General features: G+C 34.8%; 2 protein-coding genes across 2 annotated transcripts; one reads left to right on the plus strand and one right to left on the minus strand.

Moving 5' to 3' along the window:
• Window positions 1-14,788: 14,788 nt before the first annotated feature.
• LOC144438505 (alpha-crystallin B chain-like) lies at window positions 14,789-16,477 on the minus strand. Its single transcript, XM_078127557.1, has one exon. It carries the CDS (start codon window positions 16,332-16,334, stop codon window positions 15,666-15,668), a length of 669 nt encoding a protein of 222 aa, XP_077983683.1. The 5' UTR covers window positions 16,335-16,477; the 3' UTR covers window positions 14,789-15,665.
• A 9,009-nt stretch (window positions 16,478-25,486) lies between these two features.
• LOC144438687 (glutaredoxin domain-containing cysteine-rich protein CG12206-like) lies at window positions 25,487-56,069 on the plus strand. The gene is made up of 4 exons (XM_078127831.1): window positions 25,487-25,998; window positions 29,232-29,465; window positions 50,373-50,438; window positions 51,241-56,069. The coding sequence occupies exons 1-4, from the start codon at window positions 25,573-25,575 to the stop codon at window positions 51,421-51,423; spliced, it is 909 nt and encodes a 302-aa protein (XP_077983957.1). The 5' UTR covers window positions 25,487-25,572; the 3' UTR covers window positions 51,424-56,069.
• The last annotated feature ends 254 nt before the right edge of the window (window positions 56,070-56,323 follow it).

Genomic DNA, 56,323 nt, shown 5'->3' on the forward strand with positions numbered 1-56,323 from the left:
CTGGTACATTTTAGTCATCACGTGCACTTATTTTTGCATTTTTGTTGTCCAGCGAAATAAGCAAAAAGTAGTATATCTTTAGTGAAAATTTCCAGCTTATTCAGTTCTTGGAAATGAGATATGAAATCCAATATGATCGTGAGAAGGATGAGGATGGAACAAATATGATTTTATTGATATTTTTCAGGTACTATACACATAAACCTTTACCAATACATGTTCAGCGAGATGCTATGATGCCACATTTCAATGGAATTGAGATGGACAAACTAAAAAAGGAATCAAAGTTTGTTTTCTTTAAGGTAACTAGAATATTAAAGTATATACCCATGATGCAAAGCAACTTAAACTATGGAAAATTATGGAAAGATCCGTATATTAGTCATTGTAAACTTGTATTGATTTAATACTGTTGTGATTTTGGACGATAAATTGGCACTTTTGTAAATTGCACAATTTTGAAATCTTGTGAAGAAGCTCCACAGTACTTACATGTGTACTGCCAATTTGGTGATGTCCTGCAAGGGTTTGTGGGAAAACTGTGCAGGAAATGATTACATTATTACCCCATTCCCACAATCTCTTTCTCTTGACAGCTAGAGATTATGGTAAATATCCAAAATGGCCGACACATTTACAATGCAATCGGGCTTCCTAACAATATCTCAAGGTTGACAATGTTTCATTTTCATGATATGTGAATTTCTCCATGATCTTACTTATTCTTTGCAGGGTTTAGATTTTAATGGTGGAGATATATTGATAGCTGAACAATTAAAGAATAAAAGAAAAGAGTTGGAAAGACTGTGTAGAAATATAACACATTGTATCGGTAGGTGCACAAACTGACAATTTGAAGATCAAAATGTCTATAATTATATACACACTAAGGATAATTTGGGATAATAATTTATAATCATGTGATTTCTAAAATATGCTAATGATGCTGATAATTGACAATTTATTCATTGATTCAGAATTACTTTTAGCACTTAGACTGCAAAACACAGTCATTCATTGGCAGTGCTCCACACATTCCACTAACCCAGTACATTTAACAGCCTATATGAATCACTTATTGAACTTACTAAATTATAAAATCTGTTATTTTTCTCTTGTTGCCATCTTTGCACATTTTTCCCAAGTTTATTTCTATACATTTTTTAAAAATAGATTTGACAATTTTTTCTTAAATATAGAATTGTATATCAATAGTCTGGTTTGAATCTGTTACCAGCAGTTGAAACTGTGAGCAGGTCAGAATTGTATATCAATAGTCTGGTTTGAATCTGTTACCAATAGTTGAAACTGTAGGCACGTCAGAAATTTGATTATAGTTTATGCGTATTATAGATGAATCCAATGTTTGTTGAAATGAAACATGTTACAGGGGGATTTATATAAACAATCATTCCAGTGTTGTGTTAACACCATATATTCCCTTCATGACATGTTTCCATGGTTACCATAAGTGGATCATGTAATCGGTAGTAAACAGATGTTATATGAAAGAAATTTCAAAAAAGTAAGGTAGCCTTTTTCATTCCCCTCACCCTCCTTTTAATTCCATGCTGTAACTACTGTGGCACCTTCTTCCCTTAAAAACAAAAAGAAAATGTTCGTGTCCTCAAAAGCGTCAACTATATAAACAATTATGGTCATTATCAAAACACAATATACTACATGTGAATATGTTTCCATGGTTTCCAATCAATCAATTGGTTTTTGTTGATTAGTTCTGAAAAGATGTCATAGAAAGCATTATTATAATACATGCCAGCTGTTGCGTTGAGTTAGCATGATGTTTGAGGAGATGCAGATTCAACCTATAATCTGTAAGTTACACTCTGGGGCTATGCTGTGACAGGGCACCCTCACACATGATCTAGTTCTTATACAGTATTGTTACGATTTATACCTTCTCTCAGAATATAGTCAAAGCTGTTGCTCTACAAGTCCTGAGATGCAATTTGAAATTCATCCACAGCCACCCACACAGTCATTAACATCATTTCTTTGTTAATCAATCACAAAATTCTAACCAAAAACACAGTCCCTCATAAAATTAGTGTTTATTTTGGGCAGTTATGTAATTTCCAAATATGGTCAAAAATATCTTACTATGAAAATTCTGGGGAAATAGGGTTGATAGTTCGTAGTGGTGTTCCTAGGAATGTTCAAGTGATAAATTAACAAATATAAGATGTGATCAATTTTATCATATGTATTTTTTAGATGTGGACGTACGCTATCTTTTTGTCAAAAGCTCCAAATTTATGTCATTGTTTTAGATATAATGAATTGTAAAGTGTTTTACTGACCTGATGGGCAAAGAGCTATAGCCAAAAGTTTTGGAAACCACTCAAATTGAGTTTTGTTGACACTCTCCATTCTCCATTTGAGTTATCATGAATTTAAGTATATACAACTGTACTACAATGCCATCAGTGACATTTGTTCTTTTAATAATTTTTTTTCTCATAGCCTTCAACACCAATGGTTTGCTTAAGATGAAGGTTGATCATCCAGGCAACTTTGTAAAATGGACTGGAGGGGACACTGGTGGTATTTATATAGCTGGTAAAGAACAGCTGTTTGCTATTTTTTTGACAAATTGTTCAAAATGATAAAAGTGTGTTGCAATTCCCTGTCTGGTTTCTAGTTTTCAATTATATAAAAACATATACAATTTGCCATCTTGTAGGAGAGGTTCTGATAAATGGTGTTACTGAGAAAATATTGTCCTTTGTGTAAAAAAATACATTCAATTTTGCAAGATTAAATGAAGGGTCTAAGTAAGAGATTTTGTAAAGTGTCAACTTCTACATCAGTTGCAGTTATTGTCATTTCACTCTAAATATAACTTTGAAGTAATTCAAAATTGTTTAACCAGAGAGATTTATATCAGACACACATTTAGATGTACATTTGGCAATGATGGGATCTCTTCTGTATTCATGTGTTGTCTATGCACAGCAAATTCATGTGTTGAACTCTGGTAAAACCTCATTTTTTACTTCTCAAGTAGATAGTATTATGTTAGTGGCAAATTTCTTCATCATTCTCAAGTTAATTATATTCAAATATGAATATCTAATAAAAGCTTAGTTGATTTTACTTATTTACCTTTTTTGAATATTTAAATTACTATATCATCTATGTACAGCAAATATCTTGGCATGTGTAGGCTAATTTCACTTAAATCTTTTTTTACTGTCATAGATGTAAATTACTGTTATCAGTCTTGTTTAAATTTCTGTTCAGCAAATTTCTCTGTCGCGTATGTGCTAATTTCATTCAAATCTGAAGTGCTAACCACTCAGCTACAGGGAGCCAATCATTGTCATGTACATGCTAATTTTATTCAAACCTGAAGCGCTAACCACTATGCTTAGCAGGGAGCCAATCATTGTCGTGTTCATGCTGATTTTATTAGCTCCGATGTCAGCGAAAGCTGAAAGCGTAGCTTTAGGTATAGGTGGGCATAGAGGTATAGAGTATAAGTGAATCATAGGTGTCCGTCAACTTTTTTTATTTTCATCATCTTCTCCGAAAGTGATAGTCAGAATACTTCGATATTTGGTGTGCATGTTCCCTTGGGGGAGACTATTCGGATTTGTTCATGCCAAGTTGATCTGTGCCATTTTCAATTTGTTATGATTTTTTTTTCAAAAAATGATATTATCATCATCTCCTCAAAAACTTCTTATCAGATTGCTTTGATATCTGGTGTGTTGATGCACAGAGGGTAGCTTACTTAGACTTGTTAATTTCAAGTCAGCACGTCTTCATTTTTATTTTTTATGATTTTTTTTTTGGTAATTTGAAAAAAAAATGAATATGTTAATGAGCATTATGACCGCCGCCATATTGGAAATCAGTCGACGAGACTTTAAGTAAACTGCCACTTTTCAAAAGACACTATTGACGTCAAACAAGCAATGTAACATGTGCTATAGTCATAATTCTACGCATTGGGTGCCCAAATGACAAGCATTTGTTCGAAACAGGGTTGTAAACTTCAAATCCAAATTCTGCACCCCTTCTACATAATCAGCCAGTCCGCAACATCCTCATTTGCATACTCTATCCTGATTTGACCAGAAGCTGAAGCTGACCTCATTTGACCGGGCGATTTTCCACAGCAAGTAACAACACAGGACGGTCTTGGTACTCACTAAAATCACACTTCAGACCCACTATAAAAGTGTGATGTTTTCAGATAACATGTAACTTACGATAAATTATACATTGTCGTGCAATTTGGAGTGACAGTGAACAGAATGAAGACAACTCACGTAAGGAAGGCATGCGGTTGAAGTTATGCAACAGCAGTCTCACTGCCGACTGTGAATGACCAAACTTTGTTTATTGGCCGACAGTTCACATATAAAGTTAAACGACATGAAAGTGTCTTGCCATTTCCAAAATGCAAATATTTGGCAAGTAAAAATTACAACTTTAATTTGGCTTCAGACTTTGCATTATGTTTTGCGTATCTTACCCCATTTTACATGTAAATCCGAAGTGAGGTGAGGCATGTTGAGGTATTTTGTTGAGAATTATAAATATTGCGAAATGTCAAGTACAAGGTTAAATACAATGGAATGCTGAAAAAAAATGGTCAAGTCTGCTGACAGGCGCCGTTCATGAGACACTCCGTAAATTAAAATATTAGACGATGTTATGTCTACTACAAGTTGAATGTTGTTGACAATTATGGACAGTGTTTTTGGTAAATTTGTTAGAAAATTGAAATTCGAATTGCCTCAAAATTATTTTAGATCCCTAGTTTATTTCATTCATCATTAAAATTTTCCAGAGTTAAAGCTGTAAGACACTGGAATTATTTATAGCCAACCTCAAAAATCCTTTGTGTGTGTGTGTGTGTGTGCGTGCATTTCCCAGTCATTATTTTTCTAAGATTTTATGTAATTTTCATAACAGTAGATTTTTTAAATAAAATGGTGACTATGTTATAAAAGTACAATATTTTACCAACTTTCTGTGTAAAATGTGTTTTATAGTGAGACATCATATGAAACCACTAACTACTTTATTACATCGCTACCAAAATAAAAACTAAAAAGAACAGCGGAGCTATTCTGACCGATAGGTTGCTTGTTCAAATCTGAAAATCTGATAAAAAACACTTGTTTTTTTAGCACAACTGAACTGAGGTTCAGTAGTGCTATAGGGATCGCCCGGCGTCTGTCTGTCTGTCTGTCTGTCTGTCTGTCTGTCTGTCTGTCTGTGTGTGTGTGTGTGTGTGTGTGTGTGTGTGTGTGTGTATGTGTGTAAACAACTTAAACTCAAAAACTGCTGAACCGATTGCCATGATATTTGGTGGGTCCATTACCTTGGGTGTCTAGTTGGGAAATTGTTCAAATCAAAATGATCGCATCACAGATGTGTGATTTGGGTCAAAAAATGTGATTTTTGGTCAAAAAACTTAAACTCAGAAACTACTGGGCAGATTGGTGCGAAATTTGGTGGGAACATTCTTAAGGGGATGTAAAGTAAGATTTGTCCATGACGGGATGATTCCATCAGTGATATGCAAATTAGGGCTAAAAATGTGTCTTTTTGGTTAAAAATCTATAATTCCAAAACTACTGAGCAGATTGGGCTGAAATTTAATGGGAATGTATCTAGGGATGTATGGACAAAGAAATATTAAGCATACCATGATTCCATGAGTGATATGAAAATTAGGTGTAAAAATGTTCATTTTTGGTCAAAAACTTATATCTCAAAAAGTACTTGGTCACCGAGTCTGAAACTTGGTGAGATGTTTCTGCATGTTATTCTTCAAAACATTTTGACAAAATTGGCCCTAGCAACCATGACCACGCCCTTAGCAACAACCAAATGGCAGTATATTTTGGTCAAATAACAACATCATATGGTAGGCAAATGAATAAACATTCAAAAAATGTATGCAAATACCGTAGCAACCATGACCACGCCCAAAGCAACAGCCAAACGGTCGTGTATTTCACAAAGATAACAACAGGGATTAATAGACAATTGAATAAACGTTCAAAAAATGTATGTAAATTTGCCTAGCAACAAGACCACGCCCATAGCAACAGCCAAATAATCATGTATATTGCAAAGATAACAACAGGAATAGAAAGACAAATGAATAAACATTCAAAAAATGTATGCAAATGTGCCTAGCAACAAGACCACGCCCATAGCAACAGCCAAATGATCACATATATTGCAAAGATAACAAAGGGGATTAAGAGACAATTGAATAAACATTCAAAAAAATGTATGGAAATATGCCTAGCAACAAGACCACGCCCATAGCAACAGCCAAATAATCACATATATTGCAAAGATAACAACAGGAATAGAAGACAAATGAATAAACATTCAAAAAATGTATGCAAGTGTGCCTAGCAACAAGACCACGCCCATAGCAACAGCCAAATGATCACATATATTGTGAAGATAACAATGGAGATTAATAGACAATTGAATAAACATTCAAAAAATGTATGTAAATATGCCTAGCAACAAGACCACATCCATAGCAACAGCCAAATGATAGCATATATCGTAAAGATAGCGACATGGTTGGATAGGCAACTGGATAGTCATTCACCAAATGAACACTTATTGTTCGCATGTTAGCATTTTTAAAAACTGTACAGTTGTGCTACAACACCATTGACGGTATTTTTTCTTTCTTACTTCAGCTTTTGTATATTTATATTACAATATTGTCTTTGGACAACAGATTTCTGTAACACTCAAATCAATTTGATATGCGTTGTTTCACTTCCATTAAAGATTTGAATTACTGTGAAAAGAGTGAAACTGAGTGCCCAGAAAATACTAGGTGTGAGCGATTAGCTGCAGCTGATTATAGATGTGTTACTAAGGACTCCATTACAAATGACGCTAGACATAAACAAAACACACTAAGTAATGGAAAAGAATCTGGACAACAATATGAACATCATCAAGAAAAAATATCTGATTTCAAGAAAAAGCAGAGGGAACCGTTGAAACAGAAAAGTAACAACAGAGAATTGACCCCAAATGAAGAATTGTTGTCAGCTACTGACATGGATCATACACAGGACAAAATCCATATCATTATTTCAATAGACAAAAAGGATTTTCAAGGTGAGTAGTAATTGCTTTGAAAAGGCAATTTCCAATTATGGTTGACATGTTTATGTATATTGATTAATAACCTGTGGATAGCATTTGCTCAACCAAGGAAAACATGAGTGACCTAAGGGGCCTTGTCACTTCGAATTTTAGGCAAGAAGTAACAAAGCCATTAGGTCAATTATGATTTTTTTCAGAATTTCATGAGTAAAGATATTGAGGAATAATAATATAGTCATACCTGCACAAGCCTGATTCATGAACAATCAAGAAGTGTAATGGTCACTTAAACATTTTATGCAGTAATTGAAGTACTGCAGAACAAATTATGAAGTCAGGTGTTGCCATTTACGTATTCATTTATTAATTTTTGTTTATGTATTTACTTTTTCATGCACATCTTCTATTAAGAGTTCACCAAGCTTGTTTTATTTATTTATTTATTTATTTATTTCCTTACTCTTTTATGTACAATAACATCTATAATGATTTATTCTATCAATAAATCACCTTACTAGCTGGCATATATATTTATTTATTATTTCATTATTTTACTATTTACAGGAGCAACTACACTGCTTAACTCAATCATATCGACTGCTAGATCACCTAGCAACATTCATTTTCATATTGTTGTTGCTGGGGAACCAGGAAGAAGTTTCGAAGAGTATCTATTATGTCATGGTGTTCCAGTAACATCACTGGTGAGTACATTATACTAAATATGTATAAAGTGATGTATAATAGTATGTAATAATAATAATAACAATAGTAATGTATTGCATCTGTAGATTTCTATTAGTTTGGTATCAGTAAACATTGCAGTAAAAGTAAAGATATCTTGTTCAGTGAGTCATAACAAGTACGTAAACATAAATATAAATGTATAGTATAGTAAAGTTTATGTTACATTTAATAATTCAAAAGCTGTTTTGATAAGCGACCAACATCCTTAATTACATTAGTTTTGTATGACTTACTTTTGGAAACTGCTTTGTATTTCTGTTATAATTGATAATATTTTTGATGGTTAGTTTCATATTTGAGGAGTTTCATTAAGAAATTGCATTATGAGGACATTGTTTACAAAGCCTTTATAGTTTTTGGTTGAGTATGCCATGTATATGTACTTCAGAATTCAAATATATACAAATTATCCTGACTTGAAGAATAGATGTATTGCATACATTAATTCTCATAAAAATCACACCATAACCTTGCCCAATAGACTGCAATTTGGTCAAAATACAGCCATTTTTAGGTTGTGTGGAAGTCTAAAACAGAACTATCAATAATCATAGTATGTATTAACAATATTAACTCCAGTGCTGGTAACTAAATTTCAGACTAATAGATGAATTAAGCTATATCAAATTAATATGAATACTTGGTATACCACGTAGAAACTGTTGGAATGACAGAAACATTTTTCACAAAAGCAAGGGGTCAGTGTTACCATTTTAATACTTAAGAAAATTTCAATTCATAAGACTGTATCTTTTTATTCAAATGTGATTAAATTGACAATGTGACAATATGAAAAGTCAGATCAAAATGTAAAAATCACCAAGAGTGTGTCCTTTTCATCTTCAACAGATTGAAATTAAGAAATTGAATGAGGAATGGATTAGTAGCAAAAGCTACACTGGATCAAACCGTCTGTCAAATTCTGCAAACTTTGCCAGATTTTATTTTGACAGGTATGTTTAGTCATACTTATTCTTATTTACTTATTCTTATTTGATATTGCAATATGTTTCTTTTTCACTGTTTATGAATTTCAATATATCACCTCTGTCAATGAATCATTATAATTCTGTTGATTTCTTCCTTCAGAGAATTATCTTAAAAATCAAAGTTATCTATATCGCTCAAAACTCTGCCTATGGAAGCGTACTCCAGGTCCTTGTCAAATGTTAAAGTAATTTATGGGTTTGTAATAAAGGAATGGGTGTGAGTTTTCTTGGAGAAAGAAACAACCAACTTTTAAGATTCATTTCTGAGGGGCACAGTATGTTAATCAGTCACAAGGAAATGATCCAATGAGATACACATTTTAGAATGAAAGTAAAGTACAAGTATCCGTCTATTTATTGTATTAATCAGTATTTTGCTTTTTTCAGTGTCATTATCATATCTTTTGATTTTATTAATATTTCATTAATTGTGATGAACAAAGAGATGTTTATAAATAAAACTCCAAAAAGTAGAATGGGGAACACAGAACTGAAGGAAATATATAGCAGCAAAGACCCATCCACGGAATGTTGTCCATCAAAATAATAAATTCTCTTCTCTTTTTTAAAGAGATGTATGACAGTTCTAGCTACTCTTGAATTCCCGATTGTAAAACATCACCAAAAGGATGGCACATAAAATTTTACAATGATTAAAAAAATGTTACAATGTAGGATATTTCTATCCATCATACGCCCAAGATAACTTTGGTCTTATATCATTGTACATTTCGTTACAGGATATTTCCATCTGTTGACAAAGCCATTTATCTTGATGCTGACTGTGTTGTCACACACCCCATTGAAGATTTATGGATGTTGTCTGGACAATTGACTCAGTTAAAACCTTTGCTGGCAGTACAAAGAGCAGTTCGATATGGATTTTTCTTTGATAACAGAGTCCTGGATATCTTTTATAAAAGGTGCAATCATGCAATTTGGAATATGTTATCAAATAATTATTGTTTTGATATCTTTGTTTTAAGATTTTCTCACGTAATTTTTATGAAATCAGATCCCTCCGTAAGACAGTTGCAAACACTAATAATTTTATTTATCAAACCCTGGTACATTCATTATGGTAGATATAAATGCAGTCTCAGGAAACAGTCAGTATTTTATATTTCCTGTTGTCTCATCTTGGTACCGAGTGATCTATGTCAGGTACTTGAAGTCTGCAAAACACAAGGAAAATAAGAGTTCAAGGTGACTCTGTTGCTAAAAATGTTAAACTTCTATTTTATTCTCGTGTGTCACTTCCATCTACATTAAGACATTTTATACTTCCTGCAGGTAAGTGAAAGTGAATGAAACCAACACAGTGTGTTTAGTATTATTTAGGTACAACCACTCAATGTCACACAAGCTCCAAAAATGAAATTTATTTATTTAGAAACCCCCCCCCCCACCCCCACCCCTTCTCAAGTGCAATATCGACATATTTATATATGATGTAAACCATGAAGAAAATTGTAGTGGTCACACCACTATAATTGATGCAATGTAAAAACATGATGGTAAACACATTAAAACACTAATGGAAATCCAGCTCTGTAATTCACATTAGAAGTAACTTTTAATAAACTTATCAACATCTCAGTAGTAAATACAGAACTTATTATCATTGAAGGCATGAACGTTTTTAATATTTGGTTAAAAGTGCGAAAATTATGTTCAGCAATCACATTGATGCAACCCCCCTCCCCCATAATTAAGGAAGTTCATTTATTTAGCTTGTATAACATTGTTCGATCATTCATGTTTTCATTAAACACCTTAAATTCACAAGGTACCCTTTCCCTCTAAGGTACATTACACAAAATGGCTTATTTTATTTAGATATGGAAAGAAGTTTTCCATGGAAGAATATATTTTCAATGCTGGTTTCTTTCTGATTGATCTGAAGCACTACAGAGAACAAAGAATGATTGATGAGATACAGTTCTGGCAAAGTCAGGTATGTATAAGTATATATATATATACATATATATATATATATATATATATATATATATATATATATATATATATATATATATATATATGTGTGTGTGTGTGTGTGTGTGTGTGTGTGTGTATGTGTGTGTGTGTGTATGTGTGTGTGTGTGTGTGTGTGTGTGTGTGTGTGTGTGACAATAGTCAGTCCACTCAAGTGACAAACACCTGTAAACATGGACCCCAAAGGACATATATATGTGTATATGTTTACATATATGTATAGTATTATTATGTTGTATCACATCTAATTAATTGGTTCAAAGTTACACCTTGTGTCAATAAAATAAAGCTTTGGGTTAATACAAAGAATTTTTCTGGTCCCCTTAAAAACATGGGACATATTTTCAAGGAAATTTTCCTTATGACTACCGGTAGTTGGGTTACTAAAAATGATGTAATGTTTTCCTAACTTGCAAAACTTAGAATAAACAGCATAATCTGTGGAAGTTTGCAACCCAACCTCTAATGTTGATAGTCTACCATGGCAAGTGGTCCAGTCTTGACTCTCAGTGGAAAGTGGACGGACTGGGAAGGATTAAAAATATTGACAAAGAGTTACTAAATGCTGGTACAATACTACACTGGAGTGGCAAAAGTAAGTTATAGTCATTCATACCACAGACTGGTTATGTAGAAATTAAAGTTTTAAGGTAGGTGAACCAAGAGGGAAACTAAGCCAACCTATGAAAGATGATCAAGACATGACTATATAGATTAACAAGGATGTAAATAGTGGTAATGAGATTGAATGAACAATTATCCAACCATAACTGAGTGTAACTATTGTGCAGGTTGCGGGTCCGGCAAATCGATTAGCAGCTCAGCCATTAGTATAAAAATAACTGCCAAATGTAATGTAAGATATTTGCTTGAAGTGCAAGAGTCAAACTGGGCTGTATTTATGCTTCTTGTAGTAAACAACAGTACACTTACATTCTCATTTACATTCATCTTGTTCATGTAGAGAAACCTTGGTATCCTGAGGCACTGTACAGAGACTACTGGCTGAAATACCAACCACAGCAGTGTTCAGACAATGGTACATGTGTTTACAACTCCAATCTTGTTACAAAAGATGAAATGTTGTGGATGTGTGAATGCCTCAATGGTTATTCCGGATCATACTGTCAAGAGTACAAACTGTAAATGAAACGTTTCTGGGTGTGTGACAGCTACAGATTGTCCTGGGTGTAACAACCATAAATTGTTCTGGTCACATTGTTCTGCCTGTGTGACAGCTACAAATTGTTCTGGGTGTGCGACAGTAAGGGGAGAACCATTTGATTTCTGGGGGGGGGGGGCAGGAGGATTTTGAGAAAAAAAATTGTTGGCAGGTGAAGGAGGAAAACAAAATAATTTGATCCTATAATAGCTTGAGAAAAGAAAATTGTTCAAACAGACAGAAAGTAAAAAAAAAAATTGTTGTGATGGGCTTAAATCAGCTAAATTTGGATGGTAATAAAGCGAAGGGGACTCAGCACCGAACACCATCAATATTGAATAAGTGTATGACATTGCGTTTACCATATAACCACAGGGTTGCTAATTCAAGTTTGTTAATAAGTGGAAGCATTTTTCAAAGCTGGTTCAAACTTGATTATTTTGTTAAATTGGTATAATAAATTGGTTTAAAGGTCAGCTAGCCAAGTGACCAGTTTGTCAAGGTTATTGATCCTGGTATTAGGGTAGGTTAGCTGGGAAGACATTGGCGATACGTCCCCTGGTCAATACCAAGTTGACCCTTCTTTTAAGACATTTCGGACCGGCTGTTGGGGGTCCTTCATCAGTCCCAGTTATGTCTAAGGGGAGAACATTTGGTTTCCGATTACCAATTTTGTAATGTGCGGTTCATAAAAACTTTGAAAATTTTCTTCTATCCATATCAGGAGATTATTCTCAAGACTTTATTTGTTGAAACTATAGTTTAGTGGTTTGGTAGTTCTCTCTTTGGAGGATGTGGTGACCCTGAAAAGGGCCATTAGTAATAAAGGGACGGGGATTCCTAACACTATCAACATTAGGTACGTTTATGTCATTGTGTTTACCATATAACCAACTGTGGGTTGTTACATCAAGTTTGTTAATAAGTGGAAGCATTTTCCAAGGTTGGTTCAAACTTGATTATTTTGTTTGGTAATAATAAATTGGTTTAAAAGTCAGTTTAGCCAAGTGACCAGTCAGCTCCTCATGGATGTTTTGCCAACTATCTATCTTTAATAGAAGCATGGATTGTTAACTGCTACTTATTGCTACTTACACAGAACAAGTTAGTTGTGAACCAGTGACATGTAGGTATAGTTATGAACCGCACATTACAAAATTGGTAACCGAGAAAAAAAATTTTCATTGCTTCTACATATGGAAAAAATAATTTGATGCAGGACTGACAGTAGAAAAATATTTGCTGTCACAGTGATGGGAAAAAAGAATTTGCTGCCATACCCACTTCCTCCTGCCCCCCCCCACCAGAAATCAAATGGTTCACCCCTAACAAATTGCTCTGGGTGTGTTACAGCACAAATTATTCTGGGTGTATGACAGTAACAAATTTTTACTCTGGGTGTCTGAATGCTGCAGATATCATTCAGGGTCATACTGCCAGGGTTAGACAAAACATACTGGGTGTGTGAATGCCACAGAGGTCATTTAGGGTCATACTGTCAAGATTAAACATGACATCAAGGTATATGAATGTCAAAGGTCATTTGGGGTCATTTCAATAAAATCTTCAGGGTGTGTGAATGCCACAAACGTATGTAATACATGTAACACAATACTAGTAAATAGTTATACCAAGGAACGCATTCATGATTACCAGTACATGTCCATAGTTGATGTGTCTCTAGAAAACAAAACGATCGGACTGACGTTAATGTTGTACTTAAAATCTCACATTAACGTTCATCACATGATAGAAACCACTGTGAATTGTTTTCAGGTGAAACATAAAGATAGGGTAATAGAAAATCAAAGGCAGTATTTGTCGAATCATCAACTGCTAATATCGCATGAAACTATTACATACTGGTGTTGCATGCTAATCCTCCGTAAAACCAGAGAGAGAGGGAGGGGGTACAGCTTTATTTTTATTTTGGGGAATTTCGAATAAAGTCATCTTACAAAACAAATAAATTATTCCATGTTATGTTTCGTGTGTCGATATTTGTTCTTTATAATCCAAGTCAGGGTGCCAGTGTGGTATTGATTCACCAGAAGGAGATATCTTAAAGATTCGATGAAGGGTAACACTAGACATAGTCTTGTGTACAGACGGTACACTTGTTTCGCGCAACACTGACTTACTCTATATGCAAGCAGGACTACACTGGGTCCTTATCACCAACAGATCAATTTAGTTGACACAGATGGGGCTATGTGACTTTATAGGTAAATCATAGACTCTTCGCCACCGTTGGTGGAGGGTCTATGGACAATGGAAGTGCAAGGAAGACATTTGAGGTTTGTATTTATAACTCATGGAAAATAATTGATAGGTAAACATTGATACAAGTAAAAGGCGGTGATTGCACAACGGAGTGAACTTCTGGACTATGATTGGAGTACCGAATACTGAAGTACGTGAAGTATACTGTAGGGAAGATGAAAAGAGAAGAAAAAACATACTAGGCATGGCCAATACAAGCGTTTTAGCATTTTTATCTATTCACACGTCATCGGCAGTGTACGAGCAGACACAGTAGTTGTTTATTTCTGAAGTTCTTGTCAGAACGCTGAACTGCAGTACGTACGCGTCAGTCCTAGTTCACAAAAATAATCATGTATTACAAGCGATTCGGCAATTTTATACATTGCCCTTGTGACTAAATCCCTTGGCAACGAGTATTTTAAGAGAACTATTGCAGTCCGAGGAATAAACATATTTAATCACTAAAACAACACAAGACTAATTTTTCACATTTAAGCGAATTTTATTGTAAAGACTACATGCGCAAAATGTTTGACAGACCAAATGCATTGCAGTGTAATTTACATGTATTAGCAGTAATCGAGAAATAGTGTTATAACTTGTTATCATTGACATTGGTGACATCAACTGAACAAATCAATAAAAACACTTAACAAGTAAAGTTGTTATTTGCAGTAATCAAACAAAAAGTTGTCTTTACTTTTCAAAATTTACTTGTTACATTTAGTTGTAAACATCAGTGTGGGCGTGGCACACAAATATTTCTATTTTCATGTGAGTAATGTTACTGATAGGCCATATACACGTTCAGGCGCTTCATTATAGAATACTTGGCCAAAAACAATACTCCCGTTAAATTTCTTCAAAATGAAGTACATACTGGCAAGTTCCACAACAGCATGGACGAGATGTAAAAAGGGTAAGAAGCGATAAAACACCGTACCGTTCACCATTTTACACCAGGTCATTGCCCTTTTCGTCTGTCATATAAAAGGCTATTGTTAATAAGAATTCTAACAATACAATAACAGCAACAAACAAATGAACTTATAATCGCATATGATTCAGCAAAAAGTTTTAGAATACTTTACATGAGATGGAAAAGGTTGGCATACAGAAAAGATAGTTTGAGACTAAAAGCAACACTTTGAAACCACTGATGATTTAACTTTTTAAATCTGTGTTATAGGAAATTAAGACGGTGATCAGAACATCAAAATTGGCATTGCAGGTGCTGCAAATCTTGTCACAGTTACCAAATGGAGGAATGTCACCACTATAAACTTGCTTGATAGAGTAGCATAACAGTCACATGTTGGATATTAAACGGTCGAGAGCATGGCTTGGTCTGTCTTGTCCTGACATCGAGTAATTTAATCCTTATTTTCGGTTTCCGTAGCTTTGGCTGCGTCGACTTTGTTTTCCACACCTGCAGGGGCTTCTTCACGGTGTATCGGGATGTTTCTTGCTTCCGGGGCTTCCACGGCCTCTATCGGAGCTTCCAGGGTAAGAACACCTTCTTTGGATAAATTGGATGTGAAAGCCTCCATATTAACATTCTCTGGCAGTAGGTATTGTTGGGAGTATTCCCTGTATGCTTTCATACCATCGTCACCGCGTTCTTCTCCTTTGGCATGGATCTGTAATCGATTGCCGCGTATATTTACTTCAATATTTTCTGGCTTGAACTGGCTGAGATTGACTGACACTTGGAATTTATCCACACCAGCTCCCTCGCCAACAGCTGACTCACTTTCTGCAGAAGGTTCAGTCTTGATTTCCTCCGATTGCTTGACATCAACGCGTTTTGGTGCCCGTTTGCTGTACTGGTAGTAAGCTGAGGACACCACAGAAGGACCACGATCCATGTAACCCAGGTGTTCGTTCAGAATCTGCTGTGGACTCATGGCCATCCAATCACGAGAAAACGGATAAAAGTAGCCTCTAAATGGCGAAGACTGCATTTCAGACATCATTTCTTGCATCTCCCGTGCCATTTGTCGGGCAAGACGAAATGTTGGGAACATCCTTACACGTAACATCCTCGGATTGATCGGAGAGATCAGCTTTCTGTTGTTTACAGATGGTTAAAACGAGTGACGGTGTTGCGTTGCCGAAGTGGTTTGCAATATTGCAAGTCACTTCCGGAGATCTTACTTTTTATACCAAACATCACAGTCTGATGAAAGCGTACAGAAAACTGACGAAACTTCTCGACGCGATTGCTCATCTTCTATGGAAATCCTGAAAGTTCGAGAAACACTGTTTGTAGTTTATTACCTCCAATAGAGGGAAGCCCATACAAGTTATCATCATGGTTGGTTATGGTGCACGTCGACGGGTCCTGAAAAAAACAGCGCCCCCTTTAACAAATAAAATTCATTACTTTGTTTTATTTTCATTTGAATTGTAGTATATGCGAACGTACATAGTACATTCATGTGTGTCATGAGCGTTGTGTTATTGTAAAGACGAAATTTTAATATTAAGGGGTGATAAACTGCAATGTTTCTCGAACGAATGAAGGCGATAACTGTGCAACGTTTCCGCAATAGGCTACAACTTCTATTTTTCATTTCGATAATGTAATTAACTGACAAATCGCCTTACGCTATAATCACATGATTTGTGTGTTCATACTTGTTGATGCCGCTAAATTATAGCCGTTTGATCATTTTAAATTTGTTTCCATTCAGAATTAGATTACCGTCAAAGAAATTAGAGAAAGTACGATTATTGTTTTATGTGCCGGCATTCCAGAAAATAAAAAAGTTTGCTGAATATGAACAAAATTAGAAAAATGCATATACATAGTCATGTCCCATTGCGACTTTGAAGAGTAGGCCTCTAACGCAACTAGGCCTAACAGACAATGTTCATTCTCAAGTTTTGAAGCTTGAAGTTCGAGTTTACCGCTTGAACCTTTCGAATATATAGTATAATTAGGACTACTTCGAAAAAAAAAGCTTCTAAGGTGCAAAAGTGGTCATAAATACTGACGCCATCTGTGTACTACATATAAAAGTTTAAATTTGGTGTTTCCTTGCAATTGCTCGAAAATTATGTGATCTGAAATATATCATTAATGATATAGTCTTCGTGTAGGGTATTATTGGTGGTGACTGCCGTAATAGGTATGCCCATTGAAATAGAATGACACGACATATCTTACAGTAGTCTACAACAACTGTACATAGCCCGATCTGTTCACATTCTCATTATGAATCCCAATTTGTGGAAAAAGTAGTTAGTGTGACTTGTTACTGTCATCCACCCATCCATCCATCCATCCATCCATCCATAAATCAATCAATCAATCAATCAATCAATCAATCAATCAATCAATCAATCAATCAATCAAACAAACAAACAAACAAACAAACAAACAAACAAACAAACAAATTTATAAAGCGCCAGACTCCAGAGCAATGTTTTGGTCACTCGTGGAGTATGATATACGCATATATTAATAATAGCGACAATTTATTAATTTCCACGCCATGGTGTATTTGAACCATGTACTTAAGCCGCATTTTGGCTTTGCAACGAATTAGATGTGCACAAATAATCTTCCACTTTGTAACTCTGTTACTTCTGTGGCACATCATCAAAACATTGCATTGTATATGTCATTGTTGGCAATAGTCGGAGTAAAAGTGCTACAAATAGATCTTAACCTCAGACTTCTCTACTGCTTACTTGGATTCAGATCTCTGCCTATAGTAATCTGATCACTTACACAATTAAAGGGTTTTCTTGGAGATGAATTGTTCGACTCTAGATCATTAGGCTACTAATCAATGATTTCATAAAATGCACGTACGCTATAGCTAGAATAGATATTCAACGATGGGCAAAACTTATCAAAAGAAGAAGATTTTGATTTTTCACATGAAACTTTATTCACATGATAAAAATTATTTACAGATTGAATTCAATATGTACACATCAATTGAGTGAAATGAACTACAATCGATTCATTGCAAATAGAGTAAAATTAAAAAGAAAAACAATATTAATATCATTTGGTGGCACAGGGAACATTTCGAAGATTGATGTATATGATGATCACGCAGTGTACACTTCGATCGGATTGATGTAAACGATGCCCCCTTATTGTTCCATGGTACTATATTATACACCAGTTTTTTGTTGTTTTACTTCTTCTGTAAACAAACAGAGTGGTAAGTCTGTGTGACCCTGCCGACCATTAGGCTGACTGTAGTGACAATTAGGATTAATTCAAAGGTGTGGCCAGGGGCAAGGGGAGAGAACAAATCCCAACATGTCGGCACAGCCTCGTGAGGAGTACGATGCCCAGAGCTTTATCTGGTCAAGGCAGCAATAGTGAGTGACCTGCACTGAAGAACTGTTAGTGTTATTCAAATTTTCAGTTAACAGCTGATTGGGTTAAATTCAACAGGTATCCAGCGCAATTTGTTTTTGCATATAACTGTAATGTGCAGGGCACTCAGACAATTGCTAAGAGTGTGTGCTTGTGTATCATGAGTGTATAACGGTTCGTCGAATTCAATGTGATTTAAATATTTGGTTGAGCATCGACGTTTTACAGTAGAATGTCCGCGAAGACAAGCTCCCCATTTTTAATTGTAGCGAGTGCGTCATTATTACACCAGGTATTTACAAATGCATTAGTACGCGTGGACATTTTATAGTGAATATACTCGTTTAATATGCGGTTTCTCAAGCGCGATTTGAAGAATTTATTGACATCAATGTTTGAAGTATTGGTTTCGTTATTTATGACTTTTCTTCTCGTTATGTGAATGGTGATTTTAGCGGTGGTCAAAATGTAACTGAGGAGTGCATGCGTGTCTTTATCTATACGATCTGTTTGGAATGGTGGGCCGAGGATAAACCACCAGTGGAAGTTCTTTTCAACTTTTCCAACGAGGTTATGCCAAATTCTGCGAACAAGTTTGAAAAGAGGCGTTAAACGTGTACATTCGAGAAAGATATGAAGAAGTTCATCTTTATTTCCACAAAAAGGGCAGTTCGAAGAGGTGGTGATACCTAGGTGATGCATGAATGTGCCAGTGGCATACGCTCCGTGTAGTATGCGCCATTGTAGGTCGGCTTCAAGTTTTGGGGTGGGGTTTATGTAACATAATTTATAGTTTGGTTTGACATTAGTTGGCAGAGATAAGATGTCTCTCCACACTGTGTCGAGACGGTTGCGATTGTTAGCGTGGTAATTTATTGTGACGATGCTTTTATAAATTGCTCCTTTTGTTAATTTATAAAGGGGGCAATTAATTAGAATGTCATTGTCAGGATCTGCGAAGGTTAGTTCAAAGTAATCAGAGGGAGAATATTTGATTGTGAAGTCGACGTTTTGTTTGAATGATATTTCTATTTTTTCTTTCCATTCAGCCGGAATGGAATTGTGTGTGGTTTCGATGGTTCTTTCGAGAAGTCTTTTAGAATATATAGATATTCTATTGTGTAGCTGGTCAGCTGATTTCCAGGTCCTATTTAAAGGGTCAATTAAGTCGCCAATTTTAGATATCCCAGCATCAATGAAGCATTGAAGAGAGAGGGGTTCGTTACGTACAGCGTGTTTAACTAGGTTGTTGTAAAAAAGGGGTTCTGCAAGGATATTTTCAATGGTTTGAGGACCGTCCTTTCTGATTATATCATAGCGTTTCCAAGTATTTAGGAGTTCACGATAGAAATCTGGAGTAGGTTCTTTTATTTTGGGAATGTTAATAGCGAGAATTTGTTTGCTGTAGTTTAGGTTGTGTATACGTTGGAAGTAGTAGTCAGTGAAGGAGAATGCAGGGTGTTTTAGATTAGAGTACAGGTATCTTTGAATATATTGAAGACGATATGCAGCAATACGACTGGGAATATGGATAAGATTGTGTCCACCTTGTTGACGAGGGGTATATACAAGTTCAGCCGGGACCCAGTGTTTTCCTTGCCAGAAAAAGTCAAGAAAAGTTTTTTGGACTTCTTGTATAACGTTTAGTGGGGGGCTGAGACAAACTATTCTGTGGAAAAGTTTAGTGGCAACAAGTTGATTCAAGACAGTGACTCGTCCTTGAAAGGACATTGCCGGTGCAAACCTAGACCACCATGTTAATTTTGATTTTATTTTCTGAGTGCTTTCTTCCCAATTCTTTTGAATATAATCAGGGGTGTTTCCTAAGGAAGTTCCTAGTATTTTAAGGCCTTTGTTATTCCAGTTTATTCCAAGTGGATGGTCTGTTCTGGCTCACCAGGCACCTACCCACAAACCCTTTGATTTGGCAAGATTTATCCGGGCGTTGCTTGCGTGTTCATATATGGAGAACCATTTTTGTAGTTTTGGAAAGTCGGAATTTTCAGTTATAAACATTTCAATGTCATCGGCGTAAGCAGCAAGCTTTGTCTTGTCGTTTTCGGTGTTGGGTATTTTAAGGCCTGTAATAGTGCTTTTAGTTCTGATTTTATGAAGGAGTGGTTCAATTGCAATAGTATACAGTTGTCCTGATAAGGCACAACCTTGTCTTATTCCACGCTGAAATTCAATTGGACTTGTGATTGTGTTATTGACACGGATGACGCTTTCACTGTTAGTATAGAGGAGTTTGATGTATTTCCTGAAGTTTTGACCGAATCCAAAGCTTTCAAGGGTCTTAAAAAGATATTCGTGGTGAACTCTGTCGAAAGCTTTCTCTTGGTCGAGAGCAATAATGCCAAGTGGATTGTTTGTTTCGTTGGAATAGGAGATACAATCTCTAACTAGACTGATGTTGTCAAAGATTTGACGATCAGGTATGCAGTAACTTTGATCGATATGAATGATGTCTCTTAACGCCCCACGGAGACGGAAGGAGAGTGCCTTAGTGAATATTTTATAGTCGGCACATAATAAGCTGACTGGTCTCCAGTTTTTCAACATAGTATTATCGCCAGACTTTGGGAGGAGTGTAACAACTGCACGTCTACAAGATATAGGGAGACAACCGTCTACGATTGAGGCCAGAAGCATTTCATGAAGGTCATGCCCTAGGATTGGCCAGAATTTTTTGTAAAATTCTCCGGGAAGTCCGTCGATACCGGGGCTTTTACCTGTAGCAATATGTTTAAGGGCATTTGTTAGTTCATCAAAGGACAATTGTTCGTCACAGAGTTCAGTTTTTTCATTACTTAGTTGGGGAAGGTTGTAGAGGATTTCTTTTTGTGCGTTTTGGGAGCAATGTTCAGGTTTGAAGAGATTTTGATAGAATTCTCTGGTCATGTGGCAGATTTCATTTTTATTTTCGGTTAGAGAATCGTCCGGGCGTTTAAGTTGGGTTAGACTTTTCCGCTGTCCCTTGTATTTTTCGAGGTCAGAGAAGAACTTAGCGCAAGCGTCAGATTCATGAAGATATCCGTGGCGTGAACGGATGGCTGCTCCTCGCGTTTCATTTTGAGTTAAGCCGTCAATAATCTCATTATTTTGTTCATATTTATTGTTAAGTGAAGGGTGTTCTTGGAGGAGGGGTTCAATTCTTTCGTTTTCGAGAATAAGGTTTTGTTTAAGATGTTTTCGTTTGTAAGTTTGTTCTGAACTGTATTGTTTGCTTAATTCTTTTATTTTATGTTTGCCAATGTCCCACCATGATTGTATAGATTTGAATCTGATTTTTTCAGTTTGCCATTGTTCCCAGAACTGTTTGATTAATTTGTAGTATTCCTCTTCCTCAAGTAGACTAGTATTAAGGCACCAGATTGGGTTTTGATTACGTGTGTTTTTCGAGGAGATATTGAGAGTAACAGGAGTATGATCAGAATAGTTGTTAGGTGTGGCAATTGATGTGTTTGCGATTTTCGTTGTCAAGGCTTTGTTTATATAGAATGTATCGATGCGTGATTTGCTTTCTCCTCGTTTCCAAGTGTAGTTTTGTTTGTCTTTGTGGAAGTGTCGCCAGGCGTCGGACAGTTTAAAGCGATGGATTATTGATGCAAGGAGCTGAGAGGATTTTTGGTGGGTTTCGATTTGAGAATTTCTGTCAAGGTCTGCGTTGAGTGTACAATTAAAGTCTCCTCCAAGAATGATGGTGCCGTTTTCTATGTTGTTGAGGAGATTTTTAAGTTGTTGGAAAAACTTAAAGCGGTCTTCCCCATTACTAGGAGCATAGGCGTTAATGAGATGACACGCTTGTTCCTCGATATTGATGTGTAGGTGTAATAGGCGGCCGTTTACAATATTGTTGCAGGATATGACTTTGAAACATTTATTTGGTGTGAACATGATAGCTACACCAGCTGAGTTGCTCGTTCCGTGCGAAAAGTAGATAGGTGCACGCCAAACTATTTGCCATTGAGACTGGTTTTCTTGAACCGAGTGCGTTTCTTGAATGAAATAAAAATCGGCTTTGTGGTTTAGTTTTAGATAGGAGAATACGTTATATCGTTTTAATGTGTCATGACAACCATTTACATTCCAAGTGATTGCAGAAAGAGCGGTCATAAGCAGTAGAGTAACGGTAAGTTTATGAAATACTTTGTTGAATTTGTAATCCATAGACTAGGGATATTTATTGGTTGACATATGGGTCTTTCTACTCTGATGTAGTCTAACAAGTATTTTTTGAACTCTTGATTTCTGTTGACTGGTTATTAAAGAGGATCTACGTAAGTGTTGGAAAGATTTAATCAGGATTGTCGTGTCCTGACAATAATCATTACATCTTTCCAGAATTTTTTTGGATCCTTTTATTTCTTCAAGAAATTCCATAAGTGCAGTTGATCGTATTAATTTGCTTTCGGATATTTCTGAGATATCTGACAATTCTGATGTTAAGGATTCGTTGTCCTGGTCTGATAATTGGCTTAGTGCATCAAACGAGTTATGTGTGTTTACTTGGATATCATCTATTGTAGTTTGCGAGTCATAGAAGAGTTCTTGTGTGGGGTTGATATCGGAAAAAGGCGTTTCAGAAATAACCAAAGATGGGGAAGGGGCGGGAGAAGACGAGGAAGAAGGGTAGTTGAAGGAAAAGGAGAAATTGGGAATGGAGGAGAGGGAAGGGGAAGGAGGGGTTCGTACCCTCTCTTCAACGTTGTTGTCATTGGATTCTTGGGTGTTGTCGTTGGTTTTGCCGTCATGATCTGTTTCAGCTGTCGTTGTTTGTTCGACGTGTTTGTCTTTGTGTTTGTGTTTGTCACTAGATGTTTTGTTGGTACACTGAATATCTTTTGAATGCACGCTATCTTCAACAGGTGTGTTTGTGTTGTTTGCATCGTCAGTATCAGTTTCAACACCATTTGGTGCAGGAATTTCGCTGACACCTTGGGATGAATCATTACCATTTGTATTGTCATTGTCGTTGTCGTTGTTCGTTGTTTCACATGTTTCAGCTGGTATTATTTGAACGTTATTTGTATTTTCGTTACCCTCTGTGTTATTTGGTTCAGTTTCCATGTTTTCTGTAGATTTATCGATATTGGCGTTATTTTCGTTATTTGATGTGTCTATTTTGTATGGACAATTTTTACGTATATGTCCTTTATTACCACACCCAAAGCACCGCAATTCGTCCATGGAAACATATATAGCGTATACACGTTCTTCATGTTTGACTTGTATTACTCCATTCAGTGGAACATCAGTATTCATAAGAATGTACACTTGTCGTCTAAAGGACATTACGTGTTTCAATTCTTCGTTTTTACAACCAAGTGGAATTGCCCGTGGAGTGCTAACAATTCTACCAAACTTCCATAGCTCATGTTCAATAGTTTCGTTTGGAATAAATGGGGGTACATTTGATAGTATAAGTTTTACTGCTGGTTTAACCATGTGTTCGACCGCTACCATTTCTTCGTCAATGGCGAAACTGTTTGAAACCATTTTTTCCACGTCATCAAGGGTTGACAGGAAAACTATGACTGCCTTATTCATTCTGGAAGCAGCAATAATGTTACCGGGACCTATAATTTTTGCTATCTCCTCAACATAACGCCATGTAGGAGCACCTTCAATATTGCTGCATCTTATAGCATGTTTACGGGTCATGTCACTAAACCGAAGGGCTCCGCAGGTGGCCATTTTGCCCACCCACGGGAAGCCGGTTGTGACGGAAAGGAAGGTGACAAAAAACACACTACAACTACCACTGGAAGTGAAAATACTCGACTCAGTGGTGTTATAGAACGTACTCACAACAATCTGTGTCCTTTAGAGGTAAAATGGGCTTCTGTATCAGGAGTAAACCAGTACGATTGTGGAGCGTCTTCTAAACACGTCCGTCCAATATGGCGGAAGAAGAAGAAGAAGAAGAAGAAGAAGAAGAAGAAGAAGAAGAAGAAGAAGAAGAAGAAGAAGAAGAAGAAGAAGAAGAAGAAGAAGAAAAGGGATTTCTGACTCGCTCACACACACACACATGTGCACACACACAAACAAACAAACAAACAGACAGACAGACAAACAAACAAACAAACAAACAAACAAACAAACAAACAAACAAACAAACAAACAACACCAAAAGTAGTGAAAACAAACTGTCAAATGCTATTATATAGGCAGGGCTACTACTAATAGGCTGGATGTAAGAGCAAAGACATGATCATGGTTCCTGAATACTTAGGTATTCACCACAAAACTGACGTTGAGTCGGTTTTTGCTATCTACAATTTTCAATTTCATCCAGAATTGTTCGGAATTTAGATGATCAGTGATGCATATTCATCTTCTCCCCGTCAAACTCCGAGTCATAAAACGACACCATCGTTGAAAGCGGTTATAACACACCTGAACGTCAATAATTGATTGCGGTATCTCTTTGATGAAGATTCATGATCCATCCGTAACCAAGGACAACTGTGTGCGTTGTTCGGAATCCCACACAAGAGAGCATGGCAGGTCGAGGCCACACGAGAGCTCCTCCCAATATACAGTGACGTCATACAATTTGCTTTACCGTAAAATTCAAGCTGTGGCTGTCGTTATAATGTAACATTATGGTCTAATAAATTCTTTGAAAAGCCTACAGTTAACGTAGCTTTGAAATTATCACAGTGTCTGCATGTTTTCTGCGCTGGGTTTTATTTTTTTTTATAAAACACCTACCTACCACGACCTTGTGATGTGGGTGGAGTCCATATTTTCCGCGATACTCATTGAATATTCATAACGTCTAATCATCATAAAGTGGTTCCGCTGCGCTTTCGTCATCGAACTAGTCATCGCGCGCAGCTGTGATCCACTAATACCACAGGACAAGGGTTGCCCCCACTTCAGTCATATTTTAATGTACAGATTGTATAATAATAGGCTTATTTTTAACCATGGCAAGCAGTACGAAACGTCACGGTTTTATGAGTAATATATTCAGTGGTAGGCAGAGCTTCAAAGTGAAGGCATTACAAGTCGAGTTCGAAGATATGAAGTCCAACACGAAGGGAAACCCAACGATGCCTGTGGTGATGGAAGAAGGGCTCGTAAACGGTGTAAACGGACATGGGCATGGAGAGGATATAGAGTTTGCAATTCCAGCCAAATACCCAAAGAAAGTGTATTTTGTTACAGAAAACGACCATAAACACAGTGAGGACGAACATGCAGGTCGATTTGTCGGTAGGCGTGGATTGAAATCGACTCACGACGAAGAAGACATCATTAGCGTCAACGGGACGGTCCGCGGGGTGAAAAATCGTGTCCGAGCTGGAGTCACTCAATTTGAATTTAGGCCACTACTTTCAACATCAAGCAGGGCAAGTATTTCTCACTTTTCAAACTTATACTTCATATACATGTAAACATTCCCATATTCTTCACCTGCACAACGGATCCACAATACACGATACGATCCAGGTGCACGGTGCAGTGCGGTGATAGACGGGGTCCGATACAACCGAATGACGGAATGTTCAACTTCTTGTCGTTCGGACAGGTAACGTTATTTTAATTTTCATAGCGCTACATTTTGCAAGTTCTCTTTTTTTCTGTCAATTATTTTTTTCCTTGGCATCTCTCTATTATCATACTTTGTTATCTATCTTGGACTCGGATGTATTCTAACTTAGGTGCATATTTTTGTAATTTCCATACGGTGTGTGTGTGTGTGTGTGTGTACACACACTTGGTTTTCGTATCGTGACGTTGAACTCAGAATAAACCCTCTGTCCGGCGTACACTCATAAAACGTAGCGGTTTGTATATTTTTTCAAGAGCTGTGTTTTCAGTTCGGTGGTTGTACATTTAGTGCTCGGTTAATCAATTGTTCTTTGAGCGTCTTTAGGCGATGACCGTATCTTGAGTGCAACACGTAAATGCTAAAAACGGGAGAGATACGGTGAATGTATGGATACAAGTCTTGTGTTGACATTGTTGTCTCAACGATCGCCGCGAGGTGAGAGCAGAGTGAGTGGTTCAAGTCTGCACCTGTTGTGTTATGGTTTCGTTGTCCTCATGAATATTTCATGAGGTTGGTAACGCAAGACGTTCGTTCGTCTGCGTGTTCTGAGTTACCATGTCTTGCCGAAATAAATTTTTCTAACGACACATTATATTTAAAATCCAAAAATTCTACATTACTTTTACCAGCCATACGAATTAAAAGTCTTTGCATTGAAAACTTGGAAAAGTCACAGAGTATCAGTACACAACAAACAACATTGGTAATAAGGTAGAACTATAACTAGTATAAACTGCTAGTCAACGCTAAGATTAAGAAAAAGTATCACTGATTGAACAAACATTGTTACTCTATCATGTCTAAACAGTCTATGGTGCATGTTCTAACAGTGCATTCACAAGAAGTACATGTAGAGTACCTGTGTAGAAATTTAGTAATGTAAAAATTATCTTCATTTTATTTTAGACAATAACAAATCAATATAAAACCATGTCCACACAATTGATTTATTTACTGTGCATTGTGTATGATGACTAACAATACATGAGACATAATGTAGGGATGTAAAGTTCCTTTGTGTGAAAGCAGACCTCCACCCAGAATATTGTGAATATGTGTCCGTCTCAGAGTTCCGGAATCTGGCACCTTAGTCAGAGAATAGCAACTCCACCCAGTGCAGTAACACCTCATAGCCAAGATGAAAGAAAGAAAATGTGTGCTTTAGATAAAGAATGATATGTTTAGTTGTTGATTTATGATTAACATGTAGCACAACTGTTAGAATAAATATATTAGTCTTGGCATTGATAGTTCTCAACTTCTGAAATCATTGTCAAGATAAATATTGTTAATTTGAATGATTTGAAGGTAAATAAATAACATGGTTTAAGTTAACAAATCAGATTCTATTGATTGGATGGGTGGAGGGAAAGGGGGAGGGGTTTCTGTATGTTGCTGTGGAAGTAGAAATATGTTAGATTTAAAACCATTTTATGCTTTTGTCAACAGGTAATATTACCATAAATATGACATTCTTTTTATGTGAAGGGACAGTATTACTGTGCTGATAGATAAATTTGAGTAATCTTTAGAGTAAACATTTGAAAACCAGGTTCCATCAAATAAGTATGTGGTGTCCTGAATATAGTGTGAGTTGTCAGTGAGGTAGAAATTGATGTGGACTACCATAGCTTATACGGGTTCAAAAATTTCGTAGGAATTTCCAACTGGTATTATTTGTGTGACATTTATGATAGCAGAAATATTTTTGTTATGCAGTTGGAAGTTGATGCGAAGTTGACATGTACTTGAAAAGAAAGAAAACACACACACTGTATTTTATCATTTATCAATCACTTGGTATATTTGAACACACCTACAATGTAAACTTTGAATGCTGTTACCTTGAAGGAGATTGATGATAAGGAATGAGTCATTTGTAGCCCAGGCTGATGTTGACCCTTAACCCCCTCCACCCAATATCTTGAAGTGTGCTTCCAAACACATCATACCATATAAAAATTCTCACCATAGACTCCTAGTACATGAATCACTTCTCTGTCCAGGCACAGAAAGTAATAAATTTGGTCTCATACAAGCTAGTAGGAAAAGCCAATCAGTATTTAAGAATTCTTACATTGAGAAATATGATATTATGTCAAGTGGATATATATTGAATGTCTGTTACAACAAAGAAAACAGAAGCAGAAGTAGAGTTCCTCATTGCCATTGGGTAATTACTTTCCTCATAAAAAAGTTTTTTAAACAACTTCCCTGCAGCGAATTTCATTCTTATGCTTGAAATTCTAAATGTAATTTTTTCAATAGATTATACCCTTGTTCTGTTTATGGCATTTGATCACAGAGTCTAGTGTTATTCTCCATTCAATCTCAAGATTTCTTTTAAAGCGGATTTGATGCCACATTGGCGTGCTGATAAGAAAGTGTCTGGATCTAGGGGTCACTCTGTATTTGTTGTTTGTCTGGTGTATAGTGTAGGGTGGGGTTTTAATTTAGATAAGAGGAGAAGAATGGACAAGATGTCTTTATTTAGTCAAGAAACAGAGAATTATATACAACTGAAGCAAAGTAGCCAGGGAAAGAAGAAAAATGTTTTATATCACAAAAAAGAAAGAGAAAAAAATGAGTCAATTGATCAATATCACACACAAAATAAATTATTTTGCACCACAAAAATTTATCATTCAATGGATCAATCATTCAACCAAATAATAAATCAATCTATAAATCAATCTATCGATCGATCAATCAGTTAAATGCTCGCAGGCCCTATGGTTTCACGATTAACACCACTAATATATAGAAAATAAAGAAACAAACGGGTCAACAACTTTTGATAAAAATATTTGTGTAGAGTATATAGGAGAAATGTATCATAAACTTTGTTGCATCTCTATAGCGGTCTGATCGGAGGTTACATATATGTAGATACTTGGTACATATGTACATACACACATACACATGTGCATACTAAACATGCACATACATACATGGTAAGCAAGAAGTCTATTATTTATTGGCCATCATTATTATTACATTAATTAATACCATGTTGTATTTTTTACACAGAATGCCAGAAAAGAAGAAATTGGCAAAATTATCATTTACACAACCAGTATGAGTATCATCAGAGTGACATATGAAAAATGCCAGTTTGTCAAGAAAATGTTTCAGAACCACAGAGTGAAATATGAAGAGAGAGACATTTATCTAAACAAACACAATCAAAAAGACTTGCAAGAGAGATTAGGGGATCAAGTATTATCAGTGCCACAAGTTGTAATTGATGGAGAAGTCATAGGGGTGAGTATTGAATAACATATCCCTCTGATCCTCATCATGAGATCTCTCTCCTCCCACTGTAGATAAGAGAGGACTTGTCCATTTCATCTAAAAAGGTTGGTCAGACAGACCAAGCACCTGAACTAGGTTTGTATCCATGTGATCTTTGAAAAGGAGATAAAATGAAATAATCTAATGTGTCATGATATGGTTCCCAGCTGAAACTGAATATTATAAAACAAGGCACTTGCAAATCTAAATATAACAAGAAAAGGAAAAAGATTTTTTTATTAATCGTAGTAATAGTTAAAGGCTTGTTTCGTTTTTTTTAAGTCATTTGAATTTGCATTCAGTTTTGGGTTAAAATTTTATACAAAATACTATCACCAAATCTGATATTGGAGTTTTGAGTCAGGCATATACAGGTTGTAATTCCACCTAAGTTGTTTGGAAAAAAAATATTGGGCTATTACAAGTAGCCAGGTTATTGTATTGTGTGCATTGGAAAATTCACTTGAACCACTACACTTTGATGTAACTACACTAACGTGCAGGGAAGTGTGTAAGGAATGACAGGGAAGTGTGTAAGGAATGACAGAGAGGTTTGTATTTGTAAGGAACCAGACATTTCCCATCAATCTTCTATACAACAAAGGAGAAGTAAGAAGTAAAAAACAGAAGTCTGTGTCTGGAATTGATCTGAAATGATGGAAGGGAGATTTCAAAGTTAAAAACCAAAATAGTAAATCTGTATTAAAGGGGTATTTTCCACAATATCTCTCATGTAGCACAACGTAGTTTCTGTAAGAAATAGGTACTCAGTCTCGTGAGTAAGCTCTCTCTCTTCTGCTTTGTCCAATTAGTAAAGAGATGTGAAATACATACTCAGGGTGGTACCAAGAGTTCCTGTTTTGTATTAGTTAGGAGGTGTGAATTATGTACTCAGGGGTGAAACTCAAGAGTGTCTTCTCTGTTTTCTATAGCCATACAAAGAGTGATGAAAGATGAGGTGTGAAATACATACTTGATTTCCCAGGCTCCTCTGCTTTGTGCAGTGAGTGAATAGCTGTGAAATACATAATATTCAGAATGGGATTCAGAGTTCCTCATCCTGTTTTGTACAACTAGTTAGGGGATGTGAAATAGTATACAGGATAAATATTCAGGACAGGACTCGGTGTCCTCCTCTGTTTTGTATAGCCATACAGTAGGTGATGGGGTGTGAAATACATCTTAAGTTGATGTACAGTTTCCAAGGTGCCTCTATTTTATACAGCCAGCAAAGTGGTGTAAAATAGATATTGGGGTTTTTTTTGGCATGTCTTATACAGCCAGTAAGGTATTATAGTCCTTCAGGGAGTGTGCAGGTAGTGTGGATTCCCAATCCATATGGATTCTAGGTTAGGGAACAGGGAACAATCCATATATTTAGTGCTAGTTTTGTGGCCTAGATTCTTGTAGAAAAAATTAGTTATGTCAAATTTATCTTGAAACATGATAGACATACAGGACAAGGCTTCCTCCAACCTTAGAAAAATGGTCATATGAAATTATAATCTAGAAAATAACGTGTGAATTATGTGTGTTCATTTTAAAGTGACATTATGACAATCATGAAATAGCATCACTAAAATTTCAATATTTGATGCCTGTCAAAGAAATCCAATTGCATATTTCTTTGAACACTTAAAATTGAATTGAACTATATTTGGATTACTGAATGCACCCTGAAAATATAGAGGCTGTCAAAAAATGATGTAATTTTATTTTGTAAGAGCTATCCATTGTAGACAAGCCCTGTTTGATTATGTCACAACAAAATACATTACCAGGTAACTCAAAAGAGCAATGGACTGATCCATATAATCTACATTATCAGTCATCCATGTGGAATTTATTCTACCTCAAACCAGTAATGGGTTGTTGTTGTTGTTGTTGTTGTTGTTGTTGTTGTTGTTGTTGTTGTTGTTGTTGTTGTTGTTTTTGTTGTTTTTGTTTGTTGAGTTGCCATATGTTGTTTCTGATGTCATTGACATTTTGATGAAGGTTGTGTTTTCTCACGGTTACATCGTGCATGAAAAAAACAACACCTTGTTAATTTTAGAGGATAATGTAATAGTTGCATGTAGCAATTCTGGTCATGGAGGCCTTGAATGATATTATACCACTAATATGTAGATGATACATCCACCATGTCAGCTTCGATGGGTGGGTGGATGGGGATAAAAATGTAATAATACCGATTTAAGGAGGGGGCAGTTTAATATAAATTGTCTGAAGGTTTAGTCATCAATACTTGTCACATTACTTTTCGTGACGCTACAATGAATTGACGTATATTTGTACATGGTTGGGTACCTACGTCTACAGGAAACAAAAACAGTCTAGATTTGACGTGTAGGTTAGTATGGTTCAATGAAAAGGTTAACCTAGGGACATGATGTGTGTGTGGCTATTCTCACCTGAAATGATAGCTCAGAGACTTGGCTGTCTGACAGTTTTGCCTGTCAGTTGAGCCGTAAACAATAGATGAAAAAACCTTAATTTAAGTAGATGTACATCACAACATGTATCTTGAAATGGTCCCAAGCTATGATAAGGAATATACAGAAAATAACTGAATTACACGCTTGATACATAGTCAAGATCATTAATAAGATATAGATTCTTAAGAAAGGAAAGTTATGATGAAACTTGCCTAAATGTAATTTGAATGATAGAATTATAACAGTATATGTTCATCGCTTTGGGTGATGGTCACTTTTCATAATCAAGTTTATAACATTTTGGTTATCCAATATTAATTTTTCAAGAATTTTTGCATCAGTAGAAACACAATATGTAAATTTTATGCAAATCCATGCAAATGAGTTAATCACTCAGAGATTCTGATCCATCACAAATATGGCACTTGAGTTCTCCAAATATGGTAACAAGTCATCCAAATATGGCACATTATTGTTACAAAATGAAAAGAACCAAATAAAGACACTATACTGGATTCATGATTGAAACTATTGACATTTCCATGACTAAAAGTCTTGAAAAGGAGACGAGTATTCTATTTTTTTAATGATTTCTTCTATGTAATGAAATACTAGTCTAAGCCATTTCACATTTTCAGATTGTCAATCTATTGACTTTTTGGGAAACTTTCCCTAGCAATTACTAGAAATTAGAGTAGGCCAGAAGATGGAAAGGAAAAGTCAGTTGTAATCTTCATTCTTAAGATGTAACTTTCCCATGGAAGTACTAGTGCAAAATTTTGTCAATTTCAGATGGCAGTCATTCTGTTATTCTTACATGGTTGTATTAGTACACGAAGTTAGAAGAACCATGAATGACAAAGACCTAATCACTCAATTTGTATTGTCTCGCCTGAAAATAGTTCTTTTCAAAATCCTAATAGTATACACATTTAGTTTTGTTTGATCGTTTGACATTTTCCCCAAACTCTCGTTTTATTTCACATCATATTAAATAGATAAAAACAGTCCATTTCTACCCACGTTAAAATGTATTTCTCTAAACACCATTTGTATAAAGCTAGCTGGTCCTGTGCAGCCGTTTGTTCATTTGGCATTATCATTTCAAAAGCATGCTTGTTTTATTTTACATGTTATGATACATAAAAACTTGCCATTTTTACCCGGTTAGATGTGTATTCCAGTAAACAGTCTATTTATTTAAGCTCACAAAATTATTGATAGTATATTCATTTAGGTTAGTTTCACTATTTTGACATTATAATTTCCAAAACCTTTATTTCACATTCATAATTCATAACACAGTCCATTTCTATCTGGGTAGAGGTTCACTTTAATGAATAAACTAAGTATATGTATTTACCAGTATACACAGCTGGAATGACATTTCCAATATGCTGAGTGTACAAGTTTATCAGTAATTTACACCACCTGTGTGATCAATTATATATAGATTTAATACGAGTTCCTGTTTTTGCAGGTACATGTGTGTCCAGTATGTATTCACAATTAAAATATAAATAGATACGTAGAAAGTTGATTGACATTATTCATTTGTATGTATATTAATTATTAATTAGAATTCCAGTTATTTGCCAAGTCACTGTCGTCACTTTTGAGTAGCGGAAAATATTACTTTGAAATTCATGAAAGTTATCATAAATGAATTTCGAAATAAAAATATTGATTTGATGCAATATATGGTTTTACTATATGGACTCTAATTTTGATATATCTAAATAATATTTGTGTAATGAAATGACAATTTAATTAAATTAGAATGAGCATTTTGATAGCATGGTGTCATGTGTTTATCTGGAGCAGTGTGGGATTTCAGAATCTTAGTTTTCTGTGTCCATTATGAATTTAGATTGATATTTAGTAAACACTGCCGTATATAATTATAGCAAATGTTGTATGATGGAGACTAATGGTAAGACTAGTAACATGTACTTTGTTCCCATATTATGTCAAAAATGAAAATTATCAGTAGGCAAAAAATAGCATGTTTGTAAAATGATATGAACAACAGATCAATATGATCATGTACATTACGCATCCTCTACATCACCATGGTTACTTGACATATAGAAGTCAGTTGAGGTTGATCACATGTTTGCCTTGACTTCAGTTTCCAAGGAAATGAGATTCTTTCCAAGACATGATATAAATTAATAGGAAATGAAGTAATTGGTAAATTAAGGAGCTGTCTAAATCATCTATAGATGACGACATGGAGGCATTCAGAATTTCAATTAGATGATAGCGATGTCACAGTGATGGAATAAATGGGTTCAGGAAATTCTAAATGTGTGAGTTACGTGTTGAAACTGTAGTGTCATAGGAATTAGTCCTCCTGTTATCTCATAGTGCCTCTTATATTTGGAATGTTTATTTGTTATTTTGGATGAAAAAGTTGACTGATTGTTGAAAACAAGCTGATAGTGATAAAAGGAGAGTACCATGCTATGTAATGGTACATGTAAAGTTGTCATTGACCCATTGTGGATACTGGATGCTGTTATGAACTGGAATTTTTATTTATTCCACATAAATGACAAGATCATATCATAGCAAATAAACAAGCAAAAAACAATAACTGAAAACATTATTCTGTCATCTTTTCTTTCCTTTCATAATTCTCAGTGCCTGTAATAAACATTTTACTTCTTACTAGAGGGTCAAAATAGAACAAGAACGTTGACTATTTAATTCTTTTCACACAAGCCTAAAGTAATGGAGCAGAAGTCACTGTTTTGACCAAGAAATTATGACGTGCCTTGGTGGAAATATTTTATTTTCGGTAGTAAGAATTATGTAGAAGTTCATAGAGACCATGTACAGTACCTGTTACTAGTAATTTAAATGGTAAATGGACACACATTGGGACATGGTGCATCTTTCTAATCTTAGTATTAAATCAATGTCCACATGTCTGACTTGTAACATTCTTCACTAGGTCCTGACTGTAGGGATGGTTACTATACAAGTACATGAATTATTAGCAGGTCAATTGATATATCATATGTTGTCCCTCTCGTCAGCTATTCCCAAAAGGTTTATTCCTATGGTGAAAGCTGACTAAACTGGGGCAAGGCTAGCCTGGAACTGTGTCCATTTCACGACATTTCAGTTTCAAGACATGTATTAAAGCTTGTAACTTCCAGGAGAGTGTGGATACCAAGCTTGGACAAACTTTATTTATAAATCATGATGAAAAAAACTTTAAATGTTTCAGCCTTAAACGTATAAATAACTATAAAATGTGAATTATTGCACAACATAAGACATTGTCAAACCAGATTGCCAAGTCTCTTGGCTAGTATCACTCAGGCCAGAGTTCATTGTGTTAAAATGTCTTGGTAGTTACAGAAAACTGATTGCATGCAAGTCGTGAGTGTCATTTAAGGATTACAATCAAAATGATCAGAGCAAAGTATAAAGTGCTGTTAGTGTCAAATTTAGTACGGATCAACACATTCCATGCATGCTTGAACTTTCATAGTTACTAACATGAACCACTCCAGGTATGTTTAGGTGGGTATAAATTTACCAGGAGTTTGGGAGATTCAGTGTTTTGTCGTGACAAGCACTGTGTTTAGATGTAACATCATGTCTCTCACAGTGTACTAGCTGGCCTGTATATTTAAGCTCTTCCTAAATTCCAATATTGAAACACTGTGAACTGGGTCAGCTCTCCTGACAATGTAAATTATGCTATTTTACTGTAATTGTACCTGCACATAAGGTATGGAAACCGTGATACAATTGATAGTACTCAGAGCTGTAACAATCAGGTACACAAAGACTTCACTTCAAAATAGCAAAATAAACAAGAGCCAGATAATACAGTTGAACAGAGCTGGAAAAAATTGTGAAAACTTAGGTGTGGCAGTTCTAGCAATGTATGACAAAACACCTTTACAGATAGAAAAGATAATATCAGAAAGAAAGGATAGGGGCACAGTAGTAAGGGACTGGAGACACAGAGGGATATTGGGGGACTGGTAGGAGTATAATCATCTCAAATATAAGAAAGCAAATTTAGGTAAAATTTGAATGACCTTAAATCGTTAAATGAAGTATAGCTAGATGTCAGGACAACTATAGCCTTCAAACAGATCATCATAAAGTTGTCCTTTTCAGGACACAAAGTAAACACAGACACATAGTCTGGTATTGATTTTGTGTCATGGATTTACTTCCTGGTAGCCTTAGTACACTCAAGATGTGAACCTACTGTTTATGGCCTACAAATTACAATGAAAGAGCTACTACCTTACATACACACAGTTGGATTGTATTCTACCCACTGTGCTACTAGTGGCTGGATTTTCTGCATTGCCTTCATTAACTGCCCTGCCATATTTTCAGTGCAATATAATATCTTTTCTGAAAATGTTGTCAACTTAATGGTACAAAGGGGCAGATAGCTGTCATCTTGCAAAAGGTTTTATAATCTAGCAACAATGAAGGAGAAATCTGTTAAAATTGATATTATTTCCTGTATATTAACTTTTTAAGAGAGATATTGTTGCTAATTTTAGCAGAATTAATATAGATTTGACATATGTCATGTAAATCTAATATTAGAAGTATGGAATTTGCAATAAATATGATAATTTCAAATGACATAAAAATGACATGTTGAACAGTTAGCCTGAAAGATCCAGGCGTCCCCTCTGCTTATACATATGCACTCATAGTGAGTATGATTATATAATGCAGGCCCAACAACAGCTGAACCTTTCAGACTAGTTGGATGGTATGAACACATGTTTATTTTAAACGTAATAGCATTTGAATCCCAATACTGTATCTGAAAACAAATTGTAAGTATGTAGAAGACTAACATTAAATATTAGTAGGAAATCAGAAGAAAAAAATAGAAGAGCGTTTGTAACTGATTTAATGAAGAAATTGTCTGCCAACTGTCAGAGATTGATACAGTGCCTAATGCTTTGAATAATATCAGCTTCTTAGTCAAAATTTGATGAACTGTCAGCGTTCCTAGTTGGAGGTGAAAATTTTCAGATTTAAATTTAGTCTAGAATTGATTTGATTTGGAGAAAACCTTTGACTTACATGTAATGCATTGCTAGTAGTATGTACTTTACTAGACAGGAAAATATTAAATATTATATTATGGTCTTTTTATAAATATGAAGTTGACATAGATAACCAATATTTACACTCAGCTAGGGTAGCCTTCTGTATATGTTATATTGATTTTGAAATAATTCACAAAAATATGAAAACTGAGTGTAATACATGTATTACTAAATTTCAAAACAGTCAATCCAAATTAAGAAAGCATTCAGCATATTGATAGGAAAGCGCTGAGTATATTGAGCGGTACATTGCCTATAAATGTGTTTGTTGTAATCCATGAATATAATATTTTGATCTGAACATATTTCAACCATGTTGAGGTCATTAAGGTAATACCTTTCATATCAGGTTTATCTGTATACACTTATCAAACATTAAAGTTTAGCATTTGAAAACAGTAGTTAAAAGAGACAACGACTATCATTAGTATTTTAACTTGTATTTGGTTAATGACTGTTATCAGATAAAATCATTATTTGCATTTTTTGAGCCTCTCCCATAATGATTTTAAAGTACATTGTATATCAGAAACTAGTACATTTGAACAATTTACACTATTCTCTGGATTAACTTGGTTCTCTCCAAATACCCCATATGTTCAGGGATTCTATGAATGCCTCCTTTGTGTAATGTACATGTAGTACAACTTCAAGGTAAATTCAGTCTACCTTGAAGATTCATCATTCAACTGTAGCTATATAGTCATGGCCATTTACAAGTAAATTGTTATACTGGTATGAGATGAATAGAGATGTTAATGTCCTCCGGCCTGACAACAACTGACTGTGACTGCTAATTACTTGAAAATTTATCGGTCATTGGCACTTGTAGGAAAAGAACGGGACATTGCATGATAGTCAGCTCAGTGTCACTATTCAGGGACAATGGTATGAGAAATGGAGAAGTTTGAATCCGGGGGGGGGGGGGGGGGGGGGGGGGGGGGGGGGGGCGTATGGGGGCAGGTCTGATAGGGGTGTGCGTCCAATGCTGTCAATTACCCAGACCCCATTTTAGACCCATTTTGACCAAAAACCAATTCCCCATTTTAGACCATTCAAGTTTTTATAAAACCCCATCTTAGACCAAAATACATAATCGCTTATATGAAAATGTCAACCAGTGAATTAGCTGGGCAAAATTCAGAGCGAAATTTCGAACTAGTTGAGAATTTATTATGTGGTTCCTTCCAGGATCCCATTTTAGACCAAACAAAATAAAACAATTGTGAAAAGTGGACCCCATTTTAGACTCATTAGCTCTAAAAAAGACAATACCCATTTTAGACCAAAGGGTGGCACATATACATATATCCCCCCCCCCCCCCTTTGAATACATTTAGTGTCAACAAACAAATACAAGAAGAAACTGGATATAGGTAGCATATTGTTGACTTGGACATTTAAATTGATTCATTCATACACATGATACAAGTAGCTATCTATATTTAGGTCGAAAGCCATTAATAATAGTGTCAATTTACAAAGGCAAATACTATATTTTCCATTTTGCATTGGTTACATTTCCTATTTCTTAATTTGCATAAATGTCAAATAACTCACAAGAAATAAATGTAATCCAGCCTCTTTTTATTTGAAAGGTACAACATATCATGTTTTTATCACTATTAAATTAACTAGTACTACTATGTTGTTGCCATCATCATCATCATCATCATCATCACACATTTATTGTTGTCATGGTAATTTGCTTCATGCTTGTAATTTAATATTTGATCAGTTTATGAGGCGAAGTATAATCAGTCACCTAGTAAAGTCATAAACCTGCCATGAACTGGATATTTTTATCAAATATTAATTATATCAATCTGGTTAAACTCTAATGAAGGAATAGACTAGCGGGTCGCTTTATCTTCTTGTATTGTTATTTGTTTTTGATTTTCTTGTTCCAGGAGTGAGTGAGGAAGAAGGCATTCACTCTTGGAACATGAAGAATCGTAAACCAATGACAATATATGAAGGAAATCAAGCAATGGAATCATATTCCTACATTGGATTTTAATCAGAATGGAAATAATAACTAAAATAACTAGAATTTAATAATCTTTCTGTATATTGTTAATAAAATTTGATCAGTAATGTTATTCAAACTTTAGTGAATACACTGGACCCTTTTTCCTTCCTTTGAATTCCATTGAACACTTTGTCAAAGGTTGTCTTCAGTAGAAGGCATGTGTATAAAATTTGATATGGGTGGAGTACCCAAACATTCTCTGTTAGTGTAATTGTATATGGTCCTATACATACAGTTGAAGTCTATTAACAGTGATAGCACTAGACTAGATCAAGAGAAGTCTTCAAGTGGGTCATCAAATGTCATCTTATCTCAACTTGTCAATGTATAATATATAACTTAAGGTCAGGAATGGTGTCAAAACATTGGTTGAATCATACTGCTGCCTGTAGGCTGTGTTTATGTTTTTATAACCAAAATAGAACATTTTATAATGTAAAGTTGTAATACTTGTTTCTCATTACTTCACAGTAAAATCATTACAATACAAGAATGTCTTATAACATAAAAAAATGGAATTAAAACCACAACAAAGAACCCACCCCTTACTTTAACACAATTCTCATGTATAACTTATATATGTATAAGTTATACATGCAATTGTGAGCAGTCAACTTTGTGAGGTCATCAAATATGAATTATAAACATATTGATTTTATTATCTATAATGACACATCCCCTTTTCAATGACACTTCAAACATCTTTCCTCTGCATGCTCTATAGGCCAAGGACTTGTGATATATTCAGTTGCCATGGATACCATATGACATCCTGTTTTGTATGAGGACCTTGAACTCAGAATGACTTGTTCTACTATATATATGTATTTATAAAATAGATCCATTCCAAGTTTATATGTGATGGATTTAAATTTTTACTGGAGTCCACTTTTTAATCACAAAGTCAAAATGAAATGAAAGTCTAGAAAATTTAATAATAGTATATTTTTGTGTAAATATAAAAGAGCCATTATTAAAGCCTGATGGTAAATCCCTAGTAAAATGTCATATTCACCCTGGAATGCCCAAATTCAATACAGGTGTCCTTTGTAATAGATTACAACAATATTTTATCAGATCTAAAAACATGGTTGAACAACTTCACATTAATTTTGCATTAAAATGTTTGGATGACCTTTATACGAGACAGACAAATAACATTTTCTATGCAACAACTATTAATCGTATTCACTTTAAAATATTCACTCCATTTGCTCATCAAGACAGTGTAGTTGTTTTATGTGAATGGAAATGTTTGACATGCCACCCAAGTGAGAGTCAGGTCAAAGGTCAACCAAAAACATGTAGTGTCAGTGATGGAGTATAACACATGTAGAAATTAAGATTCAAGTGAGATCTTTTTTAAAACAGTCACACTAGTGTCTAGTCACATCATGTGTATCACTTTTTTGCAAATTGAAGCTGGACTCATTCATTTCCAGTCATTTAAGTCCAAAGGGTAATACATGTACTTGATATTGACATTGACTTTCAACTATTAAACCACTTTAGACATCAACACACCCTCAAGGCATTATTTAAACAACAACGATATGGTTTTAGAGGCTGTTGAAAATAGCCTAGTATCAGAATTTACCTATATACCTATTAAGCGATGACTTGATAAACTCTGGGAAGAATTACCATACAAGTTTGATATTGACTCTCAACTAACCACTTTAAGCATCAACACGCACTCAACGCATTACGTGGACGACAGCAATATGATTTTAGAGGCTGTTGATTATAGCCTAGTATCAGAATTTACCTATATACCTATTAAGCGACGACTTGATAAACTCTGTGAGGAATTACCATACAAGTTTGATATTGACTCTCAACTAACCACTTTAAGCATCAACACGTACTCAACGCATTACGTGGACGACAGCAATATGATTTTAGAGGCTGTTGAAAATAGCCTAGTATCAGAATTTACCTATATACTTATTAAGCGATGACTTGATAAACTCTGGGAAGAATTACCATACAAGTTTGATATTGACTCTCAACCAACCACTTTAAGCATCAACACGCACTCAACGCATTACGTGGACGACAGCAATATGATTTTAGAGGCTGTTGATTATAGCCTAGTATCAGAATTTACCTATATACCTATTAAGCGACGACTTGATAAACTCTGGGAAGAATTACCATACAAGTTTGATATTGACTCTCAACCAACCACTTTAGACATCAACACGCACTCAACGCATTACGTGGATGACGATGATATGATTTTAGAGGCTGTTGATTATAGCCTAGTATCAGAATTTACCTAATGTATATGTAACATATTTGTGATGTGTTTTCTTGTCTTTAAGAAGTGAGTCTTAAGTATGGGAAGGTATTAAGAAGTCTTTGGCCTAATAAGGTTTAAGGAAGATGTGATTTAGTTCAATAAGGCCTATGTTTAGATGCTTAAAATGTTAAAAGTTTAAAGTTTAAAGGCCAAATTAGGAGAAATAACATGCACATGCAGTACAAACTTTTTCCACCACTTGACATTTCAGTATCTGTAAAGTTTCCTGATTCAGTAGATTTGTGAATAATACAGAAGTAGACACAGTTGTTCTATTGTAAGGAGGTTTATGTCATACTTTAGTACATTAGGAGTTCAAACATGTAATGAGACAACAGAGTATAGTTAAATCAAGGCCTGGCTTACTGTTACAACTCAACTGTGATTAAGGACAACAGTATGACCTCAATTAGTCAAATCAGTTTAGTCTCAAGGAAAGCTAATCAAGTAGAAAGGAACAAAATTAACATTGCGGACTGTAGTCAAATAACATGAAAATTAACTTGTGGACTGTAATAAAAAATAAAAATTCCATTACTATGACAAATGTTTTAGTAATGGATTATTGGGTCATATTGCTGTTTTGTATGCAGTCAAAATGATTTATTGTTTGGATTTATTCATTTCTTAGGAAAATGTAAGAGAATTGGTCCCATAGACTATTAAAATAGAAACAAATGAAAATAGCTAAAAATGCACTTGTTAGTAGAAACTAAAAAGTTATATACTATTATGAGAAACTCATAAAGTGTGATTGTAATACTTGATACTCGGGAAGGGTGGGGGTGGATTGGGTTCTTTTGAAGAATGCTTGCAGTGTTCTCTGTGGTTGTACTTTATTAGCTTTGAAGAAAGTGCAGCAGAAGACACTGCAGCGGAAAACACTGCAGCAGAAAACACTGCAGCACAAGTGTAAATCATGCCCTGAGTATCCATGGCTGGCACTCATTCAGTTCTGTTATTATTACATCATTTATCCAAAGCAACAAATTTTGTGAAACGTACGTCACAGGATTTTGTTTAAATGGAATGCTCACATGCTTATTTGTATACAGGTATGTAATAGTAATGTTTTGGTAATGCACTGCAATGCAGATACAAAGTATGCATAAGTCCCAATGCAAGTAATCATTGGATAGTACATAAGGGTGACCCTATTATTTTTTTATGTTTCTCATTACTTTTTCATGGCAAGTATAGGTCGGTCAGTCTATTTAAAAAAAATTGAAAAGATAAAAAATCATCTTCTTCATGTTTCTCTGCCTTTCCTTTTCCTCCTTTCTATCTTCTTTTTTACTGGTAACAAACCCTTTCCCAGCTTCTCTACACAATTGTCATGTTTTCAGCCTCCCTACTTGAATAACTTCTGTTATGGAAAAAAATGTTCTTTTTTGTGAACAAGTGTCATCATTGCTGCCATGACTGTAGATGATGTTGACAGTCCAGACACTTGCGTATTCTTGCCAGAGAGGATGCTGTTCTGCAAAATATTAAGGTTGGGCGAAAATGATTTTTTAAAATTTTATTTTGATGTCAGAGCTGAAAATTTGGGTCGGTCAGGTAATGAGAAAGAGAGAGAAAAAATAAGGTCACACTAATTATTAAATACTGGTACTAGCACTATTCTATATTCAATTGTTTTCCTTTACTTTTTGACGGCTCTAAAATACAATCTGTATGAAACATGTAAGTCAGACAACCCTGTTTTATGTATGTGAATCAAAGTCTGCCAGGAATGGAGAAATGGGTGATGTATATTTACCAGCAGATTAGTAGTAGTATATCAATAATTACAAATACTGATTCATATTGGCTAAGCTAATAAAACTTCATTGATGTGTAAATCAAGATTAACATTTTTAACTGACACAAATAATTTACAGTAGCACTTACAAAGTGCTGACGCAGGTGTCAGATTGTAAGAAAGGATTAGAGTTGTAGACAAAAAGTCTTTAACACGGTTTATTTGCCAGTTTTTTTTTAATGCTAATGGTTTTCTTAAAAATGTCAGACAGACTAGTACATGGCATAATATGCTATGCATACAGATATAATGTTATATGACATTAAAATACAAATTTATCCATTAACATGCTGCTTGTGGCTAAGCTGTCAAAGAACTTGGGGATTGATAATGAAAGATGTTTTCATTAGTTTTGTTATTTTGTATGGCTGCCTTTTCTTATATTTTCTTTTCATTAGAAATTTGAAAGTCAAATTGCATTATTGTTGAATATCTTCATCAACTTGTCTTGTAAACCTTTATGTAAAGGTACATAGGTGGATCTGTATGACCTTTGACATTTTAACTCTGTATGACCTTTGACATTTAATAATACTTTATGTATAAAAATACATTCTCGGAAACCAGAGTACTGTTTATTTTGATGACACAATGAAAAATAATCTTGTCGGGTACGTTGGATGTGCAGAGACCTGTGGTTTATGGCAGTGAAAAACATATTGACCTTTATTTGGATCATCAGCTGTTTTAATTTGAATTTGATTATTAAAATTGTAAATTTGTTCATGTTTGTTGATAAAAAAGGAAAGTTGTAGTTGAACAATCGACAGTTTAGAAACAACTATATCTATCCATTTATTGATCATGTTGCCATGACTACAACAAGTGTATTGTAGATCTGCGTCACAGAGCCAATGATACATAGTAGTTGTAGCTTGGCCACAGGGGATCTGAATGACATTTAATCTTTAGCAAAGTTTGAAATAGAGTTTGTAGACTGTAAAATGTGTCGTTAATGTTACAGCAGCAGATTTGAAACCATCAAATGCACCATGGTGTACAACACAAATGGTATGTGTTACTTGTACAGTAGATAACACTAGTATTATCCATGTTAATTATGTGCTTGAGTCATACAGCCATAATTGTGCTCACTCTGGTTTGACAATATCATGAATATGTTTGAATGGTCATCTATAGGCTAGAAATTATAGCCATGCTTGAATGGGTCACCTCGGATTAACACGATGGTCATGTTTGAGTGGTCACTTAATATGGTCAGACAGACATATTGTCATGGCATGGTTAAGAGATCTTAGGTTGATATGATGGCCGTTTGAGTGGTCACTCTATTATAGCAGTGTTTGAGTGGTCATTGTAGTTCAACTTTATGATCTGTGTTTGAGTGGTCACCCAGGTCTGACATGTGGCCAGTATTTAAGTGGTCACCATGGTGTTCCTCAGAATCAAACACCAAGTGGTGATGAATGTTTCTAAAGTTCTAGTGATGCATTCTTTCAACTGAGTGAATCTGACATTAATCAGTTTGCAATGATCCATCCACTTTACAGGTCACTTTGTACATAGTAAGCATACATGGAAGGGAATAAAGCAGTTCTGTATTGACCATGTTTATGTATTCAAGTGAGGGTTTCTACAAGGAAGAAGGAACCAACTTGTAGTTTTTAAGAGATGTTTGAGGTATTGTGTTGTATAGTGGTCAGGCTGGAGGCAGTCTCCCCTGTAATAGGGCGTGTATGTCAAAGTAAAAGTGATCTTACTGTGTATACTCCTTTGTACTGTGCAGTGTATGGTTCTGTTAGTGGGGACACAGTGTGCAGTGTATTAGGAGTTACAAATTATATAGAAAGACTTCAACAGCGTGGCTTTAGGCTGTAAAGTTAAAACATGATGTGGTCAAAGGAGAGTGACCCTGGAGTTATGAATCTGGAAAGACTGATAATTTCTAGACTAGGCCTCAAAATGAAAACACTGTGTGCTGAAAAGGGGAGCTAGAAATGTGGTATAGCTTAGGATAACAACCATTTATGATATTTTGAGTAGATAGTCTGTTCAGCACAGTTAGCACTTTACAAAAATATTGAATTCAATGAAAGACAAATCCCATTGTCTAGGTTTAGATAAAACTTGTTTGGGTACCAGTAAAAAGTGAACTATCACATTTACAAATTAGCTGAAGATACTTTGTTAGTTCCTTCAATTTTCATTTTGCCAAATTTATAATTGTAGAATGACTAAACAATGTGCCCTTTAAATTAATGTCAGCGATGAAGTAGCTAAGAAAGGAGGACAAAGTAATTGAAAATAATTGTGCAAAGGTTGAAGAATGACCCAACAATAGATTATGCTACATTCATTGAAGACAATTCAGATGAAGCCCCAATTATCAAAGGAAGCAATACAGGAAATGTGTATTAATTAATTGAAAACAAGTAGCTTTGTAAGGTTTTGAAAGTTTCAAGCTTGGGTGATTTTATCCTTGAGACTTGTGTTTATATGAATCAAATTGTGACAAGTATTTCCTGATTGTCAGTGTAGATGTGCATTATTCCAACAGGTTTCAATTAATAATTCATGATAATTACTTTTAGTCATAATACTCTAGTGGTCACAGATGTTTTTCTAAAAACTATATTTGTTTAAACGTAATGTATTCATTTCATATGCTGTAGTTAGCTAAAATAGTGATGGTTTCTGGGTTTCTGTAATATAGCCTCATTTACAAGGCCGGTTGTACCATCAATGTCAGCTCATTGATGAAGGTACTAATGGTGACAGGCACTATGTATGCCAAATACTGAATTCACAAGATATGTACCATATTACCGTACATGTCAAAGTTCATTGATATATAGGTCATAGTAAATTGACCATGATCAAAATAAACCTAAAATGTATGCAATGTGTCATGCTGGTCCTATTCATAGCATTCCAGGTTCTATAAAAATGTCAGTTTAACTCCATAGCTACAACTTGTTGTCATTTTCTGTATAAAATACATCAAACTTTCACTAAAATAATTCAATCTCCTTCTAATTAGCTGAATTACCATTGTCTGCTGGTAGTGTAATGGTATTGTGTACACTGGCTTGTGTCTGTGTGTAAACAGGGTAAATAAAATGTCTAGACATTTAATAGTTTGTCAACAAATTGTACATGTGTTAACCTTCCTGTAGTCTTGAAGAACTAACACTACTACACTATTTCAGATATCCTAACTGTAGCCTACCTGTAGACTTGAAGGACTAACACTACTACACTATTTCAGCTATCCTAATTGTAGCCTACCTGTAGTCTTGAAGGACTAACACAACTACACTATTTCAGCTGTCCTAACTGTAGCCTACCTGTAGTCTTGAAGGACTAACACTACTACACTATTTCAGAAAATTATCATTATAGTTGTAGCTATATTGTTACATCTATGGGGGGAGGGGGGCGGCTTTACATGTTACAACAAAACTGTACAGTCATAATGAAAGTTGATGGTGAACAGCTGTGGAGCACTCAAACCTTGTCACATTATAACCAGTAGTGGCCTTTTGATTCAATGTATAAATCTCACTGGAGACCTAAAATTACCATTTGATTCATGTATAAATCTCACTGGAGACCTATAATTACCATTTGATTCATGTATAAATCTCACTGGAGACCTATAATTACCATTTGATTCAATGTATAAATCTCACTGGAGACCTATAATTACCATTTGATTCAATGTATAAATCTCACTGGAGACCTATAATTACCATTTGATTCAATGTATAAATCTCACTGGAGACCTATAATTACTATTTGATTCAATGTATAAATCTCACTGGAGACCTATAATTACCATTTGATTCAATGTATAAATCTCACTGGAGACCTATAATTACCATTTGATTCAATGTATAAATCTCACTGGAGACCTATAATTACCATTTGATTCAATGTATAAATCTCACTGGAGACCTATAATTACTATTTGATTCAATGTATAAATCTCACTGGAGACCTATAATTACCATTTGATTCAATGTATAAATCTCACTGGAGACCTATAATTACCATTTGATTCAATGTATAAATCTCACTGGAGACCTATAATTACCATTTGATTCAATGTATAAATCTCACTGGAGACCTATAATTACCATTTGATTCAATGTATAAATCTCACTGGAGACCTATAATTACCATTTGATTCAATGTATAAATCTCACTGGAGACCTATAATTACTATTTGGTTCAATGTATAAATCTCACTGGAGACCTATAATTACCATTTGATTCAATGTATAAATCTCACTGGAGACCTATAATTACCATTTGATTCAATGTATAAATCTCACTGGAGACCTATAATTACCATTTGATTCAATGCATAAATCTCACTGGAGACCTATAATTACCATTTGATTCAATGCATAAATCTCACTGGAGACCTATAATTACCATTTGATTCAATGTATAAATCTCACTGGAGACCTATAATTACCATTTGATTCAATGCATAAATCTCACTGGAGACCTATAATTACCATTTGATTCAATGTATAAATCTCACTGGAGACCTATAATTACCATTTGATTCAATGTATAAATCTCACTGGAGACCTATAATTACCATTTGATTCAATGCATAAATCTCACTGGAGACCTATAATTACCATTTGATTCAATGTATAAATCTCACTGGAGACCTATAATTACCATTTGATTCAATGTATAAATCTCACTGGAGACCTATAATTACCATTTGATTCATGTATAAATCTCACTGGAGACCTATAATTACCATTTGATTCAATGTATAAATCTCACTGGAGACCTATAATTACCATTTGATTCAATGTATAAATCTCACTGGAGACCTATAATTACTATTTGATTCATGTATAAATCTCACTGGAGACCTATAATTACCATTTGATTCAATGTATAAATCTCACTGGAGACCTATAATTACCATTTGATTCATGTATAAATCTCACTGGAGACCTATAATTACCATTTGATTCAATGTATAAATCTCACTGGAGACCTATAATTACCATTTGATTCATGTATAAATCTCACTGGAGACCTATAATTACCATTTGATTCATGTATAAATCTCACTGGAGACCTATAATTACCATTTGATTCAATGTATAAATCTCACTGGAGACCTATAATTACCATTTGATTCAATGTATAAATCTCACTGGAGACCTATAATTACCATTTGATTCAATGTATAAATCTCACTGGAGACCTATAATTACCATTTGATTCAATGCATAAATCTCACTGGAGACCTATAATTACCATTTGATTCAATGTATAAATCTCACTGGAGACCTATAATTACCATTTGATTCATGTATAAATCTCACTGGAGACCTATAATTACCATTTGATTCAATGTATAAATCTCACTGGAGACCTATAATTACCATTTGATTCAATGTATAAATCTCACTGGAGACCTATAATTACCATTTGATTCAATGTATAAATCTCACTGGAGACCTAAAATTACCATTTGATTCAATGTATAAATCTCACTGGAGACCTATAATTACCATTTGATTCATGTAGTATTTTGTGTCATCAATGTCAAACAGAAGACTAAATCTGTAATGTAAATAGAGTCCTAAAAAACAAGTAAATCAATCATTTAGAAACATTGAAAAGTCTCATTTAAACAAACATTTATTTTATATGTTTGTGTATTATGAGAACAAGACTGTAATTTGTACCAAACCACTATAGTAGAAATGACAAACTTGTTTAACGAATAGGAAAGAAAAATAAATAGAAAAAACCTACTTGTACAAAAACAAGCTATTAATTTACTAAAAGTTTGAGTTGATTCAGATTAACAGATTCCTTGAGTTATTCAAAAGTTTTTTGTAGCAAAAAAATATGTTTCTTTCTGATAACATGGTTACAGACAATAGGCTATTATAGGGTAGGTAGGTTGGAATTTTATTGTATTTTACTTTAGATTTTTAACAATTACTTTGACCCCATGATAAGATATTCTTCGGTCACAATACTTCCGGATGAAAGTTTGATGAGTTGTAAAAGAAGTAATTGAAGACAATTCTAAGTTAAGTAGACAAAGATGTTATGCAGACTGTACTCTTATAGACTAAAAAAGACCTGGTTTCTCTCTGGAATACAATTCTTTGACACGGAAATAGAAGTAAATTGTTACCATTTTACCGTTTTGTATGCAAAAATGTTTAGGGTCAGGGCTTTATCGGAAACACTATTTTTTATTTAGCCTATCAGTATTGTGCCATCATGTCATTGATAAATGCCAATTCATATTTCTACTAGTTTTCCTCAGTTTATGACATGTAACAGATAATTTTGTATTTATAACAGTTAGAATTGTTTCAATGTTTGTTGTACTCAAAGTGACATGTACATACCTCAATCTGATATGTGTACAGTGATATCAGAATGGCTAGATAGATTTATGTCAGCATTTTTGCGTTGCCAGTCTCGATGATGTTTTTTTGTTGAAACTTGTAAGTGTTACAAAATGGGTACATTGTGCAATCGTGTATGCAATAGATTGTACTTTGAGCAATGTTCTGTGTCACTTTATTGAGAATGTTGGTCAGAATTTTGTTTTGCCCCGAATCCATGTTAAGTACAAAGTATGTGAGACGAGATTTGAATTGATTTATGGTGTCTTTGTAAAATGTTTTGTTGAAGAGAACACAGTTTTACTACATTTCACGGACCAGCGTCAACTTTAGTCTGACTTAAGTTAAAGAAAACATTATAAGCTTGTACTTGGGCCACATTTAGATTTGATTTTTCTAATGATATGCTACATGTACTTAGACCCAACTTAAAATTGAGAACCAAAATGGAAGGGCAGTCACTGAGAATATTGTGTCATGAGTCGGCCCAATGCATTCACACTTAAAGCTGGCTTAAAATTATACTAGTCCCGACTTTTAGACATCCTGCAGACACTAGAAACTACTCTGACTAGACTCTGGGCCAGTTTAAAGTATTTACACACTTGAATAGTAATGACAGTAATGTAGGATGTGATCAGAGTATATCCGGTTCATTCAGATGTCAGTGTGTGTGTTTACTATGTGCAAAGGTGACTCCTGTATGATTGTCTCAATCTCCACTTCATGGCCAACTAGCAGCCACCTGTTTGAGCAATCATGATCTCATCTCTGACCCGATTAATTCAAGTTCTGTTCTTTGTGTCTTTGTCTATACAGGATTTAGAGAAATTGGAGGAATTAAATGAAACTGGTGAATTGAGGAAAATATTAAGTCGATTTGAGGTAAGTTTGGATTTTGATTGTTTTTGTACATTTTGAATATTTTATAAGGGTATGAAATTAGCAGAGCATTGAACTTTTGATGGATGGATGGATGGATGGATGGATGGATGGATGGATGGATGGATGGTTGGTTGGTTGGTTGGATGGATGGATGGTTGGTTGGTTGGTTGGTTGGTTGGTTGTATGGTTGTATGGAGGAATGGATGGATGGATGGATGGTTGGCTGGCTGATTGGTTGGTTGGTTGTATGGATGGATGGATGGATGGTTGGTTGGTTGGTTGGTTGGTTGGTTGGTTGGTTGGTTGGTTGGTTGGTTGATTGATTGGTTGGTTGGTTGGTTGGATGGTTGGTTGGTTGTATGGATGGATGGATGGTTGGTTGGTTGGTTGGTTGGTTGGTTGGTTGGTTGGTTGGTTGGTTGGATGGATGGTTGGCTGGCTGGTTGGTTGTATGGATGGTTGGTTGGTTGTATGGATGGATGGATGGTTGGTTGGTTGGTTGGTTGGTTGGTTGGTTGGTTGGATGGATGGTTGGTTGGTTGGTTGGTTGATTGATTGGTTGGTTGGTTGGTTGGTTGGTTGGTTGGTTGGTTGGATGGATTGTGAATGGGATAGACAAATGACATTTATTTACATGTTTACACAATTAAGTGGAATGGGAAAGGGAAGAAGTTGAACAACAGAATAACAGGATAGTTGAAATAAACAATGTGGGCAATCTTAGAAATCCTGTTTCAGAACATTTGTTTTGAATGATCTAATCTTGGTTGAAATCAATGTAAATTTCATTTACATTTTTCAGAAATGTGTCCCAACATCACAGTGTACAGCATGTGGAGGATATCGTTATGTGCCATGTGCTTGGTGTAATGGCAGTAAGAAATCATCACATAGGAACAATTTTACATATGACTACCAAGCACTGAAGTGTACAAAATGTGACGAGAATGGACTACAAATCTGTCCTGAATGTGTAGATGAATAACAATGTGTGGAATGGGACAGATTCATTGCAGACTGCCAGAATTTAGCTGCATCAAGAGTTTGAAACAAAAAGTACAAACAAACAAATAATAGCAAATCATGCTACAAACAGACAGACAGACATACAGACAGACAGACAGACGGATATACTTCAATTCACAGGTAATGGTTACGTCATAGAAAACCTAACAACTCCAGACAAACATTCAATAAATTCATAAAAAACAGTTCCTTTTTTATTGATGCTTTTCACCTTTTTTATGACGGTAAAATGTAGATACGGAGTACTTTGATTTTGTGTGCTTCAAACTATGTGTAATAATTATAGTTGTGATATATAGCAGATACAGCTATTTATAACGAAGTGGTAGCCATGAAGCAATGTAGTTGTTGGCAGACACGTGATATAGTAGTCCACATAACTAGTTTGTCCTTGAACGACTTTGAAGGGGTGTAACCCAAATCTGAACATTTCTTGACTGTACTTTTGTTTATTTCTGCAATACGTATGAAATTAAATATAGTCAGCGTATAAATTGTATTATGTTTATGTGTGGGCAGTTTCACTACAATTAAAGTGCCAACAAAATCTTTGGTTAATACCCAAAAATTATGTTGTCAAACTTTTCATTTGGTTCACCTATTGCTATAGATGAAGTGATGATTAAATTGATTTCAGTTATCACAATAACATGAGTACTTCTGAATATGAAACAAAAATATAGTAAAAAAATGTTCAGAGATAAACTATACCCATTTAATTTGTAAGCCAAGAAGACTTCTTTTGGTTCAGTTCTGTGATACAACTCAAATGATACAACTCTATTTTGTTTGAGGCTCTTAAAATGTAAAAAAAACAAAAAAACAGTGACTAGTGTTCATTAGGGAATACAAATTCTAAATATGTAGGAAATTATAATTTATTGGAAATCCTGCCAAGATTTGAAGATTTTAATCTAGAGATATAATTTAATTATTCAACCTTATTTTGCATAGATGTATTCTATGCTATTCTACAGCCGAGTGCTGTGTAGGTAGAATCTTGAAGATCTATTTTTTGTTTTACCACAGTTGTGAGGGAGGTTTTGTGGGTTATTATCGACAAACATTTTTTCACAATTGGTCATTTACAACATTGGTCACATGAGAGATATAAATTCATACTGTTAACTATTTTTTGCTACTTCCTCATTCTCACAAACCAAAGCTTAATTTTTCTTCCGTGACACATCGAAAAATCAAATGGTGCGTCTTGGATGCTGCCGTAAAAGAGGCTGTGGTTTACAAAGATGCACTTCTCTCGCAAATAATTTCCTCAAATCTACCATAGCATTGAACCATAAGGCCCCTACTCTGTATATTTATGACAACAATGGGGTTCATTTACATAACGATACCCCATATTGATATGTAATGAGTCTGTGGTGTGGGGGGTTACTAAAATAATACCGATAATAGATTTTTATATGCCAAATGTTACTACATGGTAATCTGACTTGTCAGTTTTATCAGTGCCCAGTTTCTTCTTCCTATTTTTCCTATTTATTAGTTTTCAAACAAGAAAAAAACAGAAGTGAGTATGCTGCTTAGTGTTGTATTTTGCTAAGCTTCCGCATGGAAGTCTATCTCAGAAGTCAACACAATGTTTGTCTTGCATCACATTCCTTCTACACATTTCTTTGTGCTACATTCACTAATTTTGTATTAGTGTTTCTAATTGGCCCTTTTGTTACCCATGTAGGTATAATTCACCCAATCAGAAGTCTCCTTTTTACTGGCTTTCCCAGTATCCAATCCAAATACAACCTTGTTTTTGGATTTTGCAGTTGTTTGACCAATAGAATGTGTTGTTACATTTAGTAGTTTGGAGGTATGAGTGGATTAATTTATTTGCATGACAGCTGTGACATGTGAGAATAACAAGTGTGACAAGTTTTTAGAGTAAATCCATAAATTTCATCTAAAATTAATTAATTTCATAGAGTGACATTATAAATTCTTTTCTTTTGTATAAATGATTTAGTTTTTGTTGATTTATATGAGATATCTCTCTGCTTGTACAAATTACATGCACTGAGGAAAATAAATGAAAAAAAGAATTTGTGTTATTCCAGATTCAGTTGTGCTGGACACAGCTTACATGTATTAAAAGAATTAAATTGATAGAGGTGTTCACTTTGTAAATAAGCCAATTATGATAGACTTGGAGAGAGGATTTTTGTGATGTATATTTATATATAGAAATTTATTGAGAAATTAATGATTACTGCTAATGATGGGTTGAACTGATGTCAGCTGCTTCGTTGATTTAAATATCATGTTTTCATTTATTTCATATACTATTTGAGAATTTGTACTATGTTATTTTTTTTTTGTTATTTCATATACACATAACTTGATAGTTTTGTTTTCCATTTGAAAAATTAAGTTTTACCATTTTATGTAGGTTGTCAATGGGGTGTTTGGAGGGATGGGTCGTATGCACTACATAGTTACCATGGTAACCTGATATAGGAATAGTTACACATTATGGAAATAGTGAGAAATTTGATTAATTTGATGTTTGGAATTGATTCAGATTTACTTCAAGATTCGCTGTTTTGGTTGCTCCACATTGCGGTCATGTTACCTAGTAAATGTGCAGTGTTATAGTATAAAACCCTACACGTATAAGACCCTACACGTGCATGTAGGGTCTATGGTTATAGCTCAGACAACTAATATTACAGTGACAGCAATGTGAAGGGCCCACAACGATGAAGCTTTCTGTCAAAGATTTAATCAATCAAGTCTACTTGATTGAAGCAAATGACTAAGAAAAGGAGACTCAACCCAAAACACAAATAGCGATTTAAAAATATATGTCTGGGTTTGACCATTGTGTTGTGTATACCAGATATTATGCCGTATCAAATACATCCATGTCAGCTAAGATAACAAACACTTACCCCCTCCTCACCCCACCCTACTCCAACTCCTTTTCATCCCAGTTAAGCTGTACTCAAATATCCAGTACTCGGAAAGTTGAACTCTTATATCAGTTCAAAGCATTAGCTGTTTTAGCTCTTCCTGATTTTGTTTCTTTTTTTTTTTTTAAGATTTAATACTTTTGTCTGTCTGTTTGGTTTTGGATTAACATCTTGCAAACATCCAGGTGTGTTTCTCATGATTATTTCATCCCTTCACACTATAGACATGACACACAGATCAACAGTGTTGTATTTGATGACAACAAGATTCATTCCTACACTGCTATGATATGTAAGATACATCATGTCATTGTGGGAAGGGTTGACCGATATACGAGGGCACCCCATCATGGCATACCTGACAGACTGGTATATTTGCAAAAAGATTTCATCATTATGACAGACTTCCTAGTTTAACTATCACCATGTATAATTAGCAGTACTGCATTCATACCCTGATGTGATATTCTCAGAAAGATTTCATCTGTATCTTATACTCCATTAGTACTATCACCATGTATAGTTAAATTAGTAAAGATACACCATCTATCAGTAAACCAACTATATTCAGCATTATAATAGCATTTTGAACTTATTGTATTTGACAATACCCAGATGTGCAATTATTCAGCAGTGTTATGTATTTTATACAGATTACTCTGACAGACTGAATTGTTTTTTTTTGCGTACTAAAAGAAAAGATGACATTTGGTTAACATCTGATCATGATATTGTTAGCAGAGATCTAGATTTTAAGTTGAGATGTGAAAACTTACAATTGGCTCTGACTTGGATCATGGTCCACCAGAAAAGTGTGATGAGAAATGTCAAATTAGGCTTGGATGAAAGTTTCTTTCCACCAATTTTATCTATTTTTCTCTGTAAATGTGATATTTGTTGAGTGTACATTTTCATCTCAGATAATTTGTATTTGCATTGAAATTAAATACACAAGCTGTTTTTTGTTTACAGTGGATAGGATGTCATATTTATTTTCAATATTATGGAAATACATAACCATATTTCCCAGGCCATTGAACTGAAGAACTGTAAAACATGTTATAATTGTGAACACAGCGGATTTCAAAATATGGTTCAACAGTACAGTTTGAAATCAATAAGAAACTACACATGGTACACTTTGATACCAAGACTGCAATTTATTGCTACATTTAGTCTGCATGAAATTATACCAACATACTACAACAAGATGCTGACGCCAATGTTTTGATGTCTGCATAGTGGCACATCAGTTCATTTCATTTAGACAAAATGTCGCAAGAAACTACCATTTTAATCATGCTATTTTCAAGTGTAGCATAATTTTATATTAGTTTCTTGGTACAAGGAAAACGTATATATTGCCCATGTGTTTTAAAGCCTAGAAGTTTGGCTATTGAGATCCAGAGAAAACATGTATTGCCCAGGTGTTTAATAGCCCAGAAACTTGCTATCTAGCTTGACAATGTCATTGTGAAAGCCAGTTTGTTGTGTCAGATAGATAGCCAAGTCAATGGGCTACCCATGTGTAGGACTATGATAGAAATGTAATGGTGTACATTGAGACACAGTGTAGATGAAATGAAGCCAGTATACAAGATTTCATTTACTTTATCTGTCATTCACATTATGATATGCTGCCATTCTCCTGTCAAGTACTCAAATGTCAATAAAGACTGAATCAGTTTGCTTTCAAATAATATTATTTTGGTCTGGTATCTGTGTACTTGTGTGAAATTATATTACTTTATAGTGTGATATCTGTGTAGTTGTGTGAAATAATATTACCTTAGTTTGATATGTGTATAGTTGTGTGAAATAATATTACCTTAGTGTGATATCTGTGTAGTTGTGTGAAATAATATTACCCTATGTGATATCTGTGTAGTTGTGTGAAATAATATTACCCTATGTGATATCTGTGTAGTTGTG

The sequence above is a fragment of the Glandiceps talaboti genome, chromosome 8 (genome assembly GCF_964340395.1).
Source record: "Glandiceps talaboti chromosome 8, keGlaTala1.1, whole genome shotgun sequence".
Classification (NCBI taxonomy): Eukaryota; Metazoa; Hemichordata; class Enteropneusta; family Spengelidae; genus Glandiceps; species Glandiceps talaboti.

What these genes read in the sequence shown, in the direction of transcription:
- LOC144438505 (XM_078127557.1), bottom strand. Translation starts at nt 16,334, where the DNA reads ATGTTACGTGTAAGGATGTTCCCAACATTTCGTCTTGCCCGACAAATG.
- LOC144438687 (XM_078127831.1), top strand. Translation starts at nt 25,573, where the DNA reads ATGGCAAGCAGTACGAAACGTCACGGTTTTATGAGTAATATATTCAGT. An exon ending in TACTTTCAACATCAAGCAGG is followed by an intron (nt 25,999 to 29,231) that starts GCAAGTATTTCT and finishes TTTTTTACACAG; the next exon opens with AATGCCAGAAAAGAAGAAAT. An exon ending in TTGATGGAGAAGTCATAGGG is followed by an intron (nt 29,466 to 50,372) that starts GTGAGTATTGAA and finishes TTGTCTATACAG; the next exon opens with GATTTAGAGAAATTGGAGGA.